The 72,089-nt window shown below is 37.1% G+C and overlaps 2 protein-coding genes across 5 annotated transcripts in view; one reads left to right on the top strand and one right to left on the bottom strand.

Moving 5' to 3' along the window:
* Window positions 1-27,866: 27,866 nt before the first annotated feature.
* LOC125229753 (fork head domain transcription factor slp2) lies at window positions 27,867-28,786 on the top strand. Its single transcript, XM_048134687.1, has one exon. It carries the CDS (start codon window positions 27,892-27,894, stop codon window positions 28,585-28,587), a length of 696 nt encoding a protein of 231 aa, XP_047990644.1. The 5' UTR covers window positions 27,867-27,891; the 3' UTR covers window positions 28,588-28,786.
* A 42,537-nt stretch (window positions 28,787-71,323) lies between these two features.
* The window catches only part of LOC125230843, a 4,021-nt gene continuing 3,255 nt past the window's right edge, over window positions 71,324-72,089 (bottom strand). For 2 of the 4 annotated variants that reach the window (XM_048136087.1, XM_048136102.1), the window contains exon 2: window positions 71,324-71,653. In XM_048136087.1, the coding sequence (XP_047992044.1) occupies window positions 71,402-71,653 (252 nt within the window). In that variant the 3' untranslated portion in view covers window positions 71,324-71,401. The remainder of the gene's footprint in view (window positions 71,654-72,089) is intronic. The other 2 variants (XM_048136094.1, XM_048136109.1) reach the window with 1 other exon arrangement.

Genomic DNA, 72,089 nt, shown 5'->3' with positions numbered 1-72,089 from the left:
TATATGACGTTTGACATATTTATGAGCCACAATCGTCTGGAGAGAACGAAGGCTCTTATGGATTTTGTTTTATTTGTTAAGTATTCAAAGATGAAAAGTGTAATATCTTTAAATATTGTTTCATTCGATTAAATAATTCTTTGATGATGAAAAAAAAAAAGAAGTTGTACCATGTCGAGGTACATGCTTATGTCATTTAAGGTTTGTCTTATAAAAAAAAAAAAAATCACACCCAAACAAACCTTAAGTCATTATATTTTATTCAAGCATGAGACACGCGACAAAACATGTGGCTGGGAGTGATTGGGTAGAGAAACTGGTTCGAGTTTCGACAATGGGATTTGAAGGCTTTGGACTTATAATGAGAGCTCAAAAGGTTTTCTTTATTCTGCATGGGAAGTTCTTGCGAAACTTGTTTACACTAAGAAAGGTGGTTCTGGTCCAACAATGCGGATGGAATGAATATTCGTAGCGAACAGAGACAAGTTAGCGTAGGAACGGGTTAATAGGACCTATCAGATTCACAACCTGGTATCCCTGGCGGGCTGAGGATTACTGGGAAAAAGGTTATCATGGCTCATTGTCGGAATTCTGTTGAGCTGTTTTCAAAGCTAAGTCGCTGGCAGTCGCATAGTATTGGAATACACACTACGCGTTTAATAAAAAAAAAAAGGGAGTCAACATTCCTGACCAATCTAGAAATAAAAAATATTTTATTTTATGGTATCGATTATTTTGTTAGAGTAGATTGAAAATTCTTACAAAATTAACTTTGTAATTTGTAAGAATTTATCAATCGGGGCCGAAATGTGACAGAACAAGCATTTGATTCGTGGTCTTGTTCTTGTTTTTTTTTCTTAAATAAGACTTACATTGTCAAGGCAACTGGAGACTTCTTTGCTCGATCCTTGGAAAGCATTTATTAAACTTTATTTCACTGGATACTTTAATTAATTCACTGTGGTACTTGTCCGTATGTGTTATCATGTTATCTCACATAAAATTCACTATTATTTGATGCAAAACAGGTCGGAAAAACATATTTATCAACAAACTACGTTCACATGGATGAAAAACTGACACTGACAGTTGTCAGCTGCGTAGCGTTCCGATATTATATCCTGATTTCAATCACAGGTCATGAAAGTTGATAATGATTAGTAATATACTTTCTGGGTGTGTTTAATGTAGCATTTAGAAACAAAAATGATATTTTATTATGTATTTGATTTACAAAACTAGTTAAAAACCTTTGATAAAGTAATATTTGCATATTTATATTTACCACAATATAAAATGTTTCATTACGTACTAGGAATCAACAAAAGATATCTCCATCTCACTCTAAAACACGTGCAGGCAAGCAGATGTTACTATTGAGAAGCAAAAAACGTACATGCTGAGATGTCTTGAACATTAATGCCTAAGGCGTACGACTTAGTAAACAAAACAGTTACGACTTTTTTCTTATAAGTGTAATTTAGCGGCTATCCATTGTAATTTGCCGCCAGTCGCCTTTTTGTAGCTCTTTTGTCGTCAGTCGCTCTTTTGTAGCCCTTTTGTAGCCTCTTTGTAGCCCATTTGTAGCTCTTTTGTAGCCCTTTTGTAGCCTCTTTGTAGCTCTTTTGTAGCCGTTTTGTAGCCGATTTGTAGCTCTTTTGTAGCCCTTTTGTAGCCTCTTTGTAGCTCTTTTGTAGCCGTTTTGTAGCCGTTTTGTAGCTCTTTTGTAGCCGTTTTGTAGCCGTTTTGTAGCCGTTTTGTAGCCGTTTTGTAGCCCTTTTGTAGCCGTTTTGTAGCCGTTTTGTAGCCGTTTTGTAGCCGTTTTGTAGCCTTTTTGTAGCCCATTTGTAGCTCTTTTGTCGCCAGTCGCTCTTTTGTAGCCCATTTGTAGCTCTTTTGTCGCTCTTTTGTAGCCCTTTTGTAGCCCTTTTGTCGCTCTTTTGTCGCTCATTTTTATCTATAAAAGAGTCGGGGCGAACCGTCGTAGGGCATTCTTCAAATATCAACGAGACTAACAGTGTCCCTGGCTATTGTGTATTATACTGGTGAGTGAAGTTATTCTGCTATTGTTTCTCTGTTTGTACTTACTTGGAAATTATTCTAAGTGATTGTAAACTTTGAAATTGTGTCTCTGTTTGGTTGTGCGAAGACAATATCTTTGTACAGTTGAACTTAGGCTTGTAGTGGAATTGCTTTACTGTCAGTTGGGGGTTATTTTAGTGTTCTATTTATAGTGTAGTGTTACATTTTAATTAAGTGCAGAGTTATTTGTAGTTTAACGTGTATAGTGAAGTTTCTACGCTGTGATTTCCTAAGTGTCATTAAGCAATACAAAGACTGGGTCGATGTATGGCTGAGATTTGGGAAAGCATCTGTGTTTGATTTTATAGGAAGTGATTCTTGTAAAGTTAAGCCCAGATCATAGTAATTAAAGGAAATTTCACTTGTCAGTTTATTTATGTGATTTTACAAAGAGTTGTGTTAGTAAAATTGAATTTAGTTTTCTGTGGGGTTATTTTGCTATTTTACTAAGCCAGGTCATTGCTTGGGCAGACAGTTTGCCCGACTAAGCGCTTCTTACCTAACGGTGCCAAAAAGGAGCGATTAGGAGTCTTTTGTTCCAAGCCTGAGGAGGCTTGGCGTCTTTTTTTATACTTACAAAAGGCGAACATTCCTCCCTGGTCTCAAGGTCCAGCTGCTAGATGGAAGTGAGGACTTTCGCGATTGAAGAAAGACATTAGGAGTAATCCTTGCTCACTGAAGTCAGCAGTAATTGAGGCTAGGTCTTGTATTATATATATTTATTTACTCGGTGCTCTGGGTCACGATGGTGCTGATTGCTGGGGGATTTCGGTTGTGATTGATCCATACTTAAACAACAAAGTTTTGATCGCAGCTGGGTCTCCTCAAGTGACTGGTGTTGGCGTGTCCTAGAATACTGGATATATACACAGATAGGGCGATCTACTCTCTGCTACCTAGTCTACGGACGCAGAGGGGGGGATCAGAAACACAAGCCTATAGGTTGCCTATCTCAGCTTCGCTGGCTGAACTGTACAGTTCTAGTAGGGATACACTTGTGCATATTCTGAACTCAAGATCTATGGTAAGTGATGATCTGTGGTTCAGATATGCTAGATTAGGGAAAACTATAGGAGTAGGGTAGAGTCACACACTATCACTATGAAATAGGGTTGTTTTACGATTGGTCTTGAAGTATAATTGATAGGCGTGTATTTCTATGGATTAAATGGACTTTAAATGTGGTGTTTACTATCTTAAAATATGTGATAAACTGGTAATTCATAAAATCTCTTAATACTTAATTTATCTGAGTGCAATTAATAATTGTGGTAGCAATTTCTGATCTCTCGGTGTAGCTGCGGAACGCTAAGTGTTGCTAACTGTTTATTCAAGGTAAATTCTATCAAATTGGCTAGGGAAACAAACTGTCTTTGAAATAAAAGGATTTGTTTGTTATAGGGCCCAGTGGCATGCGAGCGCCGTCCACTGATGACAAGTCAAAAGCTTAGAAAAGTTAGTAGACTTAGTTCTTATAAAAGTTAGCGACTACTCGGTGTTTCGTTGAAACATTAGAAGGATCGAGAAGTTATGGTCTATTAGCAGTATTGGGGAAAGGGGGGTTTAGCTAGGGAAAAAGAAATAAAACAACAGGGGGTTAGTTCGTAGATAGATAGCCCTTCAGGCTTACTTGCCTAGGATCCTGATAAAGTGGTTTGGTCAGGTCAGGGGTCCCATACCGCATCGCAAGCCCTTGCCCAAGCCGGGACCACTAATAAGGCGTAGCGGATGATTACAAAAATATTTTAAATATTCATTTTCTAAGTGCTGCAATAAACTAGTTCAAAAATCAAAATATTTACATTACATCATTATTCTTATTATAACTTCCTATTTCTGTAACGTTTTAATTTATATTATGCTCTAATAACAGGTTATTTATATTTACAAACTAAAAAATAACTAGAGTTCAAAATATAGTCGTTACTCATTAAAGGATCTGGGTTATCGCGGTTCACATTGAAGGGTTCTACATACTCGCACTAGACGATGATGAAGGCCAAATTTACGGGGTATACTTAAAGGGAGGTTATCCATACTGTTGGTTAGTCAAGTAAGTAAATAAGTAAGGTGAGCGGCGGTTTAGTTACAGAAGGTACACTAATAGGCGTGAGATTTTTTTTAAATACAATTTGATCAAATAATTCATATTTTGAGTGTTCCGTTATTGATGCGTTTACTTTGAGGGTAAATTCCTTAATGTTGGTTCACATGAGTTTAAGGAAATATGTACCTACTCTCGTTGGTCTACATAACTTTAAGGCGATACTTTTGTTTGTTATCGTCGTTATTGATTTATATGCAGATAAAAAAATAGTACAAGGCTTATCCCATCGTCGAAAGCTCTCGTTAGAATAATTACAGAATAACAATCAGCGTCCATCCCAAAGGAAACGCGTGTCCTACACGCGACAGCAAAACATGCACAATATAACGAACAATCTTTATGAGCTACATGCAATTTAATACAATAGCACTAAGATACAAATTAAACAAATTTTCTGTTTAAACTTACCTCCTTTTGTACTTGACATTGGATACCCTGTGTTGCTAGTGTAATATTCGCCACGTGAAGGGTTTCCAGAAAAAATAATTGGCGCCCCGCGGACAGTTAATGTTTTGATAATGACGAGTGCGCGTACGTAGATTTTTGTTGGATTTCGGGGGCGAGTGCTGTTGTATAAATAGTTCATAAACAAATAAATACAGTATTGTTTGCCTGTGTCGGGATACAAGAATGTTTCTCATACTTCCATGTGACCATACCTGTATGAAATAAATCCTCATACTAATTTTCAAAATATTTTATAAGTATATCCTACCTACTTCGGATTTCATCCAAGAAAGAATAAGCAAAATCGTAAGTGTCCGTCGCCTTGAGTGTCGCTCGGCTAAATGTTGTTGAAATATTGATTAATATTGTCGCCATGCTGGATTGGCACTCGTGTCGCTCGAGCACTTCCCCCCACCGCCGGATCTTCCGGTTGGAAACTCCTTTCATGCCTCCATTGTTCCCCACAAGTGCCTCGAGAGCGCTTCCGAAAATTTCAAAAAGATTTTCTAAACAATGAAAAATATTTTCAGCCTCGGACAATAGGAAACTTGTGAACGCCCAATTGAGCATCTGTGTTAATGTTAGTTGTTGAAGAATGTAGGGTTAGTAAAATTCCATTGGGTAGCCCCATTGTTGTTGAAGCCGTACATTGTTGTAATCAACAAATTAATTCAACCGATCATTCGGTCGATAAGTGTTATATAAACTAAAAAGTGTCTTTTGTTTTCGAGCCACCTGGACTGTAGGTACTGATTTCCACTACTTCATTAAGCAACCACGATTGTATAAGGAACTACTGTATATAAGTATTTACTTAATTAGAACAGCAGTATGAAAAAATTAAGGCACCATAGCGAAACGTCGCAATCGGTTGCTAACTAGCTTCCCTTGTCAGCTATGTTGTTTGTATCAAGTTTTAATAGAAAGTCATTGATTTTTTTACATGGCTATTAGAGAACTGTTTAGCAGAGTATTGTTAATTTAAAGTCTATTCATTTGTAGACTAGCAGCAGATGATGACGTTTGAACGTGCTCTCGATTTCTTTAGTGTAACTGGCAAGCAAACTTACAAATAATGCTGCAAGTATTAACAATGACATTATACTATTTCACAATAACGTGACGTGTTGAAGGATTTAGGAGAATCACGCCTTTGCAGCTCGTTGTTATTTACAATATGTAAGTAAAATATTTATTGCATTGATAATTATTAATTACTGTTAACAACTATTTTGTATAGACAGTTTCCCTTTGGCAGAAAACAGCTATAAGTATTATTTTTAAGGTAATTTACTTAAGACTAAACTAAAGTCCGTCACCTTTAAAACTAGTACCCCAAGTTGTTTTGAAGTAGAGATGGGCCGAATATGGACTTTGCCGAATACGAATATTTAGAAAGCGGATGTTAAGATTAAAACTCTTAAATGATTGATAATGGTTACATATGCCAGTAGAACTACATATGTTTTTAGGATTTAGTGGATTTAACTAAAACTTAGTTAAAACAACTCTGAACTCTTCTCAACTCTTAAACTACGGTTTTTTTTAATTTTGTATTTAGTTTTTGACGCATATCTCTTTTTAGTAGTTGCTTAGAAAGCTACTAAAATATAGCTTATTATCCAATAGAATACGTAAGATCTTCATTAGTTATTTACTTTGTTTTTTCGATAAATATTCGGCAATGCAACCGAATTATTCGGCCGAATACGAACATTGAAAAACTTGCCGCATATGCCGAATACCGAATATTTACCGAATATTCGGCCCATCTCTATTTTGAAGCTATATATAGTTACAGATCATCGATCTAAACTACCTAGATGCACCATCACGGCTTAGAATGTGTCCGCAGCAAATTGTGCTTGAAAATGTTCTAAGCACAATTGGGCGGTCAGTAGCGCTTCATCCGCCGTGTCGGCAACATGCCTAAGTGCTCCGTAAAAAAGTGCAAAAATAACACCTTATATACGTTAAAAAAGGTTGACGTATCGTATTTCCGGTAAGTAATTGTTAATAATTTTATAATGTTATGCATTTGTGGCCAAAATGGCTTCCTAACTTACTAAAAACATTTATTTTCTAGAATAATTAAAGTAAATTCCTTGATTTGGTCTTACGCAGTTTGTCTCTTTCTCTCGCGCTATACTAGTAATGAGCGGACGGCGACAAAAGATAGTTGAAGTGGAACATAGTTAAAAATGGAATGATGGAGTCGCTAATTTATATTTTTTGTAAAAGAAGCCTATTAATAATGTATGTATTTATTTATTATTATGGACCAATAAGTCTGAAATAAATGATTTCAATTCAATAACATTAATACATATCTTATAAATTACTTTAATTATAAAAAGAAACAACCCGGGAATAGCAAATTCGTTTTTAAGTAATAAAAAAGGTTTTTATTCCAGATTCCCAAAACAAGACGTTGAAAGGGAAAAATGGCGCAAGATTATAGCTGAGGAGCGGAGAGAAGATTTACCCACACAAAGCTTTGAAAGAAATTACGTAGAATAATAAATTAATGTCATCATTCAATTCTTCTTTGTTTTAATAGCTACTTAATTCATATTCTCCAAGTGCTCCATCCCTCACACACCACATACAATCCCTCAACTGTTTAATACCTTAAATATCGTAGATAGTATATATTGCTGAAAGAAGACTTTATTTTATTTTCAAAACTTAGAAACTTTGAAAACCGGTCTGGTGCAGTCGGTAGTGACCCTGCCTGCTACACCGCGGTCCCGGGTTCGAATCCCGGTAAGGGCATTTGTTTGTGTGATGAGCACAGATATTTGTTTCCGAGTCATGGATGTTTTCTATGTATATAAGTATTTATATATTGTATATATCGTTGTCTGAGTACCCACAACAAAAGCCATCTTGAGCTTACCGTGGGCCTTAGTCAATCTGTGTAAGAATGTCCTATAATATTTATTTATTTAGTAAATGTGCATTCAAATTTTTTTAATTTTTACTATGAGGACTTATACAGGATGTATTTTGATAGCGAGTCAGTAAGGCCGGTATGAGATCCCGTAGTCCTACATGAAAATAGTCTAAGGAGACCATCCATCAATTTAAAATTGATGAAAAATGGCATTTACAGATTTTGGAAAATTTTTCATTTTTCATAAATTTGAAATTGATGGATGGTCCCCTTAGACTATTTTCATGTAGGACTACGGGATCTCATACCGGCCTTACTGACCCGCTATCAAAATACACCCTGTATAAGTCCTCATAGTAAAAATTTAAAAAATAATAATGCACTTTTACTAAGTTTTGAAAATAAAATGAAGTCTTCTTTCAACAAAATATGCTATCTACGATATTTAAGGTACTTTCCCTCCATATGACATCGCCGTGGGACACCCTGTATATACCTCAGTTGACTCTATTTAATAATGCAAACATTGCAAAACGTGGAGGTATTGATCAGTTGCAATTGTCCCCCAGTCCAAAATGTCCCGCCGTACCTTATACATTTTTTTAATACAGTTGCTCAAAAAGTGCCCGTTTTTTGGCTGTTTAGCGTGCGAGAAGTTGTATTTTACGAACTAGTGCGTAAAAAGTATATACGTTCCATTTTACGACTACTTACCGAGCTGTTTTCATATTAGTCTAGTTTACTAAGACAGAATAAAACTATAAACATATTATTAAGTGATTCATATTTAAAACGTTAATATTTCATATGTAATTGTTTACTTTTAGTCATACTAAACATAATGGATAAAATGGTTTATACTTTGAAAAATCGGTCATAATGAGTCGTGTAAACAGAACATGATTGGAACGAAACGCGCCTTCTACTGTCAAAGTAGAGGCGTCCACCATGTTTTAACTTAATGCACGTTCAAAAAAACTCAATATGTTACGCGATTTGTCATAATTATTTTACGTTATTTGCAATATATACGTCGGGGCATAAATGGATCGATTAAATTAAAATGTAGTTGTACATTAAAAAATCGTCCCAAATCGTAAATGTTTATGTTTTTATGGCACCCAATGAAATAAATTATGTTAGATGAATAGCAAACTCGAAAATATGCACGCAAGTTTAAAAGCTTCAAAAATACGCCTTTGAATTGTCAAATAATCCGTCAATGTCCATGGGAAAATTGATAGTTCGGATTGTTTTATTTCGTTGTAAGTAAGTAGTAGTGTTTTTTCGCAAATGTATTAAAAAACGTCGTTCGTCACACGTGCGAGAATGTCATTCTTCACTCGTCCCGAGATTTGCCACTCGCGTGCCGCTCGTGGTAAAATGTCTCGGGACTCGTGAAGTAATGACATACTTCTCGCACTTATAACGAAATGTACTATTTTGTTTGAGATAATATCAATAAAAATATCATACAGTAAAAACTCATTTTTTTCGCTTCAAATACGCAACATCACGAAAAATGTTATACCAAACGTTTTGTTCCTTAAGAAATTTTGTATCTAATAGGATTTTTAAAACAGTTTTTCGCACAAATTGATGAAATTTTAAATTGATGAAAAATGGCATTTACAGATTTTGGAAAATTTTTCATTTTTCATAAATTTGAAATTGATGGATGGTCCCCTTAGACTATTTTCATGTAGGACTACGGGATCTCATACCGGCCTTACTGACCCGCTATCAAAATACACCCTGTATAAGTCCTCATAGTAAAAATTTAAAAAATAATAATGCACTTTTACTAAGTTTTGAAAATAAAATGAAGTCTTCTTTCAACAAAATATGCTATCTACGATATTTAAGGTACTTTCCCTCCATATGACATCGCCATGGGACACCCTGTATATACCTCAGTTGACTCTATTTAATAATGCAAACATTGCAAAACGTGGAGGTATTGATCAGTTGCAATTGTCCCCCAGTCCAAATTGTCCCGCCGTACCTTATATATTTTTTTGTTTGAGATAATATCAATAAAAATATCATACAGTAAAAACTCATTTTTTTCGCTTCAAATACGCAACATCTCGAAAAATGTTATACCAAACGTTTTGTTCCTTAAGAAATTTTGTATCTAATAGGATTTTTTAAAACAGTTTTTCGCACAAATACCGCAAATGTCCTCATTCTCGCCTTTCATCTCATAGCGCGACTCCCATGATGCCTCTGTCCATCCTCGTTCCCAATGTAAAAATGGCGTTTAGATTGTTGCAGCGCGAACGAAATTAAACTTATGTTGGTTGCAATAAGACGTAGATTTGTTTAAAAATATGCACACCTGCGATCTGCGGTAATAAAATTTTATGGCTTTCACGATGATCACATTCATTAATGTCATAACCGCCAATTGCTTGCATTTGAAATTGAACTTTAAGTACTAAGAAATAACGTTGTTTTTGTAAAAAAATGAAAGTAGTTTTTACTACATTGCGAAGTTTTCGTTTGTCAACTAGACGCACACATTTGCAACTAAGCGATCGGACACTTTTGAGTGTCGAATTTGCAGGTGATAGTGTATCTAGGGAAGTTTAAATCGATGTTACAGATGCAAGATTAAAAGTCAATTATTAATACTTGAAACAAGATTTTCCGTTAGATATTTACATGTATCTGTTATGGACCAAGTGATTAATAAGGGCATTATGTATAATGCCCGGGCATTATGTATAATGCCCGGACATTATGAATAATGCCTAGCTGTATTGGGCAAAGTGATTAATCATTGTGTAGACGCCATTTTTTATTATATTGCCCGGTCATTATGATACTGCTACGTGATCGTTGGGCAATTTGATAATAAGTTGAACAGGTTTGTTTAAACGCCATTTTTTATCATATTGCCCGGTCATTATGATAATGCTACGTGATCGCTGGGCAATTTGATAATAAGTTGAACAGGTTTGTTTAAACGCCATTTTTTATCATATTGCCCGGTCATTATGATAATGCTACGTGATCCTTGGGCAATTTGATAATAAGTTTAACAAGTTTGTCTAAACGCCATTTCTTATCACATTGCCCGGTCATTATGATACTGCTACGTGATCCTCGGGCTATTTGATAATAAGTTTAACAAGTTTGTTTAAACACCATTTTTTATCACATCGCCCGGTCATTTTGATAATGCTACGTGATCGTTGGGCAAATTGATGGTAAGTTTAACAAGTTTGTCTAAACGCCATTTTTTATCACATTGCCCGGTCATTATGATACACAAATGATCATTGGGAAATTAGATAATAAGATTAATAAGTAAATTGAGTGTTTCCTAACAAATAATTAAATGTAAATTGTGCTTCTTTCATGAGGATAGGTACTTTTGTTGAGTAGACTTGAACAATTAGTAGTCTTTTTTTTAATACAAATTAAATACCTATTTCCTTGTACGCCATCACAGTTTTAATTGAAGTAGACTTTAAAGTATAATAAAAATAAATACAAATTATTTTATTAAGTTGTTGGTGAAATAGTGGTCAGTCAGGTCAGTAAAGATGGTCAATGTTAAATCTGTTTCACAAAACGTACCTATTATTAAAGTCTGCTGAAGCTACGCAATCCAGCTAGTACCTTTGCTACATGTTTTATTATTACTCTGCCCAACAAAGGATGGGCATTATGTATAATGCCCGGGCAAAATTCCGATATGTTATTATCACTTTACCCGACAGAGGATGGGCATTATGTATAATGCCCGGGCAAAATACAGCTATTAGGTTTGTTATTATCACTTTTCCCAATAGAGGATGGGCATTATGTATAATGCCCGGGCAAAATTCAGCTACTCGCTGCGTTATTATTACTTTGCCCAATGAGGATGGGCATTATGTATAATGCCCGGGCAAAATTCAGCTACTCGCTGCGTTATTATTACTTTGCCCAACAGAGGATGGGCATTATGTATAATGCCCGGGCAATTTAATTATTTCAATAGTTATTATCAAACTGCCCACTCACAATGGGCATTATTCATAATGCCCGGGCATTATGTATAGTGCCCGATTTATCACTTGGTCCATAACATATACATAACGTACTTATCTACTAATGTATAAGAATAGTAAATGTGTTAGATATGTCTAATATTGTCTAACTTACCCAAAGTCGCTATCAATGTGAAACTTTACCACCATTTTACCACAGTATATAAATATTGTTAACAAGCAGTTCAACACAATTTAAGTAAAGCTTTTGATCATGGACGGCATTTTTTCAGGCCCATCTGTCGTTGCCTCGTGTCGTGTTTTTCTAACGCGTTTCTTTCCCGCCAACTCGATCGGCTTTGCCAGCGGGGGGTCTGAATTGTGTTCCAAGTACACTAACGATTGCTCGGTTTTGTTAGTTTCGCCCTTTGATTGTCCGATTGTGACGGATTTGCGAAAAGGCCATTTGAGAAAGAGGATTAGAGAAAGCGTGCGGAATGTAGGTCGATGTTTTACAAAAAATGTATACGGTACGACTTTGGTCACGACATACGTGACGTTATTTAGAACTCATTTGTAAGCTTATCACAAATTAAATCCTATGAAATCTAACCTGACCATATTTTGCAAGTGTTTGCATAATACGTAGATATTAGGTACCTAATTACTAAAACTATAATGTAGGCACATACCAACTATGTATTATAGTTTTAGGTAAATTGTCTATGTTTTAAGCGTATCTAGGATGCCGCCAGCGGCGGGACAGAGCCTAATCTGCCGGTGGTCAGGCAGCCTTTGCAGCTCTGCTGCAGAGGAAGGAACCGCCTTACTATCCGCGCCGGGACCAAGGCCGCCTTCTGCACCTGACCCTTGATCCAACGAACGTAAGATGTTGGAGACTCTTCGCTATCAGTCCGTTCGCTATAACGATTTAAGTATATTTAAAAATACTTGCCTATTGATACGAATTATATCCACATATTTTGTGCCTGACTTCGAAGAAGAGAGATATTTGTATTTAATTATTTTGGCTTTTTGCCCTGCACGTGAGAAGAGTAGCCCTCTACTTTCCCAGGGCATAGTATATTCATGTTACCAAACAAGTCCCCTGAGGTATACAATGACGAATCATCTGCCTACATCTCCGTAGATTTAATTAAGTCGTTCATGACACGTGAGGTTGAATGGGCCGCTCGTTTTGTGACGCATTGTTGGCAAGCAGTGGGAGGCTGGTTTCCGAACGCACCTGTCAACGATGTCGCCAGAAAAAATATTACGACTCTAAAATTTGAGCTTAAAGTTCATAATAGCGCGTAGGTGTTTTTAGGTGCGTGGGTCTTTTGTACAGTAACGAATGTCTCAATATGGTGCGACGACACTGTTAAGAATTGTCGGTTTGTGACAATGGTGATAATTGATCGCTGCGGATCTCCAGATGTCGGCATACCCTTTATGGATACAATATTTTAAATTTGGCTTGCTAAAGTATTACAGTAAACTTCGTCGATTTTATTTGAAGCTACATAATTTTTTGCGTTGGACAGTTTTTGTAGGTATTTCATTTGACCCAATTTCCAATAGCCGGTCTAGCTAATGGTAATAAACAGGATAGTCGTATGTTATAAAACTAAGTAATTTAACAAAATGTTTGTACAGCTTCATAAATATTAAAACGAGTCTTCAACAGGAACCAAAACTTTATACTCCCCTATTGTATTACAGCTTACAAATAAAATTACATATATTGTTTTAATAATTATTCCAACCAAATGTACATAATAAGATTAGTACTTATTTAAGGTAGCATTTGTAACTTGTAACGGTGGTGAACTAACAGACAGGCTTGATGGATTGTTTTGGTGGTCGCTACTTGCTATTGGGCTACTTCCTGGTGTTCGTCGGGATGCATTGTGTCGCTCTGTGGCATCTTTGATAGTATTTTATACAATCGTGATATAATACAGAGCTTTTCAGTCGAGTACCATGTTTAGGCCACGAAGCTTGCTGAGTGGCCTAATAGTACGGTACGAGAGTGAAAAGCTTATGTAATTATATCACTATTGTATACTTAGATAAAAAAAACCGGCCAAGAGCGTGTCGGGCCACGCTCAGTGTAGGGTTCCGTAGTTTTCCGTATTTTTCTCAAAAACTACTGAACCTATCAAGTTCAAAACAATTTTCCTAGAAAGTCCTTATAAAGTTCTACTTTTGTGAATTTTTTCATATTTTTTGAACATATGGTTCAAAAGTTAGAGGGGGGGGGACGCACTTTTTTTTCCTTTAGGAGTGATTATTTCCGAAAATATTAATAATATCAAAAAACGAACTTTGTAAACCCTTATTCATTTTTAAATACCTATCCAACAATATATCACACGTTGGGATTGGAATGAAAAAAAAAATCAGCCCCCACTTTACATGTAGGGGGGGTACCTTAATAAATCATTTTTTTCCATTTTTTATTTTTGCACTTTGTTGGCGTGATTGATATACATATTGGTACCAAATTTCAGCTTTCTAGTGCTAACGGTTACTGAGATTATCCGCGGACGGACGGACGGACGGACAGACAGACATGGCGAAACTATAAGGGTTCCTAGTTGACTACGGAACCCTAAAAATGTGTTTCAGATGCCGAAAAAATTGCCAGGTAACGTAATAGAACTTGTATGGCGTTCTATTTTTGAAATTATTAGAGTTGACTAAAGTGAACTGTAATGAAATATTATACATATGTAGTTGTCAAGTGTCAAAGACTATCCAACACTGGAAAGTCAGCACTTATAGTTTAGTCTGTGGTAAAAATAAATTTTACTACCAGATATTATATTTAAAGGTAGTATTAAAACTCGTGTTTTTAAATTGAAATTTTAGATTCATTCTTACATTTACGATAAGATTTGTTACGATGTACATAGATAATTATGTATACAAGGTGCTCGTGAGGAACCCGCATAACTTGAACCACGCGTTTCTGAGGCCAAAAGAAAGAAAAAATGTTATATGAATTTTAAAATTTTTCGCAAAAAAATTTTTTTTTTGTTTTTTTTTTACTTTTTTGGACGTATTTTCACATATAAAGTAATTTTTATCCATGAAGTTGGCAATTAAAATGAATTCCTTAATTTATTTTTTTGTTACTTTAAAAACCCATAACTGATACATATTTTTAGGAAATATATTTCAAAATTTTCTGTAACTTTGCACATTTTGAGTTTCTATCTGTGGAAACTTGTTATTAGCTCATTGTTTTTATGTTATAAGCCTTATTGTAACTTTAGCTCTAAGTTTTCCTAACAAATAAAATAAAATAAAATAAAACCAAATTTTTTGGAAGTTTTTCTTGTCACATTTTGACATCTATCAATGACTACTGTGAGACTATGCTCCACAACTGCGCATCAGCGCCGTTAAGAAGACCTTTTCTGAGTAACAATACGGAAATGTTTTTTTTTTTAATTGGCAATAACTCTGAAACTAGGCGAAATCTAGAAAAGTTTATATGACATTTTAGTCTTAAAATGTGACCAAGAATATGCCGTTAAAGTTATATGGGTTCCTCGCGAGCACCTTGTATGTAACATATAAAGATATGTAGAACCACACCAAGTTGACAGATTTTTTAATAGCCTTGTATGTGCAAGGGTTAAGCATTTAAGCATACGATATGATTGAGATGTATATAGAAGACGTCTAACTGGCGAGGCTGTCAGAAATGTCAAAATCGCTGTCAACCTAGCTTGATATGACTCTATCTACCTACCTCTACCTCTAGCTAGAGTATACGTGGATGTCACGTACTTTGGCGCTATTTTCCATTCGCTACTATTTAATGATGCTGATTATACTTATTGCAAAAATATAGTTCGTTCAGAATACAACATATCAAATGTCATGTGTCAAACAACAAGACCAGTGATTTTTGAAATTCGAACGATTGAATCATAATGGATTTGTCGGCGCATTAAACTCCCTCCCATGCCAGCCCTCTATTAACCTGCAATCAGTACCCGAATGGGTTTAGGCAAATATTTGGTTCATTATAGATGTGCAACGTGTTGAGGGCCCCCGCAGCGCGCATGAGACGAGGGGTCGCCAGCCGGCCGTTTGGGTAATGTGCGTAATGCGTATGCGCACTGCGGGCATGGTGTGATGGGTGAAGGACTCATGTCTACTGATTCATTAAAGAGCTCACATTCAATATTGTGCATTAAATCTGTCCAGCACAAGTAGGTATAACTATCGGATGAAACTATGGAGGCAGATTATATCGCGTATAATGAATTTATACCAATACTTCCCAACGTCAATATAAGACATAATTATGGGTTTAATTTAAGGAAATGATTTCGATTAAGCTAAAATCATTTAAAGGTATACCTACTTATATACAATACATACATGTTTGATTATATTGTCTAGTGATATTTTGAAATAAGCTTGTTTTTTTGCCAGTGATTGTACTCGGCTTCATCTTGTTAGTCTCTTGTTGACCCATCTCGTAACTATGGCTTCGCTCGTAAAAACAATCTAGACTATTTGTATTCAATACGTTACTGAGATGGGGTAAATCCATCTCAGTAACGTATTGAATTACAATTGTTTAGTATTTATTCAATCATGGAAATTATACATATAAGTAAATTATTTTAACATTTTTAACTTATTGACTTTTGTCCGTCGCTTTTGTTTAATATGTATTGGTACCAACGAGGCATGATTTATATAGGATTTACAATCTTCATACTAAGAATCGTACCTCAAATTTTTAGCGCCACCTATTAAATACAATCACTGACTGCACTGATGATGCCTACAAGTTTATTTATTTTCAAACTGTGTATTGACGTGATATCATGAATATCATGATATTAAGATAAAGGAATATGTCATTTGTTCTTATAAAAAATATTTGGGGAAAATATAATTTTTGCCACTTCCAAGCTGCGAAACAGCGCCATCTAGTTTTATCCTAAGGGATAAAGAAGAAGCAGGAAGAAGTGCCATACATTTCAGGGGTACACTTTTTTGTATGGGCTTTGTTTGTCCCGGTATGATATCGTCCTTGGTACCTACAGTTGTATAATTTTTCCTTACAAATTTAGGATACCATTCTCCTCAGTGTTTATTTATTAATTATTACAATATGGAATAAGAAAAAACGCTAACATGCTCATGAAACAACACTGAACATTTTGACAACGCGACCAATACGGTGAAGCCAAGCGCGGGTAAGCGAAACGCAGTGAACAGTATTCTAGTGAACAAGGGACAGTGGGCGAGGTTTTTAGTTTTCTTTGATGTTATTAAGACGATACGGTAGTTACGAGTTTTTGAAATATCTTTTGACTGAGTTGTTCTTAATGGACAATTTTTTTTCGATAAATCTAGTTAATAACACATGTATATTTAACTAAAATTCCCAAGTTGAAAGGGGGGCTCCTTTCCATTTTAGCATTTTCGCTACCGTATCCTCTTAAAACATTTTGCTGAAAATGGCTAAGTTGAGTCGCGTATATAATTAGGTACACGGTGAAAATATTAAAATTACTTATAAGTCAATTAAGTCATTGAGCTAAGTGTAATGACCGGAATCGTACCTAGTAACTCTTAAAAACGAGACTCATTGATTATTACTTTGCAATGGCAATGGCCTGTGAGAACTAAAAAGCCAGTTGCCATCCGGCGGACTGATCGTCACAGTGTGCCCTTTTATGGTGTCTTCGCCAAGTGATAAGATTTATTTGTTTTGATTTTTCATCTGTGGCGAGACCCAAATCGGGTATCTGTCTTATCACATAGCGCAATGCTAAACATATATTTTTAATTGAATTAGATGCGCTAGAGTTTGTTCGGAAAGAAAAGAGTCACACATAGTGTAGAGTCCAATGCATCTTTTCGAACACTCTACTTTTAGGGTTCCGTACTTCAAAAAGGAAAAACGGAACCCTTATAGGATCACTCGTGTGTCTGTCTGTCCGTCTGTCACAGCCGATTTCTCCGAAACTACTGGACCGATTTACTTGAAATTTGGTACACATATGTAAACCTGTGACCCAAAGACGGACATGTAATTTAATTAAATGAAATTTAATTATAGGGGCCACTTTTGGGGCGTAAAATTGAAAATTAAAAATCAAAGTTATTAAAACTATATTGTGTTATTTTATAATAAGCATACTTGATATCTCCCGCTCTGACCTACTGTAGAACATGTCTCAGTGCGGTAATTGCTCAAATCTAGGCAAAGCACGCGCGGCAGTCGTATTTATTTATTTACTTGGTATTTACGAAACAGTAACGAGGTCCCTCGCTTTTTAACGGTTTTCGTTCGCTCCGCTCGTTGTGTTCGCGGTGTGCGCGTGATTTTGTCGCTGGATTTGTTTTTAGTTCCCGTTTTCAGAGGTCGTTAGTAACTTTGAGTTTGGGAGGAAAAATGGTGGGAAATGTTTTAGGTTAACTTTATTTTATTCGTTATGAATATTTTATGTTGCAATAAAATATCTTATTCATCTTTCATTCGATATTCTATCACCCGTAGTACTGTAACATCTATTTCATAATGAGTATAGTTGCAAGCGAACTTACTGCAGAACTTGCTAATCCATGCTCTAGCTCCTAAACTCACGTAAGATACAATACACACCAGGGGGCCGATTTTTGAATCTCGGCCATTCGATTTCGTGAAATTCGTTCGATAATATCTCCACTACTAGCGATTTAAATTCTACTATCATATTCTAAAACGAGTGGTCATTACCACTAGTCTTAAAATTACCTACAAGCCGATTCATTCAAAAATAGCATTTACGTCATTTTCCACAGACTTTCCACAGATTCAAAAATCGATCCCCAGGTCCTCCAAATAGTACTGTAAACACGGGATAAGTATGTACCTACCTATATGGAAGCAACAAGCATGACCTCTTTCATTAGGAGGTTATCCTCCTGGCGGCCTAGCCGAATGACAATCTTTGACGTTCGACGCTGATCGAAACGCGGTCTATGGCTCTGTAACGCCCATAACGATATTATCGTAAGCGTTTAGTGCATTTGGCTAAGTACCCTGGTTAATTCCTATGGGTCACGATAAAAACCCAAAAAGGTCTGTGGCGTATCGTAATGATAACTTATATTTCTATCTATCACATATTATCATCGTATCGTATCGTCCACGGAGCTTTAACAATTGTACTCTTGGCTACAGGCCAGGAGGCAGTGTCAGGATCTGCTAAGCGCAGCACTAGCGGTTGTCAAATATTTGCGCGCTGCGACGCAACATAGCCGACGCCGCGGGCTAACCTACGGCTAGGGTGTCTACAAACTAAAACTTGTCTGGGAATTTTGATGAAGGGTAAATTTATAAGGAAAAACCGGCCAAGAGCGTGTCGGGCCACGCTCAGTGTAGGGTTCCGTAGTTTTCCGTGTTTTTCTCAAAAACTACTGAACCTATCAAGTTCAAAACAATTTTCCTAGAAAGTCTTTATAAAGTTCTACTTTTGTGATTTTTTCATATTTTTTAAACCTATGGTTCAAAAGTTAGAGGGGGGGGACGCACTTTTTTTTCCTTTAGGAGCGATTATTTCCGAAAATATAAATATTATCAAAAAACGATCTTAGCAAACCCTTATTAATTTTTAAAAACCTATCCAACAATATATCACACGTTGGGGTTGGAATGAAAAAAAATATCAGCCCCCACTTTACATGTAGGGGGGGGTACCCTAATAAAACATTTTTTTCCATTTTTTATTTTTGCACTTTGTTGGCGTAATTGATATACATATTGGTACCAAATTTCAGCTTTCTAGTGCAAACGGTTACTGAGATTATCCGCGGACGGACGGACGGACGGACGGACGGACGGACGGACGGACGGACGGACGGACGGACGGACGGACGGACGGACGGACGGACAGACAGACATGGCGAAACTATAAGGGTTCCTAGTTGACTACGGAACCCTAAAAAGCTTAACCTTTTGAACGCTTTGCCTCTCACGTCAAAATTAGGCGTTGCTGGCGTCGTGGGTACGACAGCATACGACGCCTTTAGGAGTTCTTAGCGGTCAAAGGGTTTATTTATTTATTTATTTATTTTCGGAACACCAACAGCTATAAATAACATTATGCTAATTTAAATAATAACACAAAGCCAATTACCTACAGGTATTCACAGATAGAATTTGAATGGACAATATATAAAATGTACGCGCAAATTCGCACATAGCTATTGTGAAGTATGACATTAAAGAAAGGGGGAAAAAAAACTGGCACAAATCTCGAAATATGCTAATCAAGGCTTAACTAAAACTAACAAAACTACTGCTACTTACAACAATTATGGATTTATGGATAATAAATTAAGGTTCTACTTGTATTATTTTTACTAGTTTCATAAAGGGTATATTAATAAATTCAGAATGCTTGTTATATGAATGAAGAGGTTTCCTGACTTCAAGGCATGACTTTGCAAAGTCTTTATAGCGAAGTGTGTAGCTTGTTTTTAGGATTCCGTACCAAAAAGGTACAACAGGAACCCTTATGTTGCGACTCTGTCCGTCTGTCTGTCCGTCTGTCACATTCCTAAATATCTCGAGAACTACTAATGCCATCAACTTGAAATTTGGAATAGTTGTGAACATTGTGAACCTCTACAAATAGAAGGTATAATTTTTTTTTATTTATTAATTTTAATTGTAGAAAATGGCCCAAATGAAAGGGGGGCAAACTGTAAATTTCAAGTTACTAGGTCAAGTGGGGTATCGTTAGAAAGAGCTTAAATTGAACGTAAATAAACTATTTTTTATAATTTTTTTGTTGTGGAAAAAAAAGAATTTTGAAGGAAAATGTAAAAAAATACCATCCCCCCTTATCTCCGAAGTTTACCAACGAAAAATTATGACAATTTTAGGAAACATTGGTTTTATGCTAAATATTACAGGAAAAATATAATCGTGTTTGTATCTTGAAAACTTTTTTTTTATTCACAAAAAACTTTTCAGATTTTTACTTTTAATTTACCCACCTTTGCGGATGTATATACTACTTCAAATTAATACGAGATGTTACGTAAATCATCTTCTTTCCAATAAAGTAAAAAATGTTTAAATCGGTTAACATTATAAAGAATAATCCCTGAAAAACCAACATACTATGGTCGCGCAAATTAGTTAGCGAATTCACCGAGAGATGGCGCTGTACACAATAATGCTAATTAGTACCTATACTTTTGTCTTCTAGTCAAGTCGTTACAGTTATGTGAAAACATGAGATTATTTTAACTGGGGAGTTTGAAAGTTTTTACGGAACCCTCGATGGGCGAGTCCGACTCGCACTTGACCGGTTTTTTTATGTTTTTTTAGGATTTAGGAAGCAAACAAGCTGATTGATCGACTGATGTCAAGCGAAATTCTGTAGATGTTGTCTATAGATTCTGTAGATGTTCTGTTAAAAAAAAATTTAATGTTTGATTGTTTGATTACTTTATGTATAGAATAATATTTTTCTGGACTTCCTCTGTTCTCCAAAAGCATGGAGCACCTACAGCCCGCCATCAATTGGCCCAATCGTGCGTAAACACGCGCCGCGGTTGAAACCCCCCTCTCCCCATCCCCTCTCGTTTCACGACCGTCTCCTGAGTGTAGCTAGAGCGCATAGACTATACGCAAAGAGGATCGAGTAGGTATACGAGTATTGAGAATTACTGCTAAAGTAAAATGTGTACCTAGTCACAGTGCAAAGACTGCCATCTCTTGACACGTGATGAAAACGTTGTACCTTAGTTATGACAATTTGGCCCATATTCTTATATTGATATGTGTCCAAGTTATAACTTGGACACATATCAATATAAGAATATATATATTTTGAAATTAAAGGAAAAATTGGAAAAGTCAGACCTCCGGCGACTCGAACCTGCTGCCAAGTCTACCAAGGGCAGGCCGGAGCCGTCGCTATGACTAACTTAGCAACGGAGGCCATAGCGACGGCTCTGGCGACCAACTTTTCTCTATCATTCTTCCACGCTGCGGCTGCGGAGCAAGGTTGGTACGTTGGCTAGGCGGCTTGCTGTTCCATGAACAAATAGTGAAGGTTTTGTGATTTAGTGCCTAAATATGCAATTTATACAAATAACGAGCACTGTTGTAGTGTTATACCTACAACCAAATACTGGAGTTTTACTCTCATTTCAAAATCATCATCATCGTCATGTCAGCCCTTTATCGTCCACTTCTGAGCATAGGCTTCTCTTCAAATACGCCTCTTGTCTGGGTCCTGAGCTATTCACATTCAGAAGTCATCCGCAATTTTGCCAATCTCTGCGAAAATAGATATGATTGAGCAATTCAAAGTTTAGTTCTAGTAGACCTAGCTAAGCCACTGAAAAGTATAAAAGCAAATCTTTTTAGCCGTGTTTTGAGTGTACAGTTACCAAAATATGAAGGCGCCTGGAAGCGAAACGCGGATGGGCGTGGTGCGGGGGTGCCGCCCATTGCAGCTCTCGCTAGCTTCCGAAACAAAAGAGTGAGCAAACCAAGCTGTCTGGAGCTTCCTGCAATGTTGGCAAAGTTGTTCTGTAGTCATGAGTATCTACTGTATCTACACATAAACATATGACAGTCTGGCGAGCGACTCGTGTCACGTCAGCATATGCTTTGACCAAGACAACGTAGGTACAAATGTAGTGCGAATAAAAGATTTGCCTTCGTATTGTTATGAAAACGTACGAACGTGTCATGTTATTTCAGTCAGTCTCAGTACAAGATGTACTGATGACATTGACTGAACTAGCATGCACGAGTATCTTCATACGATACGAATACAAAAAAGCTATCTATTATGTAGTATGAACCTACGATGTACGAGTGCACATTGAAACAGTACAAAAGAGAGTATCACTTAAGTAAAAGCTACGTAAGTGTGGGTATAGGAGCTTCTAAAATTCTCGCAATATTAAAATATTATTATATGTATGTAACATTAAACAAAGACTCTCAAACATCGTTTCATAAGCACATACTTACCTATCATTGTATAAGTTTTAACAAAAATATATGGAATACTAGCTTTTGCCCTCGGCTTCGCTCGCGTTAAATTCGAAAATAGTGGAATGCTCCATACAAACCTCCACCCCCCATTTGAGGGAAGTGGGTGGTTAGAAAGAGGCAAAAAGAAGCTTATGTCACTCACCATCCATTCAACTATCTCCAGTTAAAAAATCACGTCAATTTGTCGCTCCGTTTTGTCGTGAAAGACGGACAAACAAACAGACACACACTTTCCCAATTACAATATTAATTATATTATATTATAATAATTATAATATTAATTATATTATAATTATTATATTATAATATTAATTATTATATTATAATATTAATTATATTATATTATAATAATTATAACATGTACATAGAACAGAAATGATTACGAGAAGTAAAACACGAGCTCTACAAGCGTCACCACGAGTAAACGCACGCCCACCACCCTCGCCCGCCTCGTCCGTCTCCTCGCAACCGCCGTCGAGTGACGAGTTCGCCACCGCGGCCGACACCAGCGAGTCGAGCGACGAGAGCGGGCCGCCGCCGCCGCCGCCACGACCACCTGCGCGACGAGGGCGACCACCGCTGCCGGCACGCTTGGGGCCTGCGGGACATCCTGCCCCGCCCACGGCTCCCGCTGCCGGTGGTGTAGTGCGTCGCATGACATGGACTCGAGAAATAAACGAGAATGTCATGCGCGCCTATTACGGGGCCACAGAGGGGGGAACCCGGCTATCCGCGTACCGTTCGAGAATGCTGCCTCTGTTTCAGGCACTCGAGCCATCCACCACCGTATCGGAGCAGCGGCTATCGGATCAGGTGCGCGTCATTCAGCGGTCAAAGCGGTTGGATGACGCCACACTTGATCGGCTCCGCCAGGAGGCTCTCGCTACTCGCGCGGACCCTGCCTCGGGGCGGGATTTGCCCGCCATGTCGCCGGACCCGGTGCCCGAACCCGACCTGGCACCGGAGGCGCCGCGGGTTGATTCCGGTAACGACGGCGGGGACTTCGCGAGTCAGAGCGAGAGTGAGCCTACCAATGAGCAACTGAGGAGGTCTTTGGAAGAGGCGATTACGCAGTATCGCTCCACAAGCAATCCTAGGCCACGATTACCACGTCTGCCCATGAATAGACGCAATCTAGCGCTAATAGGAGCCTTAAATGCTTTACTAGATCCATATATGCGGACTAGTAAAGATCTAGATGATACACACTCGATCATGTACTGCGGGGCCATCGCGGCGTGCCGTGTTGCTCGAGTCAAGTTTCCGGACGCTGACCGTGCAACTAGGACCGCCGAAGGTGTCCCTGCATGGCAAGTACGGATCGAACGTCGTATCAACTCGTTTAGGACTCTCATTGCAAAGCTGATCTGCTTCAGAGGGGGTAATAATCGCCCCCGAGTAATGCGCTTTGTGAACCAGGCGTTCGCGGGGACGGACATCAGGCCCCGCGACTATTTGGCCAATGTCACAGAGCGCATCGACTTCCTGAAGCAGAAAGTCTATGCATGGGCAAGCCGTATTCGCCGCTACAGAAAGCGTGTGGACCGATTCCAGCAGAATCGTCTTTTTCAAAGCGACCAAAGGAAAGTATACCGAAGGTGGGAGGAAACCGACCCTCGTGTGTCTGACGTGCGGCTGCCGGATGCTACTGCCATGTCTGATTTCTGGCGTAGCATCTGGTCGGTGCCCGTCGAACACACGGAGGGTGAGTGGATGACCGTTGTCGAACGCGAGTGCGAGAGCATCGAGCCTATGGGGGCTATCACCATCAGCCCCGACGACGTAAGTTGTGCTACCCGTACGGCCCAGAACTGGAAAAGTCCTGGACCGGACGGATTGCACAACTTCTGGCTAAAATGGTTTCGATGCTCGCACTCGCGTTTGGCAACGCAATTTCAACAAGCCCTCGATCTTGGTTCTCTCCCACCTTCCCTAACAACTGGTGTTACTTTCCTGCTCTATAAGTCCGGTAGTACCACGGAAGCAAAAAACTACAGACCCATCACGTGCTTGCCTACACTCTACAAGCTCCTTACATCCATTTTGAGAGCAAAAATTAACGCGCATATTGTCGCTAACAACATTCTGGCTCCCGCTCAAAATGGATGTAGGGTTGGGACCCGTGGTACTAAAGAGCTCCTCCTCATTGACATGACCATCTGCCAACAAGTTCGGCGGAACAAGGGGGCCATTTCGGCCGCTTGGATTGACTATAAGAAGGCCTATGATTCGGTGCCTCATTCATGGCTGAGAAGGGTATTGGAGCTGTATAAACTTGATGCAGCTTTAATATCCTTCCTGGCTGCATGTATGAGGCAGTGGACCACAGTCCTTCGTCAACCAGGAGGCAGGGATGGCCCCCCTGGCACGCAGGACTTCATAAGGATTGAGCGAGGAATATTCCAGGGTGACAGTTTGAGTCCATTATGGTTCTGCCTAGCTCTGAATCCCCTCAGCACGCTGCTGAAGGATTCTGGGCTAGGTTGCCGGCTTCGGAGAGAGGGTGAAGTCATCTCTCACCTTCTGTACATGGACGATCTCAAACTATTTGCACCGAACACCCAAGACCTGATGGTGCTATTGAAAACCACAGAAGTTTTCAGTACCGCCATCAGAATGGAGTTTGGTGTCGATAAGTGTGCGGTCATGCATGTACAGCGGGGGAGGTTGTAAATTCAGAAAATTTACAACTTTCTGAGACGATGTCGTTCAGATCTATCTCTGAATCAGAAACCTATAAGTACCTTGGTATGTCACAGTCGTTGGGTATTGAGGATGTTGGCATTAGACGGTCGGTGAAGGAGCGCTTTCTCAGTCGGCTGACAAAAGTCCTTAACAGTCTTTTGTCAGGAGGCAACAAAGTGCGCGCCTTTAACGCCTGGGTAATGCCTCTACTCACATACTCCTTTGGCATACTACGGTGGACCCAGACTGAGCTGGACGCCCTGGATCGGAGGGTCCGCTCACTGCTTACCACACACCGTATGTTACACCCGCGCTCGTCTGTTATGAGATTGTACATCCCACGGAAGTGCGGAGGTCGAGGCTTCCTAAACGCCAAAGATCTCCACAACCGTGAGGTGTACAATCTCAGGAATTACTTCCTTAACAACGAGTGCGGGATGCATCGTGATGTGGTGGCAGTGGACGGAAACCTCACGCCGCTCTCCTTGGCGAAAGAGAACTGGCGCAAACCTGTGGTACTAAATACTGCGGACCGCAAGGCGGTATGGGAGAGCAAGCAGCTACACGGGCGGTTCTACAAGGCCCTCACGGGACCCGATGTAGATCTGCTCGCATCGGTGAACTGGTTACGATTCGGGGACCTCTTGGGAGAAACCGAGGGTTTTGCCTGTGCAATTGCGGACGAAGTTATGATGACGAACAACTACCGGAAATATATCCTGAAGGACGGTACGGTCGACATTTGTCGGGCATGCCGCCGTCCCGGAGAGTCACTCAGGCATATTATTTCCGGTTGTTCTCATCTTGCTAACGGCGAGTACTTGCACAGACATAATCTCGTAGCCAGGATTATTCACCAGCAACTTGCTCTTCAATACGGCCTTGTGGACCGCGAAGTACCGTACTACAAGTACTTACCTGCGCCAGTTCTCGAAAATGGTCGTGCCACGCTCTATTGGGATCGATCTATTATCACTGACAGGACTATTGTAGCCAATAAGCCTGACATTGTGATAATAGATCGACTGCAACGCCGGGCAGTGCTCGTTGACATCACCATCCCCCATGATGAGAATCTCGTGAAAGCCGAGAAGGACAAGTCCAGTAAGTACCTAGACTTGGCTCACGAGATAACCGCCATGTGGGATGTTGAATCAACGATCATTGTTCCGATAGTCGTTTCAGCGAACGGTCTCATAGCGAAGAGTCTCGACCAACATCTTAAGAGACTCTCGCTAGGTGGCTGGATCAAGGGCCAGATGCAGAAGGCGGTGATCTTGGACACAGCGCGGATAGTTCGACGGTTCCTCTCTCTGCAGCCCTAACCACCGGCAGCTTGGGCCCTGCCCCGCTGCTGGCGGCACCCTAGGTTAGGTTTTTTATAATGTGTTTATATGTGTTTTATATTGTTTTGTAAGTGGTTTTGTATTTTACTTTTATATTCATATTATAAACAGCCTAGCCTAAGATTTGAAAGAAATAAAGAGAAATAATATTAATATAGTATGGATTCGACTGTACAAAATCACGCATTTTACAAATTCATCTCAATTTCGATAAGTTTTTTGTTTTGGGTGATATTTTGTCACGTTGCTGACTGTACAGTCGAGTTCATAAATATGTGTACATTTTTTCACCTTATTGCATAGAGTTAAGGTGAAGAAATGTACATATATTTATGAACTCGACTGTACCATATCTTTAGTCCCGCAGGTGTGCAATGAAAACACCTGTCAACACCTACAATTTACACAAAATGAAAAAATAAAACATAATAAGTGTATCTAAAACGAGTAAATTGTAATTTTATGTCCACAAATGTTTTTTTCCTAAAAACTTCTGGTATTTGGAACCTAACGTATGCTCTTCATAGAAAGCATTGGTTGGTAACGCAGTGGAGTATCTAAAAGTAAAAAACACAGTTATTTGACATGTAGTTTAATTTAGATTAATCAATTAATTACCAATGACTTTCTTTATAACCTGAATTTGTATATTAACAGTAGTTAGTAGAAAAATATAAGCAAGTACCTAAACTGACAATACCTATAGGTAGGTAGGTATAAAAGGTAACGGTAAAGGTAAGGTCGATTAACGTATTTCAAAATAACTAAGAGTATCATAAAACGTATTGTCATTTAAAGGTGTATTTTTGGTAGATATAAATTAACACAATTAGTCGACATAAGTAATTTGTCAATTTTCACAAAGCGTGCGAGTATAACACATTGTCCATGAACAGATGCTCCAACATTAATAATACAATTAATAATTACATTAACGACCCAAACATTCATTAAACCAAACCAGTCTTAAATAAACCCACAAACTATGCGTGAAAAATTACTAAAATTGTTTACACACCGTGGCAGATAGTGTTAACTTTAACCCTGCACCCTCGTTCTTAGGCCCCATTAAAAAGAATAAAACCAACATCAACTCTTCTCCGTCAAACCTGAATGATCTGTATTATTATGGCAGTAAAGTTGAACTCGGTCGCACGTATAAGTTAGTAATTTATGAAGCATTGATGGGTTACGTAAAGGAGGGGTTTTGGCTGGGCGTAGTTGGAAGGCGGGGCTTCTCAGACCAGTCGCGCTCCGTTCCTTAGTCGGGAGCGAGCGGCCCGCGATGCCGCACCATGACACCTCCGCACAGCTTCGCGATCCGGGACCTGCTGCCCGAGGCCTCGTCCCGGTCCCCGTCGCCCTCCGACACGGAGCTCGACGTCACCGGCACCGAGACGCCGCCGCCTAGCTCTTCAACGAACGAGAAGAAAAACGAAAAGCCGGCCTACAGTTATAATGCACTCATAATGATGGCGATACGAAGCAGCCCAGAAAAAAGGCTCACCCTAAACGGAATCTACGAGTACATAATGAAGAACTTTCCTTATTATAAAGAAAACAAACAAGGTTGGCAAAATTCCATAAGACATAATTTAAGTTTGAATAAATGTTTTGTCAAAGTGCCGCGGCACTACGACGATCCCGGTAAAGGGAATTATTGGATGTTGGACCCGTCTTCGGATGATGTCTTCATCGGAGGAACCACTGGAAAACTAAGAAGGCGGTCTACGGCCGCGTCTAGATCGAGACTGGCTGCATTTAAACGAGGAGCAATGTTGCATCCCATGTTCGGGAATCCTTATGCGTCGCTGGTGGGGTTGTACCCCCCTCTGCTGTCGGTATACGGCCGCTACGCTTTACCGAGCCCTTTATTGAGGCTTCCGCCACCTCCGCCTAGTCCATATCACCAACTGTACAGGCGAATCCAAGGATTGGCTTCAGGTAGTCCTCCCGATGACCCAGACCCTCAACTAGTGAAGCACAGCTGATAGAGCCTTGGAGAGATACCCTCATGCTATCTCTAGCAACGGCACAGGACTGATGTGGTGGATTCAAACTGTGATAGGTGTACAGTAAAGGCAGTGTCGCTATTTATTATTAACGTAAGATTATATTTAACGAATTTAAATTAATGTTAAGAGGCTTGATTAAGTTATCGGCGCAATAAATGTTTGAGCAAAAGGCTTATGTGTGTGTTTAATTAGATTATTCCTATTGGTTTTATAATAATCACGTGTTTTGAATGATTTATGTTCCTTTTGGACACTTCTCAATAGAACCCTTTTTCAAAGCATGCATCTTTGCACAGCAATGTTTCAAACTGGGAATGGATTATATTTAGTACTTACCTAGCTAGGTATAAGTACATATTTACTAAACACTTGTACTCGTACAATTGTTTCTACAGTATTATTTGTTTAGTCCTAAGCGAATTGTAAACACGGTTGCAGTACTTGCAGTATTTTTGTGTTTCGTTAATACCTTTTAGGTTGCACTCAGGTATATTAGAGTTTCCTCGGATGTAGGTCTAGGTGTACTTTAAGGTGGTTATGTACGTATCTGTGCATTTATTTTTATAATTATATTAGGCAAACCTAACAGTCAACATAATTCGTATATTATATTAGGTATATGCTACAACCTGGAAATCAAGAAACGGAAATGTAAAAGTTAATTACCAACTTCATTTATTCAGTATTTATTAAAATTTGGTTTGGACAAAATTGATCGGCAGGTCATCTAATGTAAAGTTGACTACCTAGTAGTAAACGCAAAAATTAGTAGTAGAAACATGTATCATATCCTGTAAGTATCTTAAACGCATTGAAAACATATAGATACATAATTATTTGTTAGATTTAAAACGGTTTCGCTGGACTCTCCATGACAAAAATGGTTATTATTGTCTTCTAAACTTAACTTTTTTTATGAGGCAAATAATCACTCATAAGAGATCGATAATATCAGTCAGCAGCATTTATTCTATAAGTACATACCGACATTACGTCTGTCATACATGAATACATATTCGTAATCCTATGGGTATGTCAAACTAATGGTACAGTCAGCCAAGAAAGTGGTTTACCACTTTTCGACCTTAATATGTGTTTAAAATAGAATCTAAAAGTGGTAAACCACTTTCTTGGCTGACCGTACTAGCGGCGGCCGTTGGAACTAATTTGACAAAATAAGATTTAATATAAAAAAAGTCTACTAATTTACTTAGGGCAGCACCTAGCGAATAAAACTTGTTAACCTCTCATACCTAGATGTGTGGTGGTCTGGTGGTCCAAAATGGCGGGTTCATATCGCGGATACAAATATAAAATGCTGTCATAAAAAAAAAAAGCTCCAATGTAAAACTAAGCAGATGCCAACGTCTGCAAGTTAACACCATTTATATATTTAAAATGATGGCAGCAAATGCACTGTGACTACAAATTTTCCTTTGACAACAATCCTCTATCCATTCTCCTTGCCGTTACTAAAACTAAAAATGATCGAGTTTCCGATATTCCATCGAGCTATTATGACATGGTCCTGATCTGATGATGGAGACAAGAGGTGACCAGTGGAACCTCGTGATACAAAAAGTTTGTTAAAAATCTCGCGATTAGTAATAATTGCATGTACCGTCACAATTGCATACATCAAAGCGAGCAAGGTGTTCACAAACACGCCTCTATTACTAAAGCATTAAAGTGCGTGTCCCTTTATTTGTGAGCATAAAAGCGATAGTTAAGTAGTGCGTTAAAAGCTCGCATGAAGAATGTTTTTTTGCCTAACACTTATTTTACTTGTGCGTATTTTAGTGGACACTAGAGGTCTATCTATTGTATACGTTTTCTAGGTAAGTTATATTTTTTCTGCTGTGCCTGATGATGTGTCACAGATGATATATTGTTTTACTCATGTGCTGAATAACGCATTTGCACATACCTCCATATCCTTCCCAGAAGAAGCAAGCGTAGCCTACCTATATTATTAATAGCTTGCTTTTATTTCAGTTCGTACTTACTTTAATATGATTCGGTCAAACTGTGTTTTTTGAAAAAAAAAAAATTAAATCCAATTAAAAAGAAATGGGGTTTGACAACTAAGGGTAAGGTGCTTTCCGCACAATAGCGTTCCATCCCCCCCCCCCCACCTGACGCAACCCCCCCTTTTGCCATAATGCTCATGAAATTCCCAATAAAAAGGTCATTTAATATTTTTTGATATAATGCACTATTTTCATGTTATCTATATATATAAACGGCAAAGTCCTGAGTGACTGACTGACATAAATCAAGGCACAGCCCAAACCGCTGGTGCTAAAAAATCCAAATTTGGCACGTAGGTTACTTATAAGGTCTACGGGCGCAGTGAGGAAGGATTTTTTAATATTCATCCCCTAAGGGGGTGAAATGGGTGTCCGAAGTTTGTATGAGGATCTATATATCTTTATTTTGAGAATGTGAGCTTGAAACTTCGTATAAAGACTATAAATGTAACATTAAAAACCGGCCAAGAGCGTATGTCAGTGAGTAGATCAAAAACTACTGAACCTATCAAGTTCAAAACAATTTTTAGAAAGTCTTTTAAAGTTCTACTTTTGTGATTTTTTTCATATTTTTTAAACATATGGTTCAAAAGTTGAGGGGGGGGGGAGCACTTTTTTTTTCCTTTAGGAGCGATTATTTCCGAAAATATTAATATTATATCATTTTTAAATAATCCAACAATATATCACACGTTGGGGTTGGAATGAAAAAAAATATCAGCCCCCACTTTACATGTAGGGGGGTACCCTAATAAAACATTTTTTTCCATTTTTTTAACTTTGTTGGCGTGATTGATATACATATTGGTACCAAATTTCAGCTTTCTAGTGCTGACGGTTACTGAGATTATTAAAAATGGAACCCTAAAAATGAAAAAGAAACTAATTTCAGCGTTTTTGGATTTGTATCCTTTACTTAAGAGGGTTTAAATGAAGCTGGCTGAAGTTTGTATGGGGAATAAGTTTTATTTCAAGCTACAGGCTTGAAACTTGTTAAAAAGGTACTTCAGAGGGGCAAAAACTAGTACGAGTAGCTTGATAAACTTTGATCAAATTCAGAAATTAACCCACTGATAAACATAATTATTACTATTTCATTAAGTACCGAGTTGTATCGAACTTCAACAAGCTAATGCACGAATATGGTAAGTGCTACAAAAAAAATGCATAATTATGACCTTTTTTGTTTAAAATTTAATAAGAATTAATTCTTTTATAAACACTTATTTCCTTACTCTTATACTTTTCTCAAAAATGAAGAAAAATCGTAAACCGGGACCTATTTCGTGCTGAAAGGGGGTGTTGCGGCAGGGGGATGGTACGCTAGTGTGCGCAAATCACCATACCTTTAAGGTACAATACTACATCAAAGTTTAGCTGGTTTTTTTTTAATTTCTCATACATTCGAACACAACTTGACCGAATCAAATAGGGATGACGACTACATAAAAAATATGGCATTCTGTTTAGTCCGTTAGATAGATCGTCCAAAAATACTGAACACATATTTTTCGCTTTTTCTAATTAGTGATAAAATACTAAGATACAGAACACTAAAGTTCCGGAGTGGGGGCTTGTAACGTCACTTTTAACTGAAATTTTACCTAGGCGTGACGTCACGCGAAACTTCAACGCACTGTACGGTCGTCATATATAATATGTGTCCAAAATTTTTTGATAATCTAACTGACGGACTAAATGGGTTTTTTTACTCGCCTATTGCCAGAAAAAAAGTTCGGATGGTATTCCGTCTATCTATAAACATTTGTTTCGATACCATTCGTATTGTAAATAGTTTGGCAAAACCGTTTTAATTAATAAAATTTGGTATTTCTAGTTAAGCGGGTCGTAAAAAATGTAACACGTAAAACACGTTGTAAATATTGAATCATTAGCGCTTGTTATAACTGCGAGGGCGTCCAAACATTTATTGTATTTACGGACCGGAGCGCGCATAAAGAGATCGTTTTAGCGCTGCCATGTGTGAGACGAGACTGTCCCTACGACAGCATGTTAAAAAGAGTACACCACTCTTACTAAAAATATTGCTTTTGCATGATTATTTAATACCTAACAATCGTACATAGGTACATATAATAAAGAAATAGCAAGGATAATTTATATAAGATTTACAATCTTCATACTAAGAATCCTACCTCGATTTTTTAGCGCCACCTATTAAATACTATCATAACTACACTGATGATGCCTACAAATTTATTTATATTCAAAATGTGTATTGACGTGTATATCAGGTTATTAAAATAAAGAAGCATGTCATTTGTTCTTATAAAGAATAAAAACACGCAAAAATATTTGGGGAAAATATAATTTTTGCCACTTCCAGGCTGCGATACAGCGCAATCTAGTTTTAAGCCTAAAATGCCCATTCATTTCAGTACGCTTTTTTGTATGGGCTTTGTCTGTCCAGTATTATATCGTCTTTGGAAATAGTCATTATTTTGACAAATAAGAGTGCGTTAGGGATGCCTACGCAAGTTTTAAGGAAAAGCTCTCTCTATGCGAAATAAATATTTATTCTATAAAAGCTCAAGTTCTATTTTTGGCATAAACTCTGATTTAAGACCGAGTTATCAACCCCAGATGCTATGCACGAATTGACTGACTTTTAATATTTCAAGAACTAGACGTATAATTTGAATCTTCCTGGACCTCACAAAAAGGTTAATACCCTTTCTACTTGCATTTTACTGCACAAGCTTGAACATTGTGCATGTGCAAAATGAAACTTAAGAGGGCTTTCGTGTGAAAAACATTGAAATCGCAACGGAGCGCTTGATCATACCGTGTGTGGTATCAAATTAAAGGGCTTTGCGAGTAGTTTACAAATATATATCACATTATACGACTTTTTCTACTTGGTCAAACAAAATATAAGAAAATGTCCAAAAGTGGTAATAATTGTACCGGTGAAGGCTCGTTTTCAAAAAATTGCCAAAAATAAATAATAGCAATTTATAATCACTAAGGCATATCAGCAATTTAAGTAAACGTTGAAGATTCATTAAATACAAACATTATTTCGATGTGATCTAGATTTTCAAAGAAATTGTCACTTAATTTTAGGTAATTTCTGAAAAAAATTGATTTCGACTAAGCCTCGTTTACTCTTTTTTAAAACCTTATAATAAAAATGTAGTCTGAGAAGATTGTAGTACAGGGTATACGAATTATAAATTTACCAGTTTTAGTTATCAAAATTGTCCAAATTTTACAAATAAGATCGACTAATTCAGCTCTATGCGTGAATTTTTCTAAACGTGCTTTAGAGAAAAAATCATAATTAATTTAGTGACTTGGTTTTCAAAAATCCAGTCTTATAAAAATCAAGATAATAAGATGCTCTAACTGAAATTTGAATTAAATAAATCTATTGGATAACGGAAAGTGTAGTATTTCACCGACTAAAACTACCAATTTTACATTATTTTGACGTTTTTTTTGAAAGCAGCCTTAAGGGACTCACTGAAATTCATACTTTCATACTAATATTATAAATGGGAAAGTGTGTGTGTCTGTTTGTTTGTCCGTCTTTCACGGCAAAACGGAGCGACGAATTGACGTGTTTTTTTAAGTGGAGATAGTTGAAGGGATGGAGAGTGACATATAGGCTACTTTTTGTCTCTTTCTAACGCTAGCGAAGCCGCGGGCAAAAGCTAGTATTCATATAAAGTAAAAACACCTATATTGCATATATGTCTATTATTGTGTACAGATATTTGTATAGATTAATAGGACTAAACTACTGGGATTAGGTACCCTTATTTTGATTATTCTCGTCACCGCTATATAACCAGTCGGTCTACTTTTATTTTCACTTTGCTTCTGATAAAATTGAATCCAAGCAAAACGCTGCCAACAAAAATACGTCGCACGTAACATGACACCGAAATAATCTCTGTAAACCCACCCATCTCTCATCCGACACAAAACATCTTGCTCAAGAAATATTGTGAAAACCTGCGCCGATCGCAACCCCGAATAAATCAATCAGCCATTTTGTTTTTACATTCTCGCGCTTTTTCCCGACCACAGACAATTAGGCGGGAGACAGTGTACCATAAACATGGGCTACGCTAATCCGCGGCTTACGAAGAGGAGACACAAGCGGTGTGCCAGAGTGTTTCTTGTAAATAATTGTAAATCTATGTCAAAACGCAACGACAGATACATATGTCGGGATTAACAGCGGATTAACCCGTTGCGCTTTACGACACGCATTTGGTTTCCGAACGCGTTTCCCGCCAAAACGATCTGTTAATCTCTCTTTAAATATGGTGGCGTGAAATTGGATTTCAGGAAATAGCCCTAAATATGGCTTTACTAGTTTGTTTTTATACGATACTGGTGTGAGTTTTTGTGAGCGCAAAATTACAGGGCTCTCCGATTTTGGGACGATACGAAAATACACGACATTTTGGAATTTAAACTTTCAATCCTTTCATCACGTTGTGTGGGATAATCTGAAAAAAAAAATAAAGGATTCGGACAGACGGATTGGGGACAATTGTGTATATTTATAGGGCCCTATTTTCGATCTTTTGTGAATTGTTTGTACACATTTAGTTTATTCAATGAATATGTTTATTTGCTCACATTTAGCAAGCGGATGTTTTTCTTCAACACAACGAAACCAATAGGATTTACGTATGATTATGAATTTTGCTACTTTTGTTGCAAAATATAATACGGTTTTGGTCATTCCATTCATAGCATTGTGACAATCATGAATGGATTATTGTGATGAAATATTACTTTAGATATTATAATATTCTTACGTTTGATTTGCACACAAAAATGTTTGATGAGTCCATATCATAAATAACGATTACGGAAAAATCTTCATTGTTGACAAAAAATATTTTAGTAAGTAGGTACCTACAAGAAAGTTACCCACTAATAGAATTTTAAGAGTAGGTAACCGTGGTTTTAGTTGAAGACATGTTACTTTTAACGTCAACGGAATCAATCTGTGGCTAATCCAGATCTAATTTATAACCTAGAATTAAAAATCGAATACGCCTGAGACATTGTTTGCTTCTCCACAAGTCTCACATTCTTATAAAGTGTTTTCTAAACAAAAGCCCCCTTGCCAGTGCCTCGCTACATATTAATGTGGGGGTTTTGTATTCCTGTCCAAAATAGACCGGATTACCATGAGTTCTGGAATTTGTAGGAGTAATAAAACGAACAATTATTAGTTGATGTGGTTGTAGATTTGTACTTAAATAAAGTCCTACGTTGGTTTTAAGTTTTAAGGAGTTAGTTATTAAAAACAAAAACGTAACTTACTCACTTTTAAATTCTTACAAATATGTATTAGGTACATGGTTTTTACTAGGAGATTGTGTAGGCAGTAGGCACTAGTTTTTTCAAAAGCTTTGTAAAAACTAGTACTTCGTTCCATCCTCTAAACTAGACTTGAGATAGAAAAGACTGTTTTCCAAATATAAAATGATATTTTGTGTTCCTAATAACTTATACTGTTACTGTAAGGACAGTCAGCGTCAATAGTAGCAGATTAAACAACGCACTTAAAGTCTGACATCATGAATAACTTTTTAAATAAAGCTAAATCTGTCAAAGCTCAATTGGGTAACCCCCATTGGGCCCGTGTGGTGACGGGTTAAGAATTTCACCACCCCCTTTCTTCCCGTGGGTGTAGTAGAAGGCGACTGTGGGATATGGGTTAAATTGTGGCGTAGGCGAGAGGCTGGCAACCTGTCACTGCAATGTCACAGTTTCGTTTTCTTTCAACCCCTTATTTGCCAAGAGTGGCACTGAAACCTGAGTAGGTACATGTGCTCTGCCTACCCCTTCATGGGACACAGGCGTGATTGTATGTATGTGTATGTATGTCAATTGGGTAAATCCATTCTGCTATAAGGTTGATTATCTTTCAGATCATTTTTTTTTATATAAGCAACCTTAAAGCAGAATGTATTTACCCAAGTTTGAAGTAAAGCGACACGCGACAAGCGTTTTGCGGACAAACTTGGTTTAGCGGACAAAATGGTTAGACATTTCTGAAGAGTTGCCTGATCCGCTAGTTTTGATGCTGACTGTACCAGATTTTTTACGGAAGAACTAGCAAACCACTGTTTCTGATTCAGTGCTGTCACATGTACATAAATAATATAATTTATTTTTTAGGGCTCCGTACCTCAGAAAGGAAAAACGGAACGAATTCTTATAAGATTACTCGGACAGACGTCTCTCCGTCTGTCACAGCCAAGTTCCACTGCACCAAATGTCACTATTCTGGACGTAAGTGCATGTTGTTCTTATAAAAATACCAAAGTCACTATAAACGTGCCGTTCAGATTTGAGGAGTTCGGTTCTGACCATCATCAGCACTTCCACTGCACCAAATGTCGCTGTTCTGGACGTAAGTGCATGCTGTTCTTATAAACATACCAAAGTCAATATAAGCGTGCCGTTCAGATTTGATGAGTTCCGTTCTGACCATCATCAGGAGTTCCACTGCACCAAATGTCACTGTTCTGGACGTAAGGGCATGCTGTTCTTATAAAAATACCAAAGTCACTATAAGCGTGCCGTTCAGATTTGAGGAGTTCCGTTCTGACCATCATCAGCACTTCCACTGCACCAAATGTCACTGTTCCGTACGTAAATTCATGCTGTTCCTTTAAAAATACAAAAATCACCATATATATGCCTTTCAGATTTGAGGAGTTCCCTCGATTTCTCCAGGATCCCATCATCAGAAGTGGGTTCTGAGAAAAATGGGACCAATCTGTATGCATATACATTCAATAAAAAAAAAAATTTCAAAATCGGTCCAGTAACGACGGAGATATCGAGGAACAAACATTAAAAATAATTTTTAAGAAAAAAAAACCGTCGCCTTTCGGGTTCTGGTGAAAGTTACTTGCGAATGTTGGATTATGTAGAAATGTGTAGGTATTTTTTAAAACTGCTTTTAATGCTTTAATTATTAGATGGCAACATAAATGAATATACGTATAACGTTAAGGTTTGAGGAGTTTCCTCAATTCCTCATGAATCCGATATTATATTATAAGAAATCGAAGCTTGACAAACTTTGACTTGAAAACTCAATATGCTTAACAAACATAACTAAATAAATAAATGTCACTGTTCTGAACTTAAATGCATGCTTTTCTTGCAAAAATACCAAAGTCACTTATGAGTGTGCCGTTCAGATTTGAAGAGTACGGTTCTGACTATCATCAGCAGTTCCACTGCACCAAATGTCACTGTTCTGGACGCAAGTGCATGCTGTTCTTATAAAAATACCAAAGTCACTATAAGCGTGCCGTTCAGATTTGAGGAGTTCGGTTCTGACCATCAGCAGTTCCACTGTACCAAATGTCACTGTTCTAGACGTAAGCGCATGCTGTTCTTATAAAAATGGCAAAGTCACTATAAGCGTGCCGTTCAGATTTGAGGAGTTCGGTTCTGACCATCATCAGCAATTCCGCTGCACCAAATGTCACTGTTCTGGATGAAAGTGCATGCTGTTCTTATAAAAATACCAAAGTCACTATAAGCGTGCCGTTCAGATTTGAAGAGTTCTATTCTGGCCATCATCAGCAGTTCCACTGCACCAAATGTCACTGTTCCGTACCTAAATGCATGCTGTTCCTTTAAAAACACAAAAATCACTATATGTATGCCTTTCAGATTCGAGGAGTTCCCTCGATTTCTCCAGGATCCCATCATCAGAACTGGGTTCTGAGAAAAATGGGACCAATCTGTATGCATATACATTCAATTAAAAAAAAAATTTCAAAATCGGTCCAGTAACGACGGAGATATCGAGGAACAAACATTAAAAAAAAAAAAAAAAAAACATACAGACGACTTGATAACCGTCCTTCTTGAGATATGAGGCGACGGTTAAAAAAATAAAAAAAAACATACAGACGACTTGATAACCGTCCTTCTTGAGAGATATGAGGCGACGGTTAAAAAACCAAATTACGAATTTCACTCACTGCCGCTGCAAGGAGTTACCAAATCTCTTGAAATTATGTGAGCGCGTTTGAATATTTCATATAAATTCGTTTCTGTTTCGTTTTTTTTAGAAATTGTTCAAAATATCGATTATTCGCAAAAATGACTTAAGTGCCAAAAAAAAGAGGCGTTAAGCCCTTCTTGTGATGTACGGAACCCTTGCAACGCGAGTACAACTAGCACTTGGCCGGTTTTTTAGGGTTCCGTAGTCAACTAGGAACCCTTATAGTTTCGCCATGTCTGTCTGTCCGTCCGTCCGTCCGTCCGTCCGTCCGTCCGTCCGTCCGTCCGTCCGTCCGTCCGTCCGCGGATAATCTCAGTAACCGTTAGCACTAGAAAGCTGAAATTTGGTATCAACATGTATATCAATCACGCCGACAAAGTGCAAAAATAAGAAATGGAAAAAAATGTTTTATTAGGGTACCCCCCCTACATGTAAAGTGAGGGCTGATATTTTTTTTCATTCCAATCCCAACGTCTGATATATTGTTGGATAGGTATTTAAAAATGAATAGGGGTTTACTAAGATCGTTTTTTGATAATATTAATATTTTCGGAAATAATCGCTCCTAAAGGAAAAAAAAGTGCGTCCCCCCCCCTCTAACTTTTGAACCATATGTTTAAAAAATATGAAAAAAATCACAAAACTAGAACTTTATAAAAACTTTCTAGGAAAATTATTTTGAACTTGATAGGTTCAGTAGTTTTTGAGAAAAATACTGAAAACTACGGAACCCTACACTGAGCGTGACCCGACACGCTCTTGGCCGGTTTTTTACTTTGAATTCACTGGTAAAACACTGACGAGTTGCGCCGCGACGGTACGGTACATTATGGAGATGTAAATAAAATTTTCCCGATACAATTAATAGGTTTTAGAGGTGTAAAGCTTCTCCGAGTCGCGGTCTAACTCAAGGTTTACATTTATGCTAGAGTTGCTGAGGGGGTTTTGAATTTTGAAGCTGCGACCTCCGAATTCAAGTCGCACGCTCTTGCCACTATGCTAGGTCATCAGCGCTTATCGTAGCAGGTACAAAATTTGACAATGATTGGAAGTAAGAAAATGTATACACACATACATAATTCGCTCTCAATGCTAAGGAAAGTGATCAGCAGCTTCGTCGAATTTCAAGTATATTGTTATTTCAGAGCAAGTTTTCCCGAACTCTTTCAGCGGCGGTGTTTAGCGGTGTGTTGTATTGTTAGCGGGCGGCGCAGATCACTCGGATCAAAGAGCGGGAAGCGCGCTTAAGGTGCGTGTCCATGTTCGCTTATCTACACTAGATCAAGTAGAAAAAGTTGTTGCTAGTTGATATCCTTTGATGGTTGACTTAGTTTGATATACAACTTTAGATTAACTACCACATTATTTTACTGCAGGGTATAGTGAGTGATATCCCTTAAGCATATTTGGTGATTATACTTACCATGGAAAAATTAAATGCCGCTGTAAGCGGGTATTTTTCCCGGATACCTAATAATTATAAATGTAGCATAATTTGAATATGTATTTGAATTGGTTTTATAATTGGTAATTAGTCATGTAAAGAATCATCTATTTCTTTTTGTTTTATGAAGCAACAATTGAATCCTTGTATGAGCACTGCCTTAGGCCGCGGCACCTGCGCAAGAGATTGAGTCGTCATAAACAACTCTCGGCTTCGGGGAAGCGCCTGAAACGAGCTTTATGCTGCACGGTGTTTGGAGTTGCCAGCGCTCGATACAGCCGATCTTTTGAATTATGGGGATTCACTGGTAGGTATCTACAGTGGGCAGTTGGTGCTGAAAACAATGATCGTTTGATAAGATAAACGATATCGCTTGATTTAGTTAATTTGCTAATTCAAACACTAGTAGCATGCATTTTATTTTCAAAAGATGTTAATCGGCTCCAATTCTAAAAGTCAAATTAAACTTCTATTCTATTCAAATAAATCTGGCTTGTGCAATTTTTTTTCTCGTAATAAGTTTTTTTAAATATTAATTAATGTTTTGTAATCCCATGTATGTACCTACAGGGGAATGGTTTTAAAGAAGGTTGAATTGTTATCGTCTCAAACTGGGATTTACCGTCTCAAGTCAAATGCCTTATAATGCTTCGCTTAAACACAAAAAGACGCAAAAAATCCAAAATACTTCTCCTTTCCGAGGCGCCTGCACGCACCAACAAACGCATCTAAATGTCATTGTTTAGTGCAATTACGTCGCTTGCGCATATCACGTTACGTTAAGACGCTACGATACCCCTCATTTCTCCATACAAACGCTCTCGCCTGTTTCCTCTCTGGTTTTTGAAGCTAGATCAATGGTTTTTTCAACACAGACTTTTATTATCAATATCTGTGTCGGACCGTTTTGCTTTTTTTGATATTTTTGTTTTAAAAGGAATTAGAGCCTCTCAAAGTTGGCAAAAACGGCTTAATTGAATTTGCCAGAAAGAAAGGCGTGGTATTCAAAACTGAGATCAATTATCCAAAAAAACGAAACGGTCCGACACAGATAATTTCCTTGTCATTCTGATTTCCAAATTTCGTAACGATTGGTTAAGTTTTGGGGGAGGAAACAGTCGAGAGCGGAACCTCGATTTTTGCAGTTTTTACGCGGGATTTCGCGCCTGAGCTGCAGTTGTCCCTATCGCACCAAATTTAGGGGCGGGGCTAAGTTTTTATATACGTACACTGAAATAAAGTGATGGGAAATACTCGACATCTAATGTCGATAATATAGTGGTGTGAAAAGTTATCGATATACTACGTCGAAATATCGACATACCATGTTTGACGAACTTTTTAGTTAGAAATACGTACTATTATATGTTCATATTTAAAATTGGTGGTCCAAAAAAGACCAGTCTGCTCCGAGACCACGGGGACAATGCCGTCCTTGAAACGTCGGAGGTTAGTGTTTAAAACATAGTAAATACGCGATTAAGTCCCGTTTGCAATTTTAAATAATCAATGTAAAAATCGTGAAAGTTTGAATCTGTATTATATATTCTGTGGAAATACTAAGTCCATATTTTATAAGTATAGGTACGTAACAATTGCATACAGGTATATTATACATGCATTTTTATTTTATACATAGTTTATTTTATACATGCATAACTTTTCTCGTCATTGGTTTACTAGTAACAATTATAAAGTTATGCTGTATTTTACGATAGATTCCACGAATATTAGGCAACTATTTGGTATTCGGTCTTTTCAGCCATTTTGCCGAAAATTTGGTATTCGGTCATCATTGTTTATTTATTACTATTCTGCCGAACACCAATTAGGTAAGTAGTTATATTAGTCATATTATATGTACTTATTTACACACAATAAAAACAGACATAATATTAATAATTTAAGTCATGTTTTAAAATATTTAAAAAAACGATGGGCCTTATTTAGTTATACATAGTTTGTTCAGGTTGGTACCAGTACCTGCCCTTAATAAGGCCCAGTGCTTATATTTCTTCTAAGTTTTATCAATCATGCCGTTTTGTATATTTTCTTCGCAGACATAGAATCAAAAAATGCCCTAAATAGTTACTTCTCTAAATAAGGCCCATCGCTCGCTTCTTAAGTTTTATAACTTTGTGTAAACACTGTGTTCATGAATTCAATCATCAATTTTTGTGATAAGTATTTATACTACGGTCTGTCGTCTAAAACACATTTATTCAGGACTATGCATTTAGGATATGGTACTCTAAATTAGAGGGGTTCAAGTCTTAACAAGCAGTGCGTCAAGGTCAATGTGGTCAAGATAGGCAGACTCTATTTCATATTAAGTTTAAAGGGACAAAATTAGGTACTTAATTAAAGTAGTGTGCGGTAGCCTGCTGTCCTACGGGGCAATAAATTGTGTGTCGGGTGTCCATGGGTGGCGGTGATCGCTTACCATCAGGCGACCTGTCTGCTCGTTTGCCTCCTATCCCATAAAAAAAAATGTATTGTGTTTATGTGTATTGTGTATCATAAGTACTGGGCGTTTGCGGGGTCGCCTTCCACACTGAGGCCACCACTCAAATACTGGCGCTGTTGATAGCTCATCTTTGAAGATTATATCCGATCCATCTCTATTTCCGCAGCGCTACTTCTTGGGTATCGAAGGTTGTGAACATGTGGACACATGGGCGGCATGGGCCTTATTTCATACCTGCATCAAATAAGACCCATAGTTTTTCTGTTTAATAATACTTATTTTTTACTTTTTTACTTACTGCACGAAATTTTTGAACCATTTACACTTATCAAGTTATAAAATGTAAATAACATTTCGAAACTTAATAGCCGGGCCTTGTTTGCATTGACATTACATATGCCCTTAGTAGGTAGATAAAATGAGTATTACCAACGTTTTAATTCTGCGGTAACAAAAATGCTTTGCCGAAAAGTATAAATAAGATCTAAATAATAAAAGTATATAAAGTATCTATACGTTTAAATAGCCTAGGTTTAAATTTAGCTGGCAAATTAGTTAAGCATTTTTATGGTTGGTATGCATGTTGGTAACCACGAAAAAATGCACATTTTATTACATTATGATTATGGTAAGTAATTAAATAATTAAATAAATATTGGGAACACCTTACACAGATCAACTTAGCCCCAAACTAAGCAAAGCTTGTACTATGGGTGCTAGGCGACGCTATAGCGCAGGACACCATCGCGAGCGCAGACTTCTGGCCGAAAGGTGTGGTTTTTTCGGCGATTCCGGGGCAACTTGCCGAATCCTACACCGGGGCAAACGACGCAACGGAGCCACGCTGTTACGTCATTGCCCAAATAAATTGTTTAGTTTTAAACTTTATTGTTTGTTTTTTTTTTTTCATGTTCTTATTGTTTTTTTTTTTCTTTTTTGTTATCTAAGTTTCGTGACGCATTGGTTTTACTGTAATGTCATGTAAACATGTTTTTACTAATAAATAAATAAATAATACATACTTAAATAGATAACATACATACATACAATCATGCCTGTATCCCATAAAGGGGTAGGCAGAACACATGAAACTACTAAAGCTTCAGTGCCACTCTTGGCAAATAAGGGGTTGAAAGAAAACGAAACTGTGACATTGCAGTGACAGGTTGCCAGCCTCTCGCCTACGCCACAATTTAACCCATATCCCATAGATAAATACAAAACCATACTTAAATAGATAAATACATACTTATATACATAGAAAACATCCATGACTCAGGAACAAATATCTGTGCTTATCACACAAATAAATACCCTTACTGGGATTCGACGAACACGAACGACGACGGGAACCGAAGACAACATTAAAATTAGGTAGTAAATTAAAGTACTTTGAAGTAACCTGCTGTCCTACGGGATAAATATTATAATATATATAGGTAGGTATCCATATATTTTTATTCTTTTCCTTCCGGCGACCGTCCTTTGTCACCCATGTTTCACAACTAAAGAGTAAGACGAAATTGACGAGTGAAGATGATCTGACTAAAACAATTACTTTTCATATTATTAATGTTTACCATTACACACAGAGCACAATCTCATCGGTAAATATTATCAATTTTACTTTATTTCGACGTGCGTTTATCATAGCGCTCTTGAATAATACGATTTTGTAAATAAATTATCTCCTAGATACATACTATCAATTGTGTCGCTTAGTTTCAAACTTGGGTACTTAAATCCATTCTGCTTTAAGATTGAATATATAAAAAATATATATTAACCTTGTAGCAGAATGGATTTATCCAGGTTTGAAGTTAAGCGACACAATTACGCTTAATTCGGTATGTAAGAAATAACTTATTTTTTGTTAAGTTACTGATGGGCCTTATTTCATACATGCAGCAATTTGGGAAAAGTGCACGTAGTTAATGCACAATTGCACATGGACCCAATTTTTTGACCCATTTACACTTATCTAATTATAAAATGTACATAACATTTCGAGACTTTTAACCGGGCCTTATTTGTATGTAGATTACAGATGCCCTTAGTTGGTAGATGAAGTGAGTGTTATATACGTTTTAATTCTATGGTAACAGAAATGCTGATATGTAAGTATAAATAAGTTTTAAATAATAAAAATATCAAAAGTATCTATACGTTTAGGTACCGATACCTAGGTTTAAATTTAGCTGGCAAATTAGTTAAGCATTTTTATGGTTGGTCTTGTTCTGTGCTAATGCTAAGCCTTGTATTTCTAATGCTAGGTAGGTAATATGTATACACAACCCTAAAAAATTAGAAATATTTAAAATATTTTGGGTGCAACAATCGGTAATCGGATATTTTGCAGCGATTTGGTGCAATTAGGACTTTAACGTACTGGCCAGAAAGAAATGGACCGTTAAATGTTTTTTTTATTGTGCGTTTTTGGGGGTTCTGTAGACATCTAAAATAATGAAAAGGGAACAGAATGTAGTTTCGTCATGTACGTCTGTCCGTCCGTTCGTAAAACATTAATGAAATTTTAAAAACGTTTATCTAAGTAGGTGTGTATTATGTCTATTGTGATCAATAAAGCAATTGCTAGGTGTCGTAGATGAACTGAGGTAGCTACAGTAGTAATACTATAGACCGTCAACCAAATCTTGTCACTAGAAAAAGGCGGCAAATTTGAAAAATCGCGGGCTAGCAACACTAGTTTTGAAAATCGGTGGAAATTCGCGTGTCATTTGTATCTTATCTGTGGAAACCTCCACCCTACCAAAAAGAGAAATAACTAGCACATATCCATCCCTTTTTAATACATTATCTAATTCGTAAGGAAGTAAAGGATGACTATACGCGTTTCATACGCTTTTTTTATTAGGGAGGCTTGGTGGAAACCGCCATTGTTTACATTTATATTTTGATTGAGTTTGTAATTATGGTTTTTATAGAAAACTGTATAAAATCTTAATGTGGCTATCGAAAAATTTACTAATACTTTTGTGCGTCTTGTTTTTGGCAAAGTTTAGCTAAAAACTGATGCCGTGGCAGACATAATAATGTTTCAGTGATGTGAAGAGGTTATCATTTTATTGTTGTATGCAAAGTGAGGCGAATTATTCCTCTGTGTTAAACGTATAAGAGAGAAATGAATGTCAAGAAATCTATTTATAAACAATATACATCAATGTTTTACATAGCTGGACCCTAATAATACGTTTATTCAGGAACATGATATTGATGCGTATAACATTTTCCCGCCAAAGGATCTTGGAATATTTTAAAGGTAAACATCTAGCAACTATATTAAACATGATCATTGTAACTTACTGTATATTTAGACAGAATATTCGCTAAGTTCTTACGTACCTAACCTTATTGTTACAGGTTTACAAGAACCTCGTCCAAGAAGAAGCAAAAAGCAAAGAATGAAGAGAACCTAGCCTCTGATATTAATCTGCAAATTTGTACAGTTACCTATTCTTACAACATCAACAGCGTGTAAAAAATAAATAAACACCAAATTAAAATATGTCATTTGTTTAATTTATTAAGAATTGTACAAGTCACATAATGTATAGTCATAGTCACAGTCAAAGAGCATTGAATCACTTAGTCACAGTATTTTATTCAATAACAATATACATCCTGGTTACCTTACATAAAATTAAAATAAGAAAATTATATCTTGTTTTCATCCTTAAAGTACGTACGCACAAAATTATTGGATATAAAGTAAATTAAACTAAATTAACACACAGTAGATAGTGTAATGTATCACAATTCTCTCGACAAAAATATAACTCCTACAAGATGTGTAGGATTTTTCACGTTTTTATTTGTACACTTTTCCACTAGAATCCAATATTTATTGGCCGCATAATTGTAATAATTTAATTTTGATTCGACTTCTATTTCAATTTTAATACTGCATGCGCTCGGCCTTCGGGTCCCTTGAAAAAAAAAATATCTGTGGCTGTTCGACGTACATTGCTGGTTTTTCTTGGTTTCATAGGGATACCATACTTTAGTTTGATGTACATTGCTACTGCCAAAATTTGGTTGACAGGCTTTATTTTTCAAGCAAAAATAGGCAAAATGATTGTCGACTAGCGAAAAGTGATCAGCATAAGTCTTGTAAGTAACTAAAGTGTCTGTGGGCCCCTAACGTGACATATTTACGTGTAAGTGGGCGAGTGGGCGAGTCGCTCACAGTCTCGTCGTTATTAGATTAGATTGTGACCCCACCACGAGGTTAACTCAAGTAATTGCTCCTTTGTGTCGTGGCCTATGAAAGGATGATAATACTTCAATAACCGTATATTGGATGAATTGAGGGTAAATGTTCTCACATTACTAAATAGTGGTGATGTCTAGAGTACCTATATGTAATATTAAATGTTTCTGTACATGTAAAATCTATATATTAGAGGAAAATGCAAACATAAAAAGGAATAAATTTATTTACAGAAAATACTGCGACCACATTGGTGTAGTTCAGTTAGAGAAGTGAAGGAAGATAATATGACAGCTATAAAAAAACATGTTAGAGTGTTCGAAATACAAATAGACCAAATAGTAAAAAGGTTTAACATAAAAGCCAAAGTTTTCCGTTGTATCGTCACTACTTTTTAAAAAACTTGTATCTTCGTCTGTCAATGAAAAATAACAAAATGTAGTCGTCGTGTGCACTCGTTACGGTAACAAAATGTGTACGAATTTGTGGCTGTCAATGTCACTGTCAGAATGACTTTTAACGACACTTTATTAGTCGACGTTTGCACACATAACGGTAACAACATGTGGACGAATTTGTGGCTGTCATTGTCACTGTCAGAACGGTTTCTGACAGTGACATTGACAGAATTTGTACACACATGTGTAGGTCTGATTACCGAACTGCTCCTAAACCACTGTATCCGCAAATGACAATCTGAAATACGAAGGTTTCTCAAACTGTCTTGTGAAGTTGTGGACTGGTTGCTTTGAATCATTTAAATATGAGCGAATTAAATAATAATAATCGACGACGACCATTTAAGCACTCTTCGACATTTTATAGAAATGTGGGAAAGTTAAGAAAAGTGCAGAAAGATAATACAAATAGATAAGCACTTTATAGTTACTTAATGTATTAAATATATAATTTTTAATTCTTATTGATAAAAATGAAGTGTAGTGTTGCTTTACACAATAAAAGTAGGAATCAAATGAAATAGAGTATTTACTGTGATATTAATAGAATTTCTGTTGCGCAATGATAGTTTTTTTCAGTACAGATGCTGCTTTTTTTAACGCAGTAGTGCGAGCAAATCAAGCAATGATTCATTTCTTGTCTGGTCGAAACTCTTAGCTTAGATTTAGGTACTGAAAATCGTCGTACGATACACGTGCGAAAAGGACATTCACAACTCGTGTCGATTTAAAACACTCCCTTCGTTCGTGTATTAATTTCCCATATAACCATAATCGGTCGCCGTTCCTACGCAAATCCTCCTATTTTGTGTACACACAGGTCTTCGGGTCTCAATGCTTAGTCGCAGTACGGTCGACGTTTAGTCGCGGCGACCCAAATGGGGACGATTGGTAACAGGCACAAATGGTCACAGAAGTGACAGAAGTGTGCACTACGCGTGCACACATTGTTACTGTTTGGCGACTAGTACCCTAAACAAATACCGGAATGTAATGAAATGGGCTCTTAAGATTGTCTCCATATTGTACCAAAAGAAGTGATAGTCATGTTTTATGACTAACTTCACATAGAAAAAAATATGACACAATACATTCTCTTAGAACTCTTTACCTCTGTACAATCAATACATCAATTTCTTAATTAAACCTATTTACCACTGTACACTCTCAACGTTTTATTTTTAAAGGGTTTAAAAAAAAGATAAATACTTATTGTTGATTTATAAGACAGGCAGTTAGAGCAAGTGATTGTTATTAATTGACGACACAAAACAGATCGCCGCGACCTTTGCTCCATAACGCAATAAACTGTTTATGACTGAAAGGGTTCACCCTGCTCACGGAAAAAGAACACTTTCCTAGAAGATGAGGGTGCTTTACTGACATTTTTTCCGTACGTTTTCATGTTTCAGAAAAAACTGAATTCATTACATACATGCCGTACACAATTTCGGTAAAGTTAATCAGGTTTTTTAATCGGCCCCTTAAAAATAATCAATAACATGGGTTTTTTTCACCTGATCCCTTTATTTGACATAATGATTGAAAGTCATAATGTAATGATTGTCAGATAGATTACCATTTAGCCATCTAGATAGGTAGGCCATTTAGTAATGTAGATAAACGATACATTATGACTTTATGGGAACCAATAGAGACCCTTTTTTCCCGGGTAGGTATTGGATAAAAATAAGCACGTTTTTATAATATAGTAGGTATACCATTTGAATCAACAGCATAGCTATTTGAATGTTTAAAGGCCAGAGTATTTTGATTTTCTCTCAGGATGTCCCGTGATGGTGCGAACGTTCTAAACTGGCCAGTCATTAAATTAAGCATTTGGTTGGTTGTCAGTGGTTAGCTTAAGTGTTAGAAGTGATAATTTATTAATCCCGAACAAGTGAGGGGTGCAAACATGTCGTGGACACGGCAAACGGTCGGCGTCGCCAGTTATGGTAATTGCTGGGACCATGCGGGCGCTGGACTGCGCCGGCGCACAACATTTGGCGAATCATCCAAGTCTTTGGTGATGGTGAGACATAGTTTAAATATTGAAAACATGGCTACCTCAGGTTACCAACTGGCCAGGAAATTGTAGAAAAACGGTCTCTTAAACCCAGTGACTCCTCGGTTGGAGAGCCAAATGTTATCAATAGTTATTTGTTATACAAGGGAGCCAAGTTGTATTTTAACCGAGTGTGGAATTGCAACACGAACTAGCGAATGGATTCTAGGGTTGAACTACGAGCTAGCGAATGGATTCTATGGTTCGAAAATAGAATCCTGAGCGAAGCGAGTAGTTCAAATATAGAATCCTGAGCGCAGAGAGTGTTGCAATACACACGAGGTAAAATAACTTTGCATCCCGTGTGTAACACATAACTTTTCACCTCACTAAAGCGAGGAAACACGCAATAAAAACAACTGGAAATAAGTCAATTTGCGTTTAGGTATTACAATTTCCACGATGCACCGACCGACACCACAAAAGTTTCAAATTAAGAATCAAGAAGAAAAATCTATTTGGGTGCGTTCCGTTTCACGCGTTTTGAGATTACAATGTTACTTAAAGGTGCGTTCTGAATAAGTACAATGGAAAAGTCAAAAATACAATTTCTTGTACGATTTCAAGTGTTTTATGGTAAAATCATGTTATAAAATTGTTTGAATTTTATGTTTTTAGTCGGATACAATTCGATATGAAATTATTTTTACGTTCGCATCACATGCTTTGTTAAGACAATTTAAGCACGCATTTTATCCACTAGTGGGAGAAAATTGTCCTGTCTGGGACATGCCTTTACAAGAAATTATATTTAAAAAAGTAACTAATGACACGTTCGGATTTCAAATATTCTTTGCACCCTTGTGGATAAAATGCGATTTTGCTATCTGTTTTTAAAGAATAAAAAAGTCCTTTCCGAGCTAGTGAGGCGAAAATTATTTTGCAGGTGACTAATTGTTATGAGCGATGATGGGATATATTTTTGAACAACCTATATTTTAAAACCCTGGACGGGTAAGTACTATCTAGGTACTTTTATGAACATACATTATTTAGCAATTACAGCAAAAACAAAATGGTTTAAGAATTGGATTGAGGAATTAAAAAGAATTTTTAAAGTCTGTTAGAAATAGTTAATCCCGTGCCGTATAGTTTCGGACCCCTGACTCTTGCCCAAAGTTTCGCGCCAAGGGTGGGTGCTAATAGGTTAGTTTCAAAACCATTCAATTATGAACTGCCTGCTCATGCTTACAATTAACAATATCATACAAACAGTTACACTTTCATTTGGTGCCTGCAGCATATCAAGCATATATTTAAACTGAGAAGTATACTGTTTTTATTTGTTAGGGGAATAAAAAAAAATCTCTTAGTGTATGTTTCAGTTAAAGTTTCAGTGCCCTTGTTAGCAATTATGGGGTTGAAAGACATTGTGATTTGACAACAGAAATTGTGATAATGTTATAAATTGTACTAATGTTTAATAAACGAAATAAACCGCCCGAAGAAGTTTAAACAACATCGGGTCACTTTAAATTTCTTCTTTGCCAAACACATCGACGTGCTTCACTTCGCAAGCGAAACAGCGGTCGGCAACTGTGCGAAACGCGCTCGTTTCTCATGTCGACAATGCACCGAGCACAAAAGCACTAATATTTTGAATGCTGCTCAATTGCGGCATAAAGGAGCGTAATGCTTCGAGCATTGTGTACTACGAAGCCAATTGGAGCCCGTATATGCCGATAACCTCGTGGTAATGGACCGGACAATGGGATTGTTGATCAGCTTTCATCTTAGGTTTATCCTTGTGAGGATGCTACTGGATTCAATTTACTGCAAGCAGGTTTTTACTAGATGACTCCAAAACTCTAAATGTACGCAATTTTCTCTGGTGGTGTCTTAAGCAATTATAAGTTAACAATAGTAAAAGCAATGCCAAATTCCATTCTTATTGAATTAGAATAGGAGATAACTTGGCTGTAAGTAGGTATAAAATTACGTAAGTCTTACAATGACTTCAATTTTACAAATCTTTATAAATATGTGAATAGAAGGCTTTACTGATCTTATAATTATTGTATTGTAACAGTTACATATACTTACTCTTTTATTTATCTAACTATACATATAGGTAGGCACACTTAAAGATACTCTGCTGGTGAAGATGAGTAATGGAGTTAAATTGTCAAATATAATAAAAGCATGAGCAATACAAATAATTTAATGGAACTTGGTCAATTGGAGAGCTGAGGGCAATTTGTATTTATCACTCCCGCATTTCTCCGTTTACTGGATTCTGGCCTTTTATTGTATTGTTAGGATTAAAGTAAGGCTTCGATCTATGGTTCAATATCGAGAGGAATAAGTACATACATACCAGGCTATATTTAAAAAGCTGTACGAAAAATATACGAAGACTATCTAAAGGTCCATTACTCTCTACTTGCGTTTGAAAAATAAAATATAGCTACCCATGTGTATAGCTGGCACAGCGACCTTAAGCAAGTAGGCAAAAATGCGAACAAAAAAATGTTGCTATGATTTGACTTTCCCCAGAAAAATTTATATTTTTCTTTATCATAGAAACTGTTTGATGGGAGGTAGTATTAGTTGGAACTGGGTTAAGCAAATATGTTTTTATAAATTTTAGAGCCCGTCCGTTACAAATAATAAGACATAAACAAGAAGGAGATCCAACGAAATGGTCTAATCTTCCGATCAGACCATCCGGTGAAACAATCATGACAGGCACATAATATGTATGTCACAAATATCAATATAAGAGCCAAATTTAAGACGTTTAATGTGAAATAGTTTTTGTTGTGAGGACGCCCATAGAGGCTTCAAATAGTTCGTGTAATATTACACACGATGTTGTCTGCCAGTTCGGTTACTTGAACTTGGCTTTACACGCTGCCGCGTGTTTAGATTGCGGACAGTGTCAATTTAGTGTTACCATCTCACACGAATTGACTCCGATTATTTTTCAAAATAAATTTGTGCAAACACCATATAAAATCAAAACAACTCTGGTGTAAAAAACAGTGCTTCGTTTATTCTAATTATAAATGGTTAAACCCTTTTCCGAATGAATTAAAATAATTCACTGTTCCTGATCGGTTTAGCCATTATAACATCCGTTATAAATGCACTGAGACAAAGGTTGAGGTTATGTATGAACAGAGGTTGACAGTCAGTTTACATGTAAAATTGTTGCCATATATAGAATTCTTCATAAAATAATAATTTTCAAAATTTAGTTAAAGTTGTCTGAATCTAAGGTTACGTGCCCCGTGTGCAAACACCATTTAAAAATTATATTGAACGTAAGAAGGTAAGTCATACAGAACAATTTTGTGATAAGATAATATATTATTACAATTAATAATTTCGCCATTTACGTAAATAATCGTTTATAGAATATAATTATAATGATTAGTTCTGTTAGTTTTTTCATACGCCACACTGAATGTCTCTTCGCGATAGAGAATGTTACACACACTGACTCACTAAATAATGTGACCAGTATAATGAAAATAAAGTCCAAAGAGTTAAAATTAATTTTAAAACTCTTTCATTTTAATAAAGTTTAGAAGACAAAAAATACCTATATTTCTTATCATTGTATTGAAGTTACATATATTTTTTATTTCTCAACAATAATAAGTAGTAAACAACACAAAAAAAAACGATTTTAAAATGAGACTCTTTTAGACGTGACCATATTTATTTACCTTATTACTTTTGAATACATTCATAGCACTGGCAATCTTTTTGTATCCGTATATGATTTCCAGTGTCAAAAACAAATGTCATTGGAGCAAATTTGGCGACACGTCCGCTCCGAACGAGCCCGATCGGGCGTCTGACTCAATAGAATCTGTTCGCAATTTTGACGTTTGTATGGAAAATTTACGAAAGTTTATATTCAACATTGATTTTATTCGTTCTCTTTGTAAGGAAAAATATGAAAAGGTAATAATTCTGTAGTCCAGTTATCTAGCTTATAAAATAACATTATTTTAAAACTAAAACACGGTCGTACATATTCAAATTTATGAAGATGCCGACAGGGGCCGACCGCATTTTAGTTACAACTTTAAGTAAGTATGTATCTAAAATTGGAAGTGTTTCCTGATTTGTACTACACACTATTTTTTAAGCAACAGTCCCCAGTGTGAACGTACCCTTATTGAACGAAATCTTCTACATATTATTTCTAGCGTTCGATAAGGCGGTCTGATTCTTGCAGCTCGTGACAATAACGTGATTTGACTCGATGCGGGATGTTTGTGGTGTTTACGCTACTGTTGAGTTTATCAGAAACATTTATTATATTATTGGGCATTCAATATTATTGTTCAACATTTTAGGAGGCAGCTAATTCTTTTGTGAACACATGAGAATAATTTAAACATATATTAGGCATTCATTAAATTTATGATTTAATTGAATCAATTGACATGAAGAAAAAGTATGTACTTTCCGAATGATTGTGAAATTGTAAACTAGTAACTATCGAGTGTGCCCGTGGGGCCCGGGCGCCCAGATTTTATACAAGGACTTGACGAAGCGGCTGACTGATACTACGGGGGACAAAAGAGCTGACAGCTTCCTCGCTCAACGTTTAAGAATTGCAACTCAGCGAGGAAATGCTGCCAGCATCTTGTGCACTATGCCTCAGGGGTCCTCTTTAGACTTAGATTTTTAGTTTAAAAAAAAATTTTTATTGCCTAGTTTATGATATTTTTGTGTGGATTTTTTATTTAAGTGTTATTAATAAATAATTTAATCACACAAAAAAAAATCTATCGAGTTATATCTACTTTTTGAGTAAGTGCATAAATGTAACATACTTATATAGATTCACAGAATTACTTATATAGATTCTACGACTAATTTTATAGTCTATCCAGTTTTTTTTTATCATGCGGAAATTGTCATAAGCGCCAATAGCGTGTATGACGCTTAAGACCTATTGTGTCTTGAATGTGACATTTACATGAAAAACTAAGTTTTTTCACTTTTGTTTTCTCTAATCATGTTGCGAAAGTCACAGAGCCTTTAAGTTTATTTGTTTCAGTGCCATCTCCTTAGTTCACAAATAACCCAAGTGTCTCAACTCAAAGCATCATTAGCTCATCCGATTTCTTGAGTGAACGGAATTGGTACGGTGCGTGCGCGCTGCCTAATTGGGATAATTGCATTAAGCAGGATGGTGCATACAGTAATTGTGGGTAACTGTACACCGACCACCGGGTAGGAAGGGACACAAAACATTTTTGTACTAAGGATTTTGAGTCACCAATTTAATAATATAGGTACAATGCATCGTAAGACTGTAACGTCTGAATAATGGATGTTATATGGATCGGTTGCTATAATATAGGCTACTAGACTCATATCTAATTTGGCACAATAAATTATTGTCTTCTATAATATTTGACATAAGAAACCAATATTTAATGATTTTGGGTATTAAATGTGTACGATGACTACGTATTTTTAATTAAAAAATGTGAGTATTTTTTTCTTAATTTTGGCCACCGAAAACGCTGTCGGCCGTGTAGTGACATCATAGAATTCATGTCAAATCAATCACCGACATAATGACCTTTATGCTTCGTACTTAAGTGTCAGAAAGTGTTGTTTTCGCACTGAATGATTTCATTCATTCACAAAAAATCTATAGATGACATGGCTGATGTTGTTTTTGCCTGATTACGTAAAAGTATTCTTTAAAAATATTTTTTGCGGTAATAAGTCATAATAAAATATAGTGATATTTTTTTTCAGTTAATTGGACAGTAAGTAATAATATAAGACAAACGTTAAATAATTTTTAAGAAAAAAAACCGCCTTCCTTTGGGGTTCTGGAGATAAAACTGATAAATATTGTACTTTCAAATGTTGGATTATGTTATCAATTCGTCTGTATATTTTTAATGTTTGTTATTCGATATCTCTATTTGGCCACTTTTTTGTATGTATTTATTTGTAAAAAGCAAATGTTATTGATCAAACCGGCAGTTTAACTCAAATTTATTATTTTCATTTAGTTTATATGTATTTTGCAAAATGTTACCTACTTGTCACAATCATAGCGAGCGAATATAGCGAGTTCCTCGTGTTACACCGTGTATATTCAAGTCATTTTGGTTTTCAAAAACATACCTAACCACACTCCTGACGAGTTATAGGAATTCGATAAACACACGGTGTATATTTAATAAAATTTTAATTATACACATACCCATCCTTAAGACACTGCCACGCTCCCACTGCACCAAGTAGGTATCATTAAAAATAATAGTTATTTGTTATACAAGGGGGCAAAGTTGTATTTTAACGCCGAGTGTGGAATTGAAAAACGAGCAAGTGAAAGGATTCTATAGTTGAACCACGAGCGAAGCGAGTGGTTCGAGAATAGAATCCTGAACTTGCGAGATTTTTAACACACGAGAAGTAAAATACATTTACACCCGAGTGTAACACAAAACTTTTCCCCTCACTATAGCGAGGAAACTACAACGCAAAAAATGCGTTTATCACTGCTTCCAGTAGTTCCACAGGTGGTAAATCATCTTTATTACTAGATTCACCTACTTTTGTCAATTTTAAAGCGGTTATTTTGTCTTTATTCAAGGTCAAATTACTTTACCCACTAGTGGATAAAATGCGTTTTTACCCGCTGGTATTAAAGGACAAAACACGTGTTTCCGAGCTAGTGAGGGGAAAATTAAATTATACCTCCGGCCATGTCAATGTCTCCGGCAGGACTAGAACCTGATGCAAATTATTCCTTTAAAAATTTGCAGTAACTTACAGACGTTTCTACTCGATAAAAAAATGGTTCTCGTCTACTTCTCAAAAAGGGGGGTCGCGGTGATCCGAAGATAGCAGTGTCATTCTCTGTGGGCCCCGGACCTCGGCCCGGGGAATGAGTATTATGTGTTGCACCGCTTGGACGGAATGTGATTCACAGTCTTGGGTCGAGTGAACCCATTCGGATCAGCTGGATAGACCACTGACTTCCCATGAGACGACTGACCCCCGGTGTTACCAAAAATTAATATTACATTTACAAAACTGTTTAATTTAAATGTCGAAAGCGCGATGTAGAACTACAAAGTTAGTACCGGAAGCGGTGAAATTTGGAACTAAAGCGAAACTTGTTGGTCTGCGTAGACAGTGGCGCCGTAGGTTTTTTTAGTGTAATTTGGTTTGGCAGATAGTGAATTTTGAGTCTACCTCCTTTTTGTAATAAAATGTATGGCGGCACGGCAGAGCTAACGAATTACAGAACAAGAAGCAAAATGCATCATAACAATATATTTTTTGTATGGCAATTTTTTCAACAAAGTTCAATTAAAGCCTCCGCCACACAAAGCGTTTTGATAGAGTAGCGTTAGCGGGGCGCAATGATAGCGGTGCGCCGGCGGAACGCTGGCGTTCCGCTCGCAATCCGCGCTCGTTAGTTCCCGCCGGCGTCCGCTGGGCGCAACGCCACCGTTCGTCCGGCGCACCGCTATCGTTGCGCTAGTGATCCTGCCTGCTAAGCCGCGGTCCTGGGTTCGAATCCCGGTAAGGGCATTTAAGTATTTTTGTGATGAGCACAGATATTTGTTCCTGAGTCATAGATGTTTTCTTTGTACATAAGTATGTATTTATCTATTTAAGTATGTATATTGTCGTTTAGCACCCATAGTACAAGCTTTGCTAAGTTTGGGGCTAAGTTGATCTGTATAAGGTGTCACCAATATTTATTTTATTTATTTATTGGTATCCACGAACATTCTTAGGTATTATTTTATTTTATAATATTTTCCTGGTAATAACGAAATCAGCAAAAAATAAATAGGGGCCATTGAAACTGTAGCGAAATGCAATGAAAATCGCACGCAAGTTCTCGCACCATATTAATCGGCTCATAGAAAATTTGGTCCAGCTGTACCAAGAGAAATAGTTAAGTAGTTATTCATTTAGATTCACATAATGTAGTTTTTTCAGATTTTTGCCAATTTTGATATTAAAGTTTGTTGATTCCGCATGTGGTCGTGACCACGTGTAAATGTTTACTGTCTGCTAGTCTTCACGTTTTGACACTCCAAACTAATAACCACAACGTCATATGTTCACGCATTCACAACTTTAAAATTATACCTTACCTATATTCTAATAAAATGTAATACAGAACATTTTGAATAAAAATTACCTACGATCTTTTAATTCCTAATAAAGTAGATTCTTAAACACACACTATACAATTTTGGACTTTAAGCGAAGCTGCTTAACTGTATTTTTCTATATCATGCCATGATTTAATTCGGTAAAATAAGTGTTAGTGGTTAAATAGCGCTTGATTTCGAAGATCAAAGGATGGTGCATAGCGGTGGCTGGAGCGACAGGTCTTGATCATTGTGAGATGAAAAAAAAGTTGTGTGTTTTTTTATTGGTATAATGATGAGATTCTGTTAAGCCTTTTTATTTCCAATACCTACCTCTATATCATACTCGTTTTACTACTAGATATGCAAATATCTCTAATCTCACATTGTTACTCAAACCACTGTTACTCTGCAGTTTAGTGTCATAGCTACTCATCCTACATACACCCTATAAAAAAATCAACAAATAAATAAACTTTTTTAACAAAAAATAAAACCGCCTTCAAAAATAAGCGCGTTACAAAACACGGAGAAACTAAAAAGCAAAAAATAATAAACCTTTGAATTCAGATTTCTTATCGTATTGCAATAATCTAAACATCCAAATTATAAACAAATCAATTATTTTTGCAGTCGGTACCGGACCTGTTCGTCGCCTTGCTATTGCCTGTTTGCCCCACCCAACCATACGCAGGCTGGCACCGACTCCAAAAATAATTGATTTGTTTATAATTTGGATGTTTAGATTATTGCAATACGATAAGAAATCTGAATTCAAAGGTTTATTATTTTTTGCTTTTTAGTTTCTCCGTGTTTTGTAACGCGCTTATTTTTGAAGGCGGTTTTATTTTTTGTTAAAAAAGTTTATTTATTTCTTGATTTTTAGTGGTTCCTATTGATATTATATGTATCAGTTCGAATACATGTACACTAGTGAAAGAATTATCCTTTAACTCCTAACCATTGAGGAGTTGACCTTCCATCATCAGCTCAGCCACATAAAATTATTACCATCAGGCGTAAATACTGGTTTACCTTTGAAAAATACACTAAAAACATTACATGTGCCTATAACATTTGAAGAGTTCCCTCGATTTCTCCAGGATCCCATCATCAGACCCTGACTTGGTGCCAATGGGACCATCTCGGGGTTATACCCGTTCGATCAAAAAAAAAATTTTGAAAATCGGTCCACAATTCTCGGAGATATCGAGGAACATACATACAAAAAAAAAAAAACATTCAGTCGAATTGAGAACCTCCTCCTTTTTTTGAAGTCGGTTAAAAACGACTTTTATATGATATGTATATTTTATCTAAAAGACAGGATTTTGTAATCTTATGGTTTCAAGAAAATAATGTATTCCCATCATTACCTACTACTATATTTCGGCCACAGACGGCGGTTATCCCTTACTATCAGGCGATTCATTTTCTCGTTTGTCTCCTATATCATACAAAATAGTGATATCTTGTACCTATGCCAGATCAAAACTGGCAACTCCACACATCAGATGGTAGCTTTGAAGTAGCCGATGTTTACATGCTTGCTAAACAAAACCGCCAACAGCCAACTCGCCAACGTTGGTCGATTGGTGGTCCTGGTTTGGCCAGCGGATGTTCAAGTTGGGGTTTTTGATAACTTTTCATGACGCAAATATTGTACCTAGTAAAATAAAAACGTAAATAAGTATGTTTTATGATCGCGTTGAAACGAGATGATTTTTTTTATATCATAAATATTGTGACAAACAAGCATAGGTACATGCCTGATGGTGATCAGTTGACTATTGACGCCTACAAATCGTTATAGCGTATTGCCGACTGTGTACTGTATATATGTTCCTAAGCGAGTTGTATATGAATCATATTATTATGATAGACATGTAGGTCGCGGATATAAAAGGTTTTGAGCAAGAATGATTTATATAGGATTTACAATCTTCATACTACTGTAGGTAGGAATGTTACCTCCATTTTTTAGCGCCACCTATTAAATACTATCATAACTACACTGATCAACATTTTTTTTTTCAAAATGTGTATTGACGTGATATCATGATATTAAAATAAATAAATGTCATTTGTTCTTATGCCTAGTAAATAAAACACGCGAAAATATTTGGGAAAACATGATTTTGGCCACTTCCAGGCTGCGAAACAGCGCCATCTAGTTTTAAGCCTAAAAGGCCCATACCTTTCAGGGGTTCGCTTTTATGTACGGGCTTTGTCAGTCCCGTATTAAATCGTCGTTGGTTTTGATTTATATTTTTTTATAAATTGAAATAGATATCATACACGAAAGAATAACTAGACCACCCGCCCGCCCTATCCCTAGCCTTTCTATTTCAATTTATAATTTATATATTGTAGTGTGACTACTTGAAAAAAGAACAAATCAATAAATATTCAATAATAGTTATTTGTTTTACAAGGGGGTAAAGTAATTGTTTAACCGCACGTGCCAATATTGATATCCGAGCAAGCGAAAGATTCCAATATTGAACCGCGAGCGTAGCGAGTGGTTCAAAAAGTGGAATCTTGAGCGTTGCGAGGGTATCAAGGCACGAAGGTTAAACAAACTTTGCCACCGAGTGAAACACAAAATTTAGCAGCCAGATTAAGACATCGAGTTAAAATTCGTATGAAATTACTTTGCCCCCTTGTGGATGAAATGCAATTTTGCTATCTGTTTTCGAATAACAAAGAAAGCCTTTACCACTTGGTGTGGTGAAAAATTATTTGATATGTTCCTTAGTTATAATTTTTTGTAAAGTTAAAAAAATCGATTACATTAAACTTGACGATGTTGCTTCTCTTTTCAAACAAATTTCATAACATGAGCTCTTCTTAGAAATATTTTATGCCTACTTACATTTTTGAAGTGCAACGTTTTCTATGAACGAATATCAGAAAACGAAAGAAATCCACCATTAGTTTTTATTAAGTACTTATAATTGTCCTAGTCACAAACAATGTTTCGAAAATTACATGACAGCCTTGAGAACGTATTCCACAAAAGTTGAGTTTTATTTGTATCGTAGGGACCTCCTACTTACCTACCTCAACTTTATTTTTGATGTCCTAATATCTAAATTCTAAGATTCACTCACATAATGAATGAATCTACGGTTGTACTCACGTTATTATATCGCTATTGCTGCGACATATTTCGGGCCAATTTAGAGGCCCCTCTTCAGGCATATAGGAGTTCACGCGGCGGCTAAACTCCGTGGACTGCAAGCAACAGCAGCGCTGCTGCAGCAGCCCATAATAACGTGAGTACAACCGTAGATTCATTAATTATTTGAATATATCTCACGAAAGTTTAACGTGTATATTCATTCACATATTCGGTAAAATTGGCCAAAGCTAGCACCGTAGGTGGGTCATGTTTGTTATCCGACGGCCAACGAGGGGTATTGTCTGTAAACAATCCCGCTGGTTTTCATGACGGGGGCTGGTCCAATTTAGAAGCTGAGGCCAGTTTACCTAGATGTTACATTTACTGCATTGAAGAACTTCATCAGCAGCAGCAGTAGGCTTTCATGAATATTACGTTACGGTAAATTAGTGAAGGCAGTAGGGGTGACTTGCCGAAAAATTCAGAATTTTAAAACGTGTAACGTAAGGTGAAGAAAGATTGAAGAGCTTTTCTTGAGGGTTAAGATGAAATATGTTCCGTATAATGAAGCACCACGGGCGGCTTTCCATCTTATCCCGCAAGAAAACCCTTCAATCTTCCCCCACCTTACCTTACAACTACTTACAAATGGAAAGGTGATACTGAAAATTCAATAACATAGTGATGGTATTTGTTTATCTTTCCCATCGTGGACACCGATGGGTATTCTGGACGTAAAGGAGGCGTGTACGGAACCGAAGTCAACATGTAGAGGCCCATTTGACACTTTAATGAAATTTAAGGGGTAGACCGAGCGGATGCTGCCGTTGCCCATGTCATGGGACGCATGCTTGACTATTAATGGTAAAATTATATTTTTTCTTATTTCGATAAGTACTTACCTACCGTTTATAACTACATTGTACATTATTTTTACCAGTTCCCTGTACTAGATCACCATTCCATCCCATTTCCCATGGTTTGCGGCGGGCGGCACATCGCACTCCACTTTGAAGTGCTCTCGGGATATTTACGTACTGTTTGTTTATTTTCATATTCGTGTGCAGCTCATGAACTCCGCGAACCGACTTTATTCACTTCGTGATTCACGTCATTTGCTTTGAATCACGGTTTTTATCTTAGAAATATTTTTAGAGACGGCCAGGCTGGTATACTTTGGTTACTTCCATAGTGTTATGTCGTATGGAATTCTGTTATGGGGTAAAGCCGCAGATATTCAGACGATATTTGTGCTGCAAAAGCGAGCTGTACGTTCCATATATGGACTGGGCGCTCGAGCTTCCCTAAGAGAGAAATTCAAAGAGGTGAACATTCTTACCGTTGCCTCTCAGTACATACTTGAGAATATTATGTATGCTAGGAAAAACATCCATGAATACAAGCTTAACAGTGATATCCATAACTATAACACTAGAAACAAACATAAACTTGCCGTGCCCTTCCACCGTCTCCGTAAGGTTAGTACGTCTTTCGTTGGGAACTGTACACGTTTTTATAACAAAATCCCCATTGATGTAGTGAACTTGCCACTCGGCAAATTTAAGTCACATGTTAAGCGCTGTTTGCTAGGTAAAGCTTACTATACGGTAAATGATTTTATAAATGATAAAAATGCCTTTAAGCCAGTAGCTTGATTATGGTAGCAGAAGTTTGTAATACAACCGTACTAGTATCCAGTAAAAATGACACAGCGTAATTTTTCTCATGTGATTGTATTGTATCATTAGTTATGTTAGTAGGACGCTTAGAGACCTTATACACCTCTAAGATTTTTGTTTTCATTATATAGCGTAGTTATATAAAATTTATTTAAAGTATGATAGTACACTGACCCTTAGAGACCTTTACATCTCTAAGTCACGTTGAGCATGTAATTAGTTATGTATAGCTATACTAGGCATTGTTGCCCTCTTTAATGTCACCTACAAGCTTAATGTCGTGTTTCACTGTGTCGATTTTTCTTTTGTCAATTTGCTGTTAGCTTGAACATGTCATGCTCGCTTAAAAGTCTTTGCTTACGGTGGCGTGTTGATCGGGTCGCCACCTTCCCGAATGGAGGTTGAGGGAGGCGATGGCTGAGATACGCGTCATACTCGTGAACGGGTGCTGTTTGTGGAGACTGGTCTGTTCAAGCTTACCTGGGCCACATGTTTTGTTAGATTATTTAACTTTACTTTTGAGCGGATTGCGAGACACTACATTCGGTTCTTGTAAGAATTAAACTTAAGTAAGTAATGTCTTAAGGATGACACTAGAGACCATCACGTAGTCGTTTAATTTAGTTAATTTTAGCTTTTGGACACTTAGAGACTTTATACATCTCTGAGATTTTGATTATATTTTATTTTAAAATAGACTCCTTACTTTAATGACCTTGTTGTCGTTTGATTAAGTTAATGTTAGTTTTTGGACACTTAGAGACCTTATACATCTCTGAGATTTTGATTATATTTTTAAACTTAATTTGTAACCTTGATTGGCCCTTATTTGTAAACTTGATTTGTTCTTTAATGATTGACAACTAGAGACTTGTACATCTCTTGAAATGTGTAATTTAGCTGTTCATTTTCTGTATTTTTTTTTTGTATTATTTGACAAAGGTTTTTACTTTTAAATATTTTAATTTTATAAAATTTGACTCTTGGAGACGCTATACATCTCCATGGATTATTTGATTAAGTATAATATTTTTACTTGTAATATTCAGTCTTTTACAACTATTGAAGTATTATAGATTTCTTTTATCTTTGTATCTGTTTGCACTTTCTTTATGTATTGATTATAGTTAGTAATAATATGACATTTAGAGACTTTATACATCTCTAATTCTATATCAGTGTATAGCTACTTTGCTTATGATTAATATTTTTAGTTAATATTTCTATTAATTTCATTTGTTTAACTTTAATGAATACTCTGTAATGTTGACATGTAAAAGTGCCCCCGTGGCCTATTTGCTGAATAAATGATTTTTGTATTTTGTATTTAGTCGACTTAGAAAATGAGAAGGTTAATAATTCGACCGCATTTTCTTTTTCTTTTTTATATGTTACCTTTTTTTTCTAGACTGATCAGCGAATGATCCTAGTCATACCTGGTGGAAAGCGAAGACAGAGTCTAAGATGGAGCTCGCCGATTCAGTAATAGTCGATCTTAGAGCTCTAGCTAACTCAAAGTATATTATCCGTATTTATCGGGTCCTTTTTATACCTTACCTACTATGTGTGAAGCATTTAGGTTTTTTTTTTCCAGAATCGTATCATTTATTTACAAGCATGGATGGAGTGGATCATAGAGGTATACATGTGACACCCTGTAAGGGCACAACAATATATTTCAAAGAACATGTATCAGGCAGCGTTCCCACTTAAGCGTCACGTGTCTCGGGGCGCGCAACGGACGTCTCCACCACGCCGCCTGAATGTAATTCAAAAAACGTCTCCTCGGTACATTTTGTATAGGAAGGACGTAAGACGCGCCCCCAGGCGGCGCGGCGCGCGCCACGCCGCCGCCATGCCACCTGGGGCGCGTCTTACGTCCTTCCTATACAAAATGTACTGAGGAGACGTTTTTGAATTACATTCAGGCGGCGTGGCGCGGACGTCCGTTCCGCACCTCAGGACATGCGTCTCTTAGATGTGGCCGGTCCCTTAGGAACGTTGCACAGAATGTGATAAGTAGGTATCAGAGAAAATACCTATAGTATTATTTTTCAGGTAAGGGATTATGGTGTGCGAGGCTTTGCATTCACAATTGCAATCTTATGGCTTCAAATAGAGGCGGAAGCCGGACTGTTCGCCAATATTGCATTTGCATTAATATTGCATTAAACCCATACAAAATAATGCCGTTACAGGATTAATTTACAAACGGTGTTTTAACATGTGTATTTTGCGGTTTTTTGTGCCTATCCATACTATACTAATATTAATATTATAAACGGGAAAGTGTATGTGTCTGTTTGTTTATCCATCTCTAACGGCGAAACGGAGCTACGAACTGATGTGATTTTTTCAGTGGAAATAGTTGAAGGGATGGAGAGTGACATTGGCCAATTTTTGTCTCTTAACCCCCAAGTCCCTAAAATAGGGGGTGGAAGTTTGTATGGAGCATTCGCAACTATCAAATTTAACGCGAACAAAGCCGCGGGCAAAAGCTACTATAATATAGAAATATAATTTCAGTTACAGGTTATTAAATATGATGACTGGTACAACACTTATTTCACCTCTGAATTCTCTGCAATCCGAAGATTATAATAATATTCTGAAAAGTAAATACTATTACTTACTCACTGTTTCTATTGGTATGATCGCCCAAACTTCAAACGGCAACGTTCAAACGTAATAACTTATGAGGACGAAACTAATTTCTCATTCACGCCAAAGCTACTTCATCATAAAAAGTGTCTAAAAACAGTGGAATAATATTGATAAACACGATAACAAGTGAAGACTCGATCCATCACGGCGCCCCGCGGAAATATTTGTACCTAAATACCAAGTACTTCCGCCTCTAATCAGGACCGGGTATCTGACATTTGTACTTATTGCTTTAATGGATCACGCTCTAAATAAATAATTCTTTATAAATGTTTAATGATGAAAGTAGCCCTTAGAATCTGTTGAGTGGTTGGGTGGATGAAATTCCTATAGGTACATAATCGTGAAGTAGGCGACTTCTGAATGAGACTAGTTTAGGACCGGGGGAAGTGGCGAACACGAAAAGAAAAATATGACCAGAAGAAGGCAACGTTAGGCTAAAATGATGATCACTACGATAATGATGAATTGATGATGAAATATTTGGTATGGTCAGTGGTCAGTCCAAGTCAATTGTCAGGATATAATCTAACAGTGCTAATTACTCACTGGTAAACAACAAACAATTCTTCTTTATTATCAATTGTTTGAAATTCAATAGATCTATGCATAACTATTTATTAACCCCCGACGCAAAAACGATGGGGTGTTATAAGTTTGACGTGTCTGTCTGTCTATTTGTCTGTCTGTCTGTGGCATCGTAGCTCCCAAACGGATGAACCGATTTAGATTTAGTTTTTTTGTGTGAAAGCTGAGTTAGTCGGGAGTATTCTTAGCTATGTTTCATGAAAATCGGTCTACCATGTCGCGGTCGGAGGTTTTTTTTTCAAAATTTAAATTTTGTGGTTTGTAGACATTGCAAGCAGCAACTGATACTTATTGGGTAAGTATACTGCTCAAATACGGCCGCTACTTAATCCTTTAACCATTTGATATTTCTGTAGTCATTCAAATTAGAATTATGCGGTTTTGTTACTATAACAGGTACGTCTGGAAATTCTTTTAGATTTTTCAATCTCACTTTCCATCACATCTTTCTTTATTTATCGACGTTTAATTATTTTTTCAACATTTACGATCCGCAAACAGCATAGCAACATACATAGCACGCGTATCCGCCCTTTGATCGCCAGGGCCGGACGGACATTCATCATCACTGAATTCTACCCACCGACGGATTGCCGATTTCTCAATGTTTGCTAGCAAATCAGTAATGGCACCTCGATGATTTGTAACACAATTCTGCTCTTTGAAACTTGAAAATGGTTCAATTACGCATAATAACAAACACTTACAGGCGCCAGCGGCTAAACGTTTAATATCTTGTGCATCAATATTGTGGTTTTTGTTTTAGAAATCATGTCGGAATTTATATTTGTTACCAAAATCTATGGAAAAAGGGAACAAACTCAAAGTGAGAAATGTTGTATAAATGGCGTAGTTGCCTACCAAATCAGACAGATTAAGTCTCGGTTTCTATCTATTCTTGGTACCTAACCTACTGTCATTAAGTCAATACGTTACTTGCAACTTTTAAACTCCCATAAGTACATGAACAGGGAACAAGAACAGGGAATCTATAACATGTAAGGTTAAAAGGAATATGAACTTTGAATAATTACACGTATTATAATTATTAATATTTATTTTTAAAAGTACATCATCAGTTTACGACTGCCATTATTGCTTTTATTTAATGCGTTTATATAAAAGTTCAAAACTACAAACTCTATGGTTACCAAATATCCGCAAGGATTGGGAAATTAAATAGATTAAAGGAAAAATAATAAATATTGGGTTGACCGGAAACTGTTGTTCACATTAAGCAGGTGTAAGCTGAGGAAGCGTGCGCGCGCCGCGCCGCGTAGGGCTGTCACCACCTGGAAAATAAAAAGTAACTGATGTAGAAAATTAAAAAAATAGGTGAAAAATACTACTTATTTGATATTTTATGATTAGGTCAGAACTAAAAACTATAAATGTTTCATATACGTAAAACTATAAATACTTAGTACCAATTAACGAGTTAAATCTTTAAAAAAAAAGTTACATGTCTAGTAGGTACCTACTTATTTACATTTATTTACTAAGTAGTTACTTATGCGAATTTATAATTAGTCGAAGTAAGTTTTGATAAAAATGAGAATGATATATGTGTGTTTCGTCGGCATCATTGCATGTATAGAAAAGTATTTTATTTGAAGATGGATAAGTAATAGAAAGTATTATGAACTAAACTCACGTTATTTGAATTAAAAAATTTAGGGCCAGTTGCATCAACCACATTTGATAAACACATCATCGGCACACATCAGACGTCTATGGAACTTCCCGTAAAATAAAATTTAACGAACGCTTTAACGATGACAGACGGTTTGATGCAACCTTATGTCATTAAGGCCGATAGTCCACTACAATATGTTTGTCATAGAAATATGATCATAGGCAACATGCCGTCCTTTTTCTTCACGTTGGAGAAAAAGGGAGGCATACAGACCTATGATCATATTTCTATGATAAACATATGATAGTGGACTATCGGCCTAATTCATCAGTGTTATCAGTATACATAGATATTTTTCTATCACGAACGAAGTGACACTAGTGACTTCCTTCCGATCCGATATTTAGTTCATCGATAACTTACTATATAATAATATGTCATTAATTATTATAATTATGTCATTAATTATTGCCGTGGTACTGGATCTTGAGTAGTTTCATGTGCTCTGCCTACCCCGTTTAGGGAATACAGGCTTGAATTTAGGTGCATATAACATTAATGTTTTATACAAATGTCACATGTTTGAAAATAAATTGATAATAATAATAAAACGAAATAAAAAATATGGTTTTAATAGTTTACATAAGTTCTTACATTATGTTTCAAGATTTTAGAGGTTATTTTAAAGTGTAATTATTAACCTTATGTAAGGCTATTTTACCGATAAAAGGATTGTCGATATTTTTATTTTGTCAAGCACTTACAACTTGACGTTCGTGCCAGTGATGAAATTTGATGGGAATATGTGTTGTATGAAGAAAAATATCTAAATAGTAAAAAAAGAATTGGGGTGTAGTTATCAGCAGTGTACATACTGGTAAGACAGTCAAATGAACGGGGTATAAAATTCTAAAAAAAATAGAGGTGATGCATCTAATTAACTCTTTCAACGATTTTTGGTTTGATCAAAGTATCTCGTTGATTTAACTGTAATTTTGGCAGGTGTATAAATTGACATAATAAGTTTATTATATTTGCTGCTACGGAACCCTTTGTGCGCGAGCCCGACTCGCACTTGGCCTTTTTTATTATCAATCAAACACGGAGGACGCGTAAATACATCGACGCATTTAATGGACGATCTGCGTTATGTCAGCGTTGTTGATAAAAACAGTGCAAATTTGTTAAACATTAGCGATATGCGCGGTTTCCCAAGAATTTATTTTAAATTCAACATAAAACCGTGAGATTATATTTTATTTAAAACAAATTCCATGACGCCAATAAGCACGTACCTCGACTCCCAAGTGTATTATGGCAAGTACCTAAATGGAGACGATCGAGTACCTAAATATCACCTAAATACCATCACTAATAAATAAATCGTCTAATGGTACAACTGTAAAGTATGAATAAATAGTAAAAATGAAATATCGAGTTTCTTATATAGGCTTAACATATTATTACAGTCGTGTAACAGACCATTCACACAAATCGACATGACTTGCGTGAAGAATATATGTCCATTAAGTGGCCGTGTAAGATAAAATAACGCAAATGTCAAGTTACTTCGTTTACACTTGACTGTAAACTTGAGTAAAAATCTAATCAAAATGCCAACCAAAACGTATAATGTATGCGAGATCGATTAAGTCAGTAGATCCCTTGTCATGCGCGCGCGCAACCGAGCAGAAGTGACGGACGGCGGCATTGTGATCGCGTGATCGTGGGATTCGAAAAAAATATGGCACTTGACATTGTCTATGAAAAAAAGTTTAATATGTTTTCTGAAATTAAAAATGAAATGAAGAATAGAATTTCCTCTGTAGGTACACACTTTGTAAGGTCCCATAGTTTAATATTAGGTAATCTTATTTTATCAAGCCTGTCTGGTTGTCTGTCCGTCCGTCCACCCGCATAGCACCGCAGCTTTGCTTCGAGTGTAGGTATCTATTACATAATTATAAATCAGTTCCAGCGTCAAAGCCGTACCTAAAGCAAAATATAGTTCGAATTTAAAAAAAAACACAATCCCGCCAATGAGCCCTGCCTATTTTTTCGTGTTTTTAAAACATATGATCAAGGCAGGTGCCATAGACCTTTCCATAGACCGGTCACCAGCACACTAACATTTCAACCCAATAGCCCAGTATAATTTGTTTCTTTACATTGCAATAGTTTTACACTAACCGGGGCTTGTCCTTGGGTGCATTCTATAGTGCGGACAGGGACAATCGCCGGCTAGTGTCACATTACTTTAAATTAAACTGTCTTAAAGGGCCTCTGCGCTGTTGGCTTCGGCCCCACGCACGCCTCCCAAAAGTCCGGGACCCCATGGTCCCGAGAACTGGAAAAGACAAACAGATAATAATAAAATTCTTTATTTCGAATATTACATTCATAGTTGTTGTAAAACAATAAAAAAATACAATAGAATATAAAATACTGTACAATTAAATTAAAAATATACATATACTACTTACATGTTATTTGCCGTTTGCGTTCAGGTGCACGGTAGTCCACTGCCTTAGAATGTGATTGCTCGGGTTGACAGTAAACAGCGCCAGAATATCATTTTGCTGCGGGTTTTGCCAAACGTTTGCCCAGACCGAAGCTATGCGGGACCGCATGATTGCATAAAAATCAGGTACTCCCGCATCAGCAAACATGGTCTTTGCACTGCAGCAACGAGGTAATTTCATGAGTATTCTGAACGCATTGTTATACTGAACCCGAAGCGAGTTATAAGTACGTTTAGTGTAGTTGCACCACAGAGAGCATGTATAAAAACACTGGCAGAATGCCCTAAACAAGGTAATTTTTACGTCATTGGTACACTTGGAGAACCTTCGCGCCAGCATGTTACATCGGACCGCGAGGGCTCGCCTCTCCCGCTCCATGTCCATGTCGTCGCGACGGCTCTCCGTTAGATAGTGACCTAAGTACTTAAAAGATGCTACAACCCGAACAGGCGAACCATTCAAATAAACTGGCGGAACCATCTCCGGACCCTTACCATATCTGAAAACGAGCATTTCGGTTTTTAAAATATTATATTTCAGGTAATGCTGTTTTGAAAAAGATTCGCAAATCGATATCAGTTTTTGAATGCCCTGACTTGAGGGGCTGAGGAGCACCATGTCGTCCGCATAGCTCAGGTTGTTAACGCACACATTAGCAACATGGCAACCCGTCCTGGCACCCCTCAGCTCCTCAATCAGGCCATTGACATAAAGGCAAAACAGGTCCGGAGAGGTTATGCCCCCTTGACGCACTCCACACTCTAGCCTGTAATCGTTAGAGAGGGTGTCGCCCCATTTCATTGGACGCCACTAGATGGATAACAAAAACTTGTCTCTAAACAGACATTATGAAACATAGTAATTAGGAAATAAAACTAATAAAATAGGTATAAAAAAAATTATAACATCACAAATTTATAACGTCGTTTACAAAGCGCTCTGCAATATTTATTTATTTACTAGGTATATACTTATTGTTAGTTACGATTTATCTTCTCCACCCCACATTAACCCCAATTCTGCTAGCAACCAAGCTGATAGGGAATTATATTAAATGCCGTCACATCCACTACAGAAGACATTCCTCATAATTCTATTTTGTAAATGTTGTAAACGCTGCTATCTATTCCTGGCCCCGTAGCCGAATGGCATTTCTCCGACGCCAAACGAAAGCGATACGCCGCTGGCTCTGTCGCGCCAATACGCAAGCGCGATAGAGATAGATATCTACTAGCGCTTCGTTTCGTGAGCGTTTCGTGAGCGATTGTGCCATTCGGCTAGCCACCCTGGGTCCGTTACGCTTATCAAATCGCATTCATTTCCAAAATTTGACGTAACAATTCCAAATCTAATTTACCAATATTAAGTTACATCTGCGCGAAGTTTTATAAGCCGTATATTCTTGGGTTTAGAATTTATACTAGCTATTTCCCTATGAAAGGGCAGTGGTCCCACCGATGTCTGTGAACGAGGAATCGATCATCTCTTGATGATTATCTGAATGACGTATTGATGTCGCTTTGTATGTTTATTTTTAAGAAATTCGTAGAATTGTTTACATTACATGCATACATGAATTTACCTTCCCATCATACTACGACTTCTGTCAGATTATAATAATCCATTAAGAATAAAGAAAAAATATATTAAAATATTTCTACATAGTGTTAAAGGGGAAAACACCAGACATCATCAAATACAGGTTTTAATACATAACACTTAGAAAACAGAGCGTAGCTTGGTACAATTCACAGCACGACGCGGTAATGGCGGACGATCCTCTGACAGCTCCACCCGCGCCAACTAGTGACGCGACACCGACCGTAGGGCTTGACATAGCAAGCACCACAATCGGTTATTAGCTCGGCCTCCCTGATGAGAATTCTTCGCCCACGAAGACCAGCAGCAGCACCACAGAACTCCTGCACCTTCTGCGCCTTCCAAGTCGTTCCATCAGACTTGTGTCGCAGCCGATTGGAGCTCAGCATATCCGATAGCTTCTAAGACAAACGAAAACGATACCAATTGGCATCTCTCACTTCGAAAGTAATCTCCTAATGTTGAGGCCACATCAGAGTTACGATTTTATTACTGTTGGCCCTTTAAATACTAGTGTGGTATTTTTTTTTTCAACTGATGCGATATTATCCACTGTCAAGTATTTGGCCTAAAAGGAAAACATCATGTAGGCGAATATCGCACTCACAGCCAACAATTTTTAAGGAAGGATCATAGACATTTAAAACAACTTCCTATTAAATCAAATATCAAAGTCTAAAGGATAACATCACGACATTAGACTAATGGCGGCTGTCTTAAGGAAAACATCATGTAGATAATACTCTGCTTTTAGAGTAAGCTTCATGTAGACAACTATTATTATTTCATCAAGAAACATAATTAAAACAAAAACAACCAGCAAAAGAACTTGTGCTC

Source organism: Leguminivora glycinivorella, chromosome 1, assembly GCF_023078275.1.
Source record: "Leguminivora glycinivorella isolate SPB_JAAS2020 chromosome 1, LegGlyc_1.1, whole genome shotgun sequence".
NCBI classification, from domain to species: Eukaryota; Metazoa; Arthropoda; class Insecta; order Lepidoptera; family Tortricidae; genus Leguminivora; species Leguminivora glycinivorella.
The sequence above is the reverse complement of the archived record's forward strand: the minus strand, read 5'-3'. Positions and strand labels throughout refer to the sequence as shown.

Coding starts and splice junctions, on each gene's coding strand:
- LOC125229753 (XM_048134687.1), top strand. CDS start 27,892: ATGACACCTCCGCACAGCTTCGCGATCCGGGACCTGCTGCCCGAGGCC.